Source organism: Nicotiana tabacum, chromosome 11 (assembly GCF_000715075.1).
Source record: "Nicotiana tabacum cultivar K326 chromosome 11, ASM71507v2, whole genome shotgun sequence".
Taxonomy (NCBI): domain Eukaryota; kingdom Viridiplantae; phylum Streptophyta; class Magnoliopsida; order Solanales; family Solanaceae; genus Nicotiana; species Nicotiana tabacum.
The window spans coordinates 4,540,633-4,612,721 of NC_134090.1; the positions used below are offsets into that span (position 1 = coordinate 4,540,633).

The 72,089-nt window shown below is 35.2% G+C and overlaps 5 protein-coding genes across 9 annotated transcripts; 2 read left to right on the top strand and 3 right to left on the bottom strand.

Annotated features, from left to right (window-relative positions):
- Positions 1–695: 695 nt before the first annotated feature.
- Positions 696–8,971, bottom strand: LOC107781551 (potassium channel SKOR-like). Its single transcript, XM_075224702.1, has 13 exons — positions 8,646–8,971; positions 5,213–5,437; positions 5,046–5,109; positions 4,189–4,528; positions 3,793–4,088; positions 3,612–3,692; positions 3,334–3,432; positions 2,993–3,214; positions 2,443–2,631; positions 1,994–2,069; positions 1,606–1,900; positions 1,345–1,466; positions 696–1,156 (listed from the first exon to the last, which is right to left on the bottom strand). The coding sequence occupies exons 1-13, from the start codon at positions 8,855–8,857 to the stop codon at positions 912–914; spliced, it is 2,466 nt and encodes an 821-aa protein (XP_075080803.1). The 5' UTR covers positions 8,858–8,971; the 3' UTR covers positions 696–911.
- An 8,355-nt stretch (positions 8,972–17,326) lies between these two features.
- Positions 17,327–23,878, bottom strand: LOC107808651 (protein ABA AND ROS SENSITIVE 1). Its single transcript, XM_016633186.2, has 9 exons — positions 23,633–23,878; positions 22,929–23,011; positions 21,703–21,802; positions 20,691–20,907; positions 19,272–19,569; positions 18,369–18,444; positions 18,228–18,274; positions 17,929–18,123; positions 17,327–17,737 (listed from the first exon to the last, which is right to left on the bottom strand). Exons 2-8 carry the CDS (start codon positions 23,000–23,002, stop codon positions 17,943–17,945), a joined length of 993 nt encoding a protein of 330 aa, XP_016488672.1. The 5' UTR covers positions 23,003–23,011; positions 23,633–23,878; the 3' UTR covers positions 17,327–17,737; positions 17,929–17,942.
- A 960-nt stretch (positions 23,879–24,838) lies between these two features.
- On the top strand, positions 24,839–37,885 carry LOC107808649 (nicastrin). Of its 5 annotated transcripts, none has more exons than XM_075224704.1 (17): positions 24,862–25,134; positions 25,545–25,713; positions 26,475–26,594; positions 26,689–26,803; positions 28,732–28,814; positions 28,894–28,970; positions 30,736–30,813; positions 31,059–31,130; positions 31,242–31,315; positions 32,136–32,268; positions 32,417–32,488; positions 32,815–32,934; positions 33,548–33,619; positions 35,361–35,498; positions 36,465–36,549; positions 36,658–37,099; positions 37,405–37,885. In XM_075224704.1, the coding sequence occupies exons 3-17, from the start codon at positions 26,525–26,527 to the stop codon at positions 37,667–37,669; spliced, it is 1,896 nt and encodes a 631-aa protein (XP_075080805.1). In that variant the 5' UTR covers positions 24,862–25,134; positions 25,545–25,713; positions 26,475–26,524; the 3' UTR covers positions 37,670–37,885. The 5 variants fall into 5 exon arrangements, with proteins under 5 accessions (XP_075080806.1, XP_016488668.2, XP_016488669.2 ...); XM_075224703.1 differs by having other exon boundaries at positions 24,864–25,134; positions 36,655–37,099; XM_075224705.1 differs by lacking the exon at positions 25,545–25,713 and having other exon boundaries at positions 24,839–25,134; positions 26,475–26,601.
- A 2,109-nt stretch (positions 37,886–39,994) lies between these two features.
- Positions 39,995–47,727, top strand: LOC107808648 (NADH dehydrogenase [ubiquinone] iron-sulfur protein 1, mitochondrial). The gene is made up of 5 exons (XM_075224707.1): positions 39,995–40,506; positions 41,791–42,037; positions 43,167–43,461; positions 45,277–45,651; positions 46,612–47,727. The coding sequence occupies exons 1-5, from the start codon at positions 40,101–40,103 to the stop codon at positions 47,506–47,508; spliced, it is 2,220 nt and encodes a 739-aa protein (XP_075080808.1). The 5' UTR covers positions 39,995–40,100; the 3' UTR covers positions 47,509–47,727.
- A 1,057-nt stretch (positions 47,728–48,784) lies between these two features.
- On the bottom strand, positions 48,785–52,884 carry LOC107808650 (DExH-box ATP-dependent RNA helicase DExH18, mitochondrial-like). The gene is made up of 2 exons (XM_016633185.2): positions 50,396–52,884; positions 48,785–49,440 (listed from the first exon to the last, which is right to left on the bottom strand). The coding sequence occupies exons 1-2, from the start codon at positions 52,615–52,617 to the stop codon at positions 49,383–49,385; spliced, it is 2,280 nt and encodes a 759-aa protein (XP_016488671.1). The 5' UTR covers positions 52,618–52,884; the 3' UTR covers positions 48,785–49,382.
- Between the last annotated feature and the right edge of the window lie 19,205 nt (positions 52,885–72,089).

Sequence of the window (72,089 nt, forward strand, 5' to 3'; positions counted from 1 at the left end):
CCAATACAAGGTTAAATTTAATGTCTTTATTTATGAATTTTTACCTAGTTCAATAAGGAAAAATTTAATAACCAAAATGTAGTTAATTTTTAAAGTCCTAAATATTAACGTGTAATATTATATCCTAAAACTAATAGGATTATAAGGCTAATATCTAGAACTCCGTTTATATCCTTTTATTATGAGTTATTATACTTAATAATATAAGGTTATTTTTGTAAACTAACATTGTATTCATGTTTTTATAATAATATAGATAGATATAGAGTATAGATATAGATAGATATTAAATTTTTATTTATTTATTAATAACTATATTAATTTAAATTATATATTATGTAATAATATATTAGTGCTTCATATTTTTGGGGCAATATTTGGGGCCTAAGGCAACGGTTTCACTTGCCTTACCTTACAACCGCCCTTGCAGCCACAGCCACAATAACAACAACCACAACAACTACCACAGTAGCAGCCACAGCCACAACAACTGGATGAGTAGTTTGAGATAGGATGATTGGTAGTAAGTTGAGATTTTGTAATGGTAAGTTGAGATCTTATAATAGGTATTATACTTGTAATAAGTATTATAAAATCTAGGCACAAAAATTATGTTTTAACAGAATAAACTGACAATGCCAAAGCTAGCAAGGTACAAGTAATAAAATAATCATACAACAAAAATGAAGTATAAATTGCTGTGGAAGAGTGATTTCTGCATTCTGCTATTACAACATGATCACCCTAATTAACAAGAAGCTACTCACTTCTAAAAAAAACTTTTTGTAGGCAATGTGAGGACTAGAGTAAGAGCTTAAGAGAGTTTTATTCATCTTTTTTTTTTAGTGGAATAATATATACAAACCACAAAGCTACAAGATGCAACAACATTTACATGACGAAAGGAAATCTCAAGTTGATTGATCATTGATCAAGTACAATTTTTGGCCATCAACAATCATATCTATATCAAGAATTTTACCAGCATCTTCTGATAATATACAAGAGTCAGATGGAAAATTGAGTTTCTCAGATGCTGTGGTAACGAGCTCCTCGATAGTCTGAGGTATCCACATTACAACACCATGTTTTCTCACATCTTTGGACTCCCATGGGTGGAAAGGAAACACAGTACATTTCCTCGGACGCAATTTTTCTGTTATTATGCAGAGAGATTTACAGTTAGGCAGATTAAAACAGCTTCACTTACACCAAAATATGCAATGCTACTAGTTTTTGGCAATCAGATGGACTTTATGAGGCTTTGGGTTGAATACTCAGATAAAATCTTTCAAAGAAGAGTTTAAGTTATCTTGCAAGATGACAAGGTTGTTCTAGCAATACCTGAGATCTCATGTGGAACATCAGGGAATTCAGATAACTGAGCAGATTTTGCTTCTTCCAGAAGACCGATCATTTGCTTGTTTCCACTTACTCTAGCTTCATCAACTGGAGTATTTCCCCATCTGAAACATGACAAAGATTTAGCTGTACGCGAAACTTGCAATCTGAGAGTAGACGTACGTGCTCAATACACTGCTTGTACAATGTCATATTTCAAAACAAGAGCTACCAAGATTTCTGAGAAGTTACTTCAAACTGTACCTATCCTTTGTGAAAACAGAAGCGCCAGCTCCCAAAAGCAATTTCGCCATTGAGTATAATCCTTGAGAAGCAGCAACATGAAGTGGTGTTCGTTGATCATAGTCTTTGGAGTTGGGATCAACACCATTGGACAATAGCCTTCGCAATAGATCTGAATCGCCCTTTGCTATCACCATACAAAGGAAACTACCAGCATTTTCAATTTTCAACAAGGCCCCTTCCTTAACAAGTAATGAAGCAACTCGATCATGTCCACTCTTGATTGCTTCAAGCAACGGTGTGTTGCCAAATTTATCTAATTGGTAAATAGCAAACATAAGGTACAAATCAAATATTTGCACAAATGAGGACTTGTTGAAGATGAAGTGCAGTCGCTTAAGAAATTTACCTGGAGCATTTATATCAACGCCTTCTTGGATAAGGAAAAGAGTTATATCTTCATAGCCTCTTGATGCTGCAAGATGCTGTTCAAAAGCAAACATTGCTTAGTAGAAATTTGCAACCATCAAACTTTAGTAATCTACGCTAATTAGATAGCTTACATATTTTCAAAGAGTGCCCTCTTAAGGGCTTGTAAACACTCATATAGCTTTATAAAGGGAAGTCCGATGCACTAAGCTCTCTCTATGTGCGGGGTCCAGGAAGGGCCGGACCAGAAGGGTCTATTGTACACAGCCCTACCCTGCATTTCTGCAAGAGGTTGTTTCCACGGTTTGAACCCGTGACCTCCTGGTTACATGGCAGCAACTTTACCAGTTACGTCAAGTCTTCCCTTCACTCACATAGCTTTATAAACCTGAAAAATGTATATGTTTCATTGGAGGAATAAACTCATACCAAAGGTGATCTTCCATCATAATCTTTCTTGTTGGGATCAGCTCCAGCGTGAATTAAACTCTTCAGCTGATGCAAATCACCATGATAAGCTGCACTATTCACTTTCAAAGCAAGTTCTGCCTCGTGCTTCCCTATATGGAATGCGATATCTGACTCCAGTTGCTTTACGCGGAGATTAGATTCTTTTCCCTGTCATTTAATACTACTTTAGACTTTTTGAGTCCACAAACCATGTCTTAATGCAAAAGCAGTTCACTTCTCAAAAGGAGAGCAAATAAAACAAAAGTTATCATTGTGAGACTCAGGATGCTAATTCAGAAGTTTGTTCCTTGCCATTTTCTTATGCTACTCATACCAAAATAGAAAAAAGGGTAGATGGTATGTGACGGGTTAAACTCATAATTCATTAAATGCTTTTTATGAATGTTAACTATCGTACTTTTGTGAGTAAATTGTTCCCATTATTGATGAACTAAACCAGATAGTTAAATGAGTGAAAGATAACGGCTTCTAAAATTGCAGTAAAAAGGTTGAGTCTCATTTCCCTTACCTGTAATAAATTACTCAAGATTCTTCTTCCATCATGAAAATAAATCTCCAAAATATTGGAAAATGACTGCTTATCGATACGTATGAGCCTACACAGTTCACAAACACGAACTGTATATGGTTGAGGAATGTTACAAACAATGGAAATATCTCCAAATGAGCTGTTAGGTTCAAGAAGTGCCACTGTTTCTTCTGATCCATCCTTCGCTATACCGACCTCCTCCTGAATTGAAAAAAAAACACAATGAATGACTGTGGAAACCATATAAACAAATGATAGGACATAGATTTTGTTGCAACATAAAGAGCTGAGCAGGTGTAATCGATTGTAGAACATCATACCAGAACGCCATGGCAGACAAAATAAAGCTGGTCTACTACATTCCCTTGTTCCATTATTACTTCTCCGGGGAGGAAAAATTCTTCGTGGACTCGAGTTACCTGAAAAAATTTAACAGTATCCAAAATCAGTAATACACACTCAATGGTTTACTTCAATTGCAATTGTAGCACGGTCAAAAGCAAACAGAAAGATGTGAAGAAGCATTGCATTTCAAAGGCCATACACTATGAGTATTCTGTGAATGATTGAATGAATGATTCCAAAAGAAATTACTTACAACTTGACTTATGAATTCAGAGGAACAGCCCTTAAAAAGAGGAACATTTTCTATGTAAGACTGATATAAACTCTGCGAAATCTGCAAAAAAAGTTGGAATTGTTTGTCATTAACATTTTAATGCAATATAATATGCATCAGCAATAAAAGTGGAAGCAAGATTCTTCTTTCATATATTTACCTTGGCGCGGATTGAGATTGGAATGTCCTGGAGAACAGCTGCATCAGTATAAGCACTTTCATATTGTAATCGCAAGTGACCTTTTATTTGATTACGGATATCCCTTCCAAGTCTATTTCTGTTCATATATTTCAATAAATCTGTCATCTTATCTCTGTATCGCTCAGTTTTTGATCCTTTCACAATTAAAGCTGTCATGTTACCGATCAAATAAGCACTAAGAATCATATCAAAGGAGACATAAATCATGACAAATATCATTTCCCTCAAATTGACTGCGTGTATATCTCCATAACCTGTACAATAAAAAGGTATCTCAAATATCAGTACGACGAAATTGCTATAGAAAGTCTTTAGAAAATTGATAAACTTGAAATGAAAGTTGAATAAACTTACCAACAGTTGCCATAGTAACAATAGCAAAATACATTGAAGTAGTGTATCGCGTCCAAAGATCAATATCTCTGAAGTTTGAGTAACTGTAGTCTCCCAATTTCAAACTACCAATCCATGTGTAACCTTCTTGTTGTTCAGACAGCGTAGTCGCCAAATAATAAAAGATGCAGGCAGCTGTATGTGTGCAGTAGAGTTCAACAGTGATAAGTTTTACAATTCTAGTGAAGAGGTAATTGATCCGAATATCTTTCTCCATCTTTTGGAAAAAGTAAGTAATTCTGCGCGCCCTGCTCAACCTAATCCATAAGAGGTATCTCACTTCTTCTTTGCTGCCAACAGCCTGATAAATTCAAATTGCTCAACATATGTTAAAAGAGCTGGAAATATGTAACCAATGCCAAATTTATTGTTATCTATTGCAGTATTATTTTTTCATTGTTATCATCTTTTTTAGTATTGTCAAACAATTGGCAAATCTCCACATTAAGTTTAAGATTGAATATTCTCTATATCAGTCAAGAAATCAGAAGCACATTAGTCATGCTATAAATTAAAGCATGTTTGTAAAGAGGGAGCTATTATAAGAAAAACTAACTCCCTTCGTTTCAATTTATATCATATTCTTTCTATTTTGGTACGTTCTAAAATATTTGACGTCATTCCATTGACAATATTATCCTATAAATTTTAAACACTCGTGAATTAAAATTCATTTAATTATTCAAATTTACTAACTTTTGAACCATTACATTTATATATATTTTCTTGTACTACCACTGATATAATGCACCAAAAAGGTTAACATCTTAAACAGTATATTAAAGTCAAACAATGTCATATGAAATGTAAAGGATTACCTTGTAAATTATATCCCACGGCATGCAACTAAGAAAATCAAGAATAAAATGAGATTTTAAGTACCTGCAAACCAAATAAAGGTCAGCTAAACTACTAAAGCAATAATCTTTTGTTGCATATGTAATCTTTAGCAAAGTGAAAAGTAGGAGAGAATTCGGAGACTGACCGAAGAGCAATAGGGGTTCGTTTGTATACCATCTTGTAAGTCTGACTATCTCTATATGCAACAAAGAATTGCAGGACAATATCCACAAGAAAAACTATCTGACCACAGATGTCTAAGAGAAAGAGTTTCCTTGGTAATCCATTGAAGAAGGCAAACTCCATAGGTGTGAAAAATGATGAATAAATTGACCATATTAGGATAAAATTTTCCCACATCCGGTACCACCTGCATGGAAATTTGTTTGGTCATGTTCACACACAATCTTGAAAGTACATAGAGTTTAAAACGTAAGAAGCATGTTTTGGAAGAAGGGGAGCCTTGACCGCAACGGAAAAGTTATCTCCGTATGACCTATAGGTCACGAGATCGGATTGCGGAAGCAGCCACTAATGCTTGCTATACATAGGTTGTCTGCATCATACGTCTTAGTGTACAGTCATTCTCTGAACCCTGCGTAAATACAGGATACTTTGTGCATTGGCCTGCATAAGTTTATTTTGGATAGGCACGAGACAAGGGAATGAATAGTAATAAAGTGGCACTGTGTGGAAGTTGATTAGTACTAATCCTTAGTTCATGCGGCATCATATGATGTTTTGCCCCATTTTGCTTTTTAAATTTGGAAACTATTTAACTTAAAAATTTTTACTCAAACGTAAGTCTTTTTAATCATACACATATTATCAAATATTTAAAACCACAAATTTTAAAAGTTTTGTAACTAACACAATATTTAGTTTTTTCTCTATAAAGTAAAGCTGAGGTGCAAAAAACCAAATTGTCCCAACGGTTTAGGCCCCGAGCTTACAACAAGAGCCCTATACACCATCTTTTACATTCTCTAGTCTCTTAACAAAACAAAATAAAAAAACGTAACAAAATAAAAATTGGGGATTCAGAGTAGAAAGTAAATTCATCTAATTTTCATACTTTTAATAAAATATACTCATTTAATTGTTACATAAAAATAAATCACATTTTAATTTAAAACAAAATATTTTATTCAACTTTTTCTCCTCATTTAATTCAATAAAACATGCAAGTCCACAGAAAATCCCAAAATAGACGAAGCCCAATCTAGTTGCACTGCAGGTAAATTTTTTTTTTTTTAAATGATAGTGATATAGGAGTCAGCTTGCGCACATCTATTTTATTGGATAAATATTACCTTATATACCAACACAGTTAACTCCCTATTAATGCTTAAGCAAATTATAAACCCCACCTAATATTTTTACAAATATCAACTATGTCTTGATCTAATTATGAAACCAACTTTCTTAGTACTAGCTTACTATGTTTTGAATTGATAAAGAAATAGACTTTTGACCTAATTCAACCCCAAAAATTAGTTCAAGATGTGAGGATTGTTCAAGGCCATATAAGGAGATAAGTGCCCTCCTACCTAACCGATATGGGATATTAAGACCTCTCCTTCCTCCCCTTCTTCTCACACGCTCAGGACTGAACATCTGGAGTGTGGATAATATAACATTGAAGGGCCAACATCACGTGAAATAAGAATTGGGTGGGTCTGTCTCTGATCTTATGATAATAAATAGGCTTTGGCCTAACTCAATCCCAAAAACTAACGGACGAAGTGGGAATTACGCAAGATCATTACCAACTTGTGAAAACTCCAACACCCCTCATTCGATCTAGGATTCAAATAAACACTTTTCCGCCCCTCTAAATCAGTCCCTGGTGTAGACGATCACCGCATTACCTTTTGTTTTCAAGCTATCATATCTAACTATGAATTTTCAGTACAACTATAAGAAACATAAGTCTGATAAGGTGATACATTTAGAAGATGACAATTTACGAAGATTGCTTTTAGTTATACAGTTAGAACAAGATAGGTCTGCTGATGATTATATATGTAGCATATACAAAAAATAATATTACAGTTCCAATCTTCTATTACATAGTATTATTTAATTTGGACTTTTCTTTCCCACTTTTTGGACTTTATTTTAATCTGCAATTTCCACTTGAAAAACTAATAATTAGTCTATTCATAGACAGTTGAGACAACATCTCTCTTATCGTATTAATAACCAACTCATGTATGCCGTTTTACGAGGGACATACCGCGTGAGAGTTAACAAAGACGTGACTTAAGTATAAAAGAATTAATTTAATATTTGTTAGTGCTAACGGCGTGAATAATATTTGCACAAATGTTACTTAATAGATAACTATAAATAAATTTCTTGACAATAATTTATTGATAATTTGATAAATTAAAAATAATTGCTAATCTGCTATCATATGTTAAATTAAACCTGATTGATATGTAAAACAATCTTTACACCGTCAGTTAATAACTTAAATCCGTCATAAAAATGCTAGTGCAGTTGGTTCTTTCTCAAATTAGACTAAATTTACAAGTTTGTCAAATTAAAATCCAATGTACGTCAGATAATTAAGATCGAGACGAAGAGTACTTTTCTTTTCATTATCTCAAGAAATTTTACCCATATATGATCATGACAAATAATCATGTAGTAATAAGTTATTCAACTAATAATAGCAGCGATTAATTGGTAACCAATGCTCTAAATATTTTCTCCGACCAAATGTTCTAAATATAGCCAGGCCAAATTGTTCATAGAGGAGCAGCTTGTTATGTAAAGTCAAAGTAGTCAACGTTTTTCATAAATTCCAATTTGTAGTTTCCTCCCAACCTAATTAGACGCCACGTATTCGAAAATGATGCTTATTTCCTTAAAATTTAAGGATTTAAATACACTAACATTATAGAAGAAGTTATACTATCAGGTTCGTATAAGTCATTACTTTACTTTTCGAGTTATCAAGTTTCCTATGAAAATTTATCCGATGTTATAAGTCAATTTAAACTTTAACTTAATAATATAACAACAACAATAACATATCCAGTATATTCTAGCAACTGAGTTATAAGAAGGGTGGGATGTATGCAGATCTTACCTCTACCTGTGTAAGGTAATTAAAGAGGATATTTATGATAGAACCTCAGTTCAAGAAAAATCTATAAAAACTGAACGGAGCTTGAACTAAAAAAATAATAAGTCACCTAGACTTTGGAAAGGAGGAAAAAAATCATATGCATCGGTAATGTGATAAAATTTAATACTTACTAATTATAGATAATTATATGTATAGTAAGTACGAATATTCGAATAAGATCTCAAAAAGTGGTTAAATAACGGTTAACAGCTAGATATATATATCAAGTAAAAACTACGTTCTAATTAATTTCCTGACACCTAAGTTTCTCTTCTGATTCAAGCTTCATCTTTCACAAGAATATAGAGAGAGACAGACAGAGAGAGAAGAGAAGTGAAATTTCCACCATTGAAGCATAGATGTAGCGAGAGAAAAAAGTTAATTAAGTTGGAGAAGTCAAATTCATATTAATTAAAAGTTGAGTTGAATGCTTAATTACCTGTTTTCAGGATGAATAATGAAACCTTGAGAGAGATTAATCTTAAGGCGGCTAATTCTCCGGCGAAACAAGTTTAAACCGAGATCGTCTTCTATAAGTTGAAATCGACTTCCTCTAGAAGATTCTATCTTATCTCTAACATCTTCTACTTCATACTCTACTCCTCCATTCATATTCATCGTCTCCATTACTTCCTCTGCTACTCTCGTCATTATCACCAACTATATAACAATCAATTAGCCAAATTCTCGATGTATATTCAAATGTATGTTGATTGAATAGTGAACTAATGAAACTTTTCTGGAAAATTCGTGTGATGGATAATTGAACTCGTGGTAGCTATATTTTACGAATAAAACTGGAAAAGGAATTGACCAGAGAAATTGGATATTAGAAAAGATGAGTTTTCACGAGAAAGTTAAGGTGAAAATGGCCTGAGGAAGAATTTAGCCTGAGATTTAGATGTAATGTATATATGGAGAGAGAGAGAGAGGGGGGTTATTTATGAGAGATTTGATGAACTGTTGAACAAAGAGGATGGACTATTTATATGCAACTCAAAAACTCTACCACAATTTTTTAAAAACTTTTATGTGTTTATTTAATATGTTTAAAAATTTCTATGTATATGAATATGGAAATTTGTGACATCACGTGTGAGTGTTTATGCGCCCACAAACACTTGAGAAGTGCATGTTGTTTTAATACTTATATTAATTACAAGTATAATAATGAATATGTGGTCTAAGAAACTATGGATAGTATAAAAATATTTTAGATTATCCTGTTCAATTTAACCGGTTAGTAACAACATCTTATTACTCTATTTTTAAATTGCTATATCATACTTATTATAATAAATGTGTTATTGTACGTCAACTTAACCAGTTAATTTAATCTATAGAGTTTAAACTCAAAAAATAATGATACCAACCTGATGTTTGATTATTATTTTTTGATTTCTCATTCGGTGTCTGATACTCTCATTGGAACCCGACTATATTCGGATTCGTGCCGCGTATGGCCCCATTCGGGGGAACCCGCTCCCTATCAAAGATTTTTTCATATCCAAGGTTCGAACTTGAAACCTCTCGTTAAGGCAAGAGTAACCTGATCATCCGCTGCACGACATCCTTTGGTCGTGATGTTTGAATTTAATTACCAAAAAAGGAGAAATAACAAATGATATAAGAGAGATGCGAAGCACGAGAGAACCTTTAGAGATTTATTCTAATAATTAATAAACACAAATGGCCAAGTTGGCAGCTTGATGAGGAAAATCAAAGGTAAACAACGTTAGCAGCTTGATAAGAAAAAGGGGGGAAAAAAGGTTGGCAGTTTGTGTGGCTTTGCTATCTGTTTAAGTGTCAATCTGATCAAATACTAGGTAAAACATAATAAATGACTATATAATAAAGTTTGAAAGCAATTTTCATCTGTATGTTTGACATGCTCAATTTCAAATCATTATGAGCACATATTTTACTTTTTTCCTCCTTAGAAAAATGATAATAATATTCATTTATTTCTAATAAATAATTAGCAAAGTTTATTTTTGAAAATCATAATTATGTCAGAGAAAATATAGAGACATCTGAAATACTTGCGAACCAAGTGAAATGAATTTTGCGATACACAAAATCGAAATATAATTTTACTATTGACCATAACTATTTGGTCATTATTGTGCTGATCATGAGTTATCAAATTTGGCCTGTCTTATGTGGGGGTAGTTTAGTTTATTTCTTCGAGTCTATCCTTAATTTGCTTCTAATTAATAAGAAATAGAAAACTTAAAACCATGGGAAATTAATGTTTTATCCCAGGATTTGTACCATGGCCATAAAAATTACTTAGCTAACCAATTGAACGACTAAGATTTTTCGGGATTTATCCACTTAGATCGAAGTTTTTATATTTTTCTAGTCTCCACTATGATTATATATTTATATATAAATGAGATTACTTGGAATTACATCACGCGGTAAAAGCTAGACCTGCTTTCGAATTGAGCTCAGTCAAAAAGAAATTTTAGTTAATCAAACATCCAACTGATCTCCATATATGTATTGGTATTATAATTGTATACATATGGGGGTATCCACTTAGATCAGGGGTGGCCCGTCCATAAAGCGGGTAAAGCAATTATTTTAGGCCCCATATTTATGGAGCCCATAAAACGGGTAAAGCAATTGCTTTAGGCCCCACATTTATGGGGCCCCATTTTTTGATTATATCTATATTATATTTATAAATTAAAAAAAATATAAAATGAAACGGAAAGTTTGAACACAAATTTGAGATAATGGACCACAAGTCCACAACTTTCTCAAACAAAACTTTGTTGAGCAAAGTGAACACAAGCAGACAACGTGTGCACTGTGCACTAATAGCTATGTTTTATACTTTGTTCTTACTCCATTCTTCAACTTCAATAGCCAACATTATTGTGGAGTTGTTGTGCCTACTGAAGTGAATACAACGTGACTTTGTCGAGCAAAGTGAAGACAACGTGTGCACTAATAGCACTAATAGATAAAGTGAAGACAACGTGTGCATTATTCTATATTGCTTATAGAATATATGTTAACAATTTCAGTTACCGTTGCTTCAGCGGAAAGAAGCTTTTCAAAATTAAAATTGATAAAATCTTACCTAAGATCAACAATGTCTCAAGAGAGATTAAATGTGTTAGCTATATTGTCAATTGAGAAAGACTTATTAGGAGAAATTGATTATAAGAAAATTATTAGTAACTTTGCATCTAAAAAAGTTAGAAAAATTGACTTCAAATAATAATAATAAAATTAAAACATTAAGGCCCTCATTAAAATTTGACTTTAGGCCCCAAAATACGTCGGGCTGCCCCTGACATAGATGTTTCTACATTATTCTAAACCACAATTGTCTCCTATCCACTATGATTATAAATGATATTACTGGAAATAACATCAAGGGACAAAAGCTAATAGACTTTCTTTAAGCTGTGGTTTAATTTCCATGGTTACATTTTATATAAACTAGATGTTATACCAAAACTAAACATTTACTATCAAAAGTTTGGTCGTATATATCATTTATTGTGTTTTTGACTAATATTGTCCCTTATCTTTGAGGGTGGGTCTATTTTGGTCCTTCAAATATAACCTTGAGCATATTTAGTCCCATAAGTATGCTAAAGTTGAGCACCTTTAGTCTTACTGACACAATATATTCAAAAACTAACGGTGTTATCCAACTCTGATTCATGAAGCAAATCTTCTGCTCTGAAACAAAACGTTTCCTCTCCTTTTATTGGATTACGCAAATTATCACTTTAATTTTTTATTTTTAGATAATGTCTTCTAAAATTTTGACCTTGAAAAAATCCCCTTATGTGCCAGTTTTCAATGAGAAAATGACATTGTATAGCCGCTGCAAAAATAATAGCCGAAAAATATATAAAATTTGTATATATATACATTTAAAATTTTCTGTTGAATTTTTCCAAAAAAAAGTTAAAATTTGAAAAAAAATAGAATTGCCAGGATCACTTCTAAGCATATTATTGAAGCAAACGAATAACCAAGTTATATTGTCACTTTTAGCCCGTGGCAGAAACTATTTACATCTGGTAGCGAAAAAAGTATATAAAATTTGTATAATTTTTGTATATTAACATACAAAATGTATATATATACAAATTTTATATATTTTTCGGTTATTTTTTTTACAACGGCTATACATTGTCATTTTCTCATTGAAAACGGTATATTGTTTCGTCTATTATTTTTACAACGGCTATACAATGTCATTTTCTCATTGAAAACTGGCACATAAGGGGATTTTTTCAAGGTCAAAATTTTAGAAGACATTATCTAAAAATGAGGAATTAACATAATAATTTGTGTTATCCAATAAAAGGAGAGGAAACATTTTGCTTCAGAGCAGAAGATTTGCTTCATGAATCAGAGTTGGGTAGCACCGTTAGTTTTTTAACACATTGTGTCAGTGAGACTAAAGGTGTTTCACTTTAGCAAACTTAAGGGACTAAATATGCTCAGGGCTACAGACCAAAATAGAACTATCCTCAAAAATAAGGAACAATATTGACCAAAAACTCATCATTTGTTAATAGCATAAATAATTAGCTAGTTTACCAAAAAGGAAAGTTAAATCAGTTGGCCAAACAGTTAGGAGACTTGATAAATAGGTATTTAAATTTCCCTTTAAACGTAGACACGTTTTTCCTTAATTACAAGACCTACTTTTATAATCATTGGATATTTGATAAGCGCATAGTCGAACAATTAGTTAGAAAACTAATTGCACTTATCTTCTGAATTTTAATATGTTTAGCTCGAACATATAAACATAAAATAATAACTTCATCTTATTGCTAGACTTGATATAATTAAACTTCACATCAAGCCTTATTGGAGAGTGATGTTTGATTACTTTGCTCTAACAACTTTGTCTCTTCTAATTGAAATGTTATTTTAACGCCGTTGTTAATAAGGTATAATTTTGCTGTTGCCCATTACTTTTAAATATAAGAAAGGAAAAGGTCGCATTTAAGAGAAACCTCAAAACTAATTATGCACTAACATGTCGCATTTAAGAGAAAATAGACGACAGAAACAAAGAAGGGCTTTTATCAGTTTTAGCTTGCGCTACAAACTATTTATATTTGGTAGTCGAAAAAGTGTATAAAATTTATATATTTTTTGTATATAACATACAGAATATATATATATATATATATATATATATATATAATATATATTATATCGACTATTATTTTGAGAACAACTATACAATGTAATTTTCCCAACAAATAAAGGGTCTAAAACTATTTAAAAGGAATTGAAGAATTAACCAAAGAAGCAACTTGAAATAGTGAACCAACTATGAGCTTGCTAATGGGAATATATGAAGGCATAAATCACTAACTGTTATACTTTAATAACAATAAACCTCAAAACTAATTTTTCTCTAACATGTCGCATTAAGAAAATACAACAACTATTCTTTCATCCCAAACAAGTTGGGGTCGGCTTGTTTGATGAGGATTCATCATGACTCATGAGTTTGACAAGTTTTACGCTCGCTGTCAGCCTATAACCGTAACTCTCCTTCTTTATCGAGGTTCAGACTCGCAATTTGAGCAAGCTCACACGAGCGGAGTTGTGTTGTTTAAAAAAATAGATAAAATAAAAAGAGAAAGAAAGAAAGAAAAAGGTCTAAACATACATTTTAAAGCAAATTGAAGATCATTGGCAGTGAGGTGCACTAAGCTTCAGCTATGCGAGGGTCTGGGGAAAAGCCAGACCACAAGGGTTTATTGTACACAACCTTACCCTGCATTTCTGCAACAGATTATTATTTCCACGACTTGAACTCATGACCTCCTGATTGCATAACAACAACTTTGTTCCCTTCAAATTGAATATCACTCAAACCACAAATAAACTCTGCTAATGGGAATCTATGGAGGCATAAACCACTAACTGTTATATATACTTTTATACCCATCAAACTTAAACTTCTTTAGTTTTAGGTTTATGGTGGTGATGTGCAAAACCCACTTAATGGACTAAAGAAACAATGTTGCTAGTGTTAAACCCACTTAACAATTTTATTTGAATAAATGCTTAACCGCCATACATGATGCTAGCTAGCTAATTTATTTTCTCATGGCCTAACATGCCTTTTGATTATAGTGTAGTGTGTTGAATACCACCATAGTGCTTTTCTATTCTAATGCAGATAGAGCTGCAAACAAGATCGGACTAGCTTGAGTATACCTCGATTAATTCTATAAACTATCTGTTATTTTTCACTCATATAAATATTGAGTAACCCAATCCACTAAGATTTGAACAGACGGAAAGAAATCACTTAATGTTAAGTTTTTCATCTAAGTAAAGTTACGTGAAGATCATTAGACTACTATTCCAATCCTCCAGATGTAATATTCAATAGGTAATTATTCCAAAAAAAAACATTGGCCGGAAAATTTTGAATGGCCCAAAATATTTCTATCTACAATACACCTCGTGTTAGACTTAGTAAATCTTATGGTCATGGAATTTCCAATATTAAGACGTGATTTTGTACCCCCAAGAAAAAGAAAAAAAATATAATGTTTTCATTCAACGGTTGCTTTGTGCCTAAAATGGTCATTTTCATCTATCTTTTGCAAGAACCCCATGCAAGACCTAAAAAAAGGTATAAACTCTTTAATGTAATTAAAGTTTTATAAGGAGATGCGGTTCACATACTCCTTTTTTGTTTATTTTGTTAAGTATTTAATTTCTTTAAGGTTTATGTTACAACAATTATCTTCCACAAATTGCAGTAAAAATATACGTACCTAATTGGAAAGGTAATAAACACCATTATAGAAATATTGAGGGACGTAGGCACCTTATTTGAAGCGGTGTCACGTCACTGCTTCGTCAAATTTTTTAGTAATATGTATGTTTAAATAATAAATAAAATTAAAATATTGTGTATAAATATAAAAAAATAACACCACTTGCCGTTGCAATAATTTATTCATATGTTTACTTCTTCAAATATTGAGACCGCTTACAAAAATTCATGTGTACGCTACTGAAAATATCAATATATGTATGGTTCACTTTCATAAAGAAATGTCCCGCAAATAAAGAGACCTCTCTAATCTTATTGCATTTAATCATAAAAGCATACGATACTTGGTAGGAAACGCTTTACTTTCAAAGTGGATCTTTCGACGCGAGTCTGGATTAGTCGGGCTCCAAATACTAATATCAGATAACAAACCAAAAAAATAAAATTATTCGACAAAAAGTTAATTTTTTCGTAACCAGATACAACAATTTTGGATTTATTATCAATAAATTATTGTTATCCTTTCTTTGTCTCTTTGGAGTTGCCCAACTTCATCGTTGACCCCTAATATTATTAAAAGAAGAAAAAGAATTCTCAAAAGCCACAAGATTGGTTTATCTTTGAAAATTAGACCAGTAGAAATCTTAGTCGGCTAATCAAATTGGCTCTTAATTAATTATTATATTATCATATGTAAGACAACTGGCAAGAAGCACTTGAAAAGTTATCAAGAAATCAAAAGTTTCCATTTTCTGAGTTCAAGTTTGAGGTGAATATGTCACGACCCAAAATTCACTAAAGTCGTGATGGCGTCTAACACCGCCGTCAAGCAAGCCAACGGTGAATGATTAACTTATTTATTCATTTTAGTATTTGAAATTATAATTTTCATTAATTAAAGAGTATGAAATAGAATTTACAGGGTAAGTGATAATATTTACACGAACTACAATAATAAACAATCCCGTAATAATATATCAAAGACATTAGTGGTATGAGAGTTTTCTGAACTCTTAAAACACTTGTTAGCCAATGAGCAAAGTAACAACCACAATATTGGTTTAATTAATTGTTACTTAAAAAGCAAAAAAAGTCCGTTTGGATAGAAGTGGACCAATTTTAAGGTAAATGAGGGGATGACAAAGAAATGAGTCATTGTTGTATTATATTTTGGCAAACATCATGTTACCACTTACAAGAAAATATTGGGAAAGCATGTTTTAATTTGTATTAGGACAAAAAGAAAAAGAAAATATTTGAACCAAAATGGAATAGGACAGAGTGGTTTTTTATTGAATATTTTTCTTTTTCTTTCATGTGGATTTCCCAGGGTATTTCCTATAACGTATTAAAAACTTGAAATATCCTTTGGACTTCATAATATAGAATATCTGGTGCTATTAATTCCAACCATAATTTTCTGGTAGTAAACATTTTTCCTCCTCTAATATTTACATCAAACCATATTAACTTAATCGATCATGGTCAAATGATTTAATGAGGTAAAATCATATACCACTATTCAATTATGATTAGGTGATAAAGGTTTATTGGTAAATATATATCATATATTTATTGATTTGATGTAAATACCGAGCATAATTAACTATAGAAATACAGCCTCTAATGGGTCTTTGATCCAAAGGCCAAATGACCCTTTTAATATCCTTTTTAAAGAAATTCTAGCTAGACTAGATATTATCCTCTCCTTTTGTGTGACAAGCTTCCTTTTCTATGACGTCCTAAAAATTTATACGGTTTTTAAATCTAACAGTGCAAATTCGTTAATCTATCCAAAATACAAACCTTAATGTGATATTTTCTATTATATTAACTTTTTAGCCAGTATAAGATTTTCTACCTCTATCATTTATATAATATATAAGTCAAAATAATGTATTATACCTGTGCCCAGTCAAAACACGTAATGATGTTCAAATGGTCAGATAATCCGAATTCAATTCTTTTGAACAAAGCTTGACCTCGATTAGGAATTAGTCCTTGATTAAACAAAATTTAAACGATATAAACATATTACCAAACTGTCTAAAACTAAAAGAGCAAGCCCCTTAGTACTAGCTGATGGAATAATTGCTAGTACTAGTCTTTTGGCTGCAAATGTTTTGGCTATCACTTCAACATATATCGATATGAGAAAAAGAAACTAACTTGCAGGCTATGTTGCTCGGACTCTCCGAAAATGTGGCTGGATACGTGTCAGATCCTCCAAAAGTAGTGTATCCGATACGGGTGACGCTACATTTTGGAAAGTCCACGCAACATAGTTTGCAGGCATAATTTAAGAAACTGTATTCATAAGAGAGTACAGAAAATATCTTTCATAACACAGCATGACTATATTTTCTGTTCGATTCTCCGCTTGTTTAGCACAGTGGCATCCGAAAGGACAACTTTGGTGCCAACATTAACTATGTCCATCTTCAAATGGAATTGCCTCAAGTTCATACTCAAGCCTAAATGTAACCTAAGTACACCTCTTTTCTCAACCCCTACATTACTCTTTGACAACAGAGTACCCAAATGAATTTGGCACATTGTTCCTATTTACTTGCAGGAGCAGGCAAAATCCTAGTTTGCAGGTCAAAGAAAAAGTCATAGTTCCCTATCAGCTCATGGAAATTGCAGCACAGAAACTCAATGCTCATCCTGCATTCACTGTTTTGAACCAAAATATCTTCAGTTCAAGGGACAAGTGATTCAGAAAACCTTGTTACCTACAACCAAAAGGACAAATATTTAGCATGGTATCGGTAATATTTCATGGGAGCAACAAAAACCTTGTTACCTACAACCAAAAGGACAAATATTTAGCATGGTATCAGTAATATTTCATGGGAGCAACAAAACTACTGCAGAGACACACGGTAATATGACGGTGAGGGAGAGACTAGAGAGTGTGTCCTACCAGCATAAGCACCTTCACAAATGTTTAGCCCTCCAGTCCACGGTAAGATTCTCGTCACTGTCACCATCACTTGATGATTCGTCATCACTAGACTCCTTATCTGCAACCTTACTTTCTTTGTTGCCTAATGAAGATCTAGCAGCCTTAAGTTCCATCTTCTTCCTCCTCAACATCTCCAGTCTTTCCTTATAGCCCCTGAAGTCATGCAATATAAAAGTTTATTAACTTTGGACCATGCAAATAAAATATAGCAAAATTTTCAAAAAGGAGAAAATCATGTCATCATTTGAGAAACTGACCTCTGTTCAACAGATACTTCCTCTTCAATCATTTCTGCAGCATCAACCTGCAATATAAATGGCAAAGTGGGTCGATAACATGGTTTAACAGGATAGAAAATTTACAGAAGGCTCAACAACTATTTTGTAATAAAAGATGACCTCTTCTTCTTCTAAACGGTTATCAACCTCTTTTAAGTCTTCTTGGATTAACTTCTCAAATTCTTTGTACTCATCCCTGCAATGAAGTCATTAGAGTCAAGGTCTACTTTGTCTGGAGGAGCAAACATGTGGTTTTGGGGGGGGGGGGGGGGTTTCACAAGGACTGAGACTAGATTAGTTATGCCACTGAAAGAACACAGTAGTCATATAAAAAGTAAGATGATTTATCTACTCCAAAATGTGAATGAGCTGATGAAAAAACAGAAAAAATAAATTTACTTTCTGATGCAACAGCTATATTTTGATTACATCCAAATCAATAAAATCAAAGGCTTCGTATGCCAATTAGCTTCAGCTATTGCACGACACAACCATGACCACTATACATTTCCAGACTGTCCACAGAATAAAGCGCACCGGGAAGCGGTTCAACTGCACCACTGAACCATGACTGTTACAGCAACTAATTAGAAGTAATCGTGATGAAGCTGGAGGTAGTGGTGCTGTAGCCTGCAATTCAGGAGAACATGAATACTATTTCGAAAGTTGGAGGAATAAATGGAAAAAAAATGAGCCTTATAGCTCTTATAACTCTGAAAGAGAGCGCATCCGACAATATCCTGCATCTATATTGCCAGCATAAGGTGGTGCTTCTCCTCTGGATATTCTATTCATCTAGGGTAGCAATCTACTTTCTGGTTCAGGCTACTTGTTTGGATATTCTATTCATATAGAGTAGCAATTGGCTTTCTGTTCAGGTTAAAGAGACAGCAGGACAAGACATGAAAGATCCCATCTGAGGTCGAACGTATTAAAAAAAAAAGGGAAACAGTTGAAGACACAACAATCAAAGAGTAAGAAACTAGGCTGCTTAGCAAGCGATATCAAGTTATCAAATCTTACTTGACATCTGGTTTGACTGGTGTAATACCACGAGCACGTAAGTCGGCATCTTTGTTATCAAAGAAACCTGCAGGGAGAGCTCCTTTGACCTGCTCAGCGTCTGAACCAGAACTCAGTTTTGACATTGGCCCATTTTCACCAGATCGCTGATTTTCTGTGCTTCTAGTCTCAGCATTCTTGGAAGAAGATAGGCCCTGCATGCTAGACCTTGACAAAGACGGTTCCTCCTCTTCAGTTTGATCTGAAACTGGAGCATGTCTGTTTGATACGTGGTCTCCCAACCTAGCAGAATCTTTCTCTGAAACACAAAAACTGAATAGATAAGGCATCCATGAAAATGAGAGCAAAATAAACTTTTATATTGCAATACCATGTTTTTTGTTACTGTAGAATAAATATTTTTAGGGTAGCGGATACCAAGTCCTCATTACAAAGTATAGCAGAGTCAAATCAGAGATATCATTGTATATCTAAGTCTTCCATACAAAGTACAGAGAGGCAGAATCAGGCACACCAAAAAGCAGCAGAATTACTGATTTCTCTACCTATCCTCCACCTTTTCTCTCCTTCTCTCATTGTAAATACGTTCTTCCTTTAAAGCAGATATTAAATAAAACATACACAAATGGACCCAACAAAGACTCACCATATATCCAATGTGCATGGATTTTAAGATTAACACTTGCAAAATCTTAGAATGTCTTTTTTTTTCTCAATATCACGGAATTGAAGACAGTGTCATGCTTCAATCACTGTTTAAAATGTCTATACAGAAAACTTTTAACAACAACAATAACCCAGTAAAATCCCACTAATGGGGTTTGGGGAGGGTAGTGTGTACGCAGACCTTACCCCTACCCCGAAGGAGTAAAGAGGCTGTTTCCGAAAGACCCTCGGCTCAAAAAAAACAAAAAGACAAAAGGGCAAAAAGGAAGACAATATTAGTATTACAACAACAATCATAGGATAAATAGGAACACCATGAAATCCAGAAAAAAGATGCAAAGTAAAGGGAGACAATATTAGTAAATATTAGTATCACCACAACAGTCATAAGAAAAATAGGAACACCATGAAATCTAGAAGAAAGATGTAAAGCAAAAGCGATAGCTAGTAAATAGGACCTGTACTGAAAAGCGAAATGGTAAGCCACAACATTCCCACTAGTTATCTTAGACAAAAACCCTACATGGCTAGTCCCACCATGTTACGAAGTAAGGCACGACTCAACTACCTCCTAACCTACAACCCTAATACTCGACCTCCACATCTTCCTATCAAGTGTCATGTCCTCGGAAATCTGGAGCCTCGCCATATCCTGCCTGATCACCTCTCCCCAATACTTCTTAGGCCGCCCTCTTCCTCTTCTCTATACAGAAAACTTTTAAGAAAAGGTAAATTCCAGCAGAAGCACCTTACCAATTTTTGGCCTCTTTGTCTCTTGATTATCAAAAAAATTGGGAGGAAGCGTAGATGATGCACGAGGCTTGGACAATCCAACAGAAGCTTCAGGTTCTTTACGGCTTACGCCCTCATGAAGTTCAGACTTGGGTTTAGGAAACTCCTTTGGAGGGTCGCTTCTTACAGTGTTTGGGTTTTTCACTGCAGCAGCATTAGCTTTGAGATTATTTATGGCCTGTACAAAACATAAGAATCTGTCTAAGCAGGGAAGAGTACAGCACAGACCTCACATGTGATATCTAAAGGAGAAAACAAGAGATGAATAGCAAGAACTAAGGAGGTCCTTAGAAAGCACACCAAAGGGTACATAACACATGCATGATAAGCTTAGATGACCAGCAGAAAACTTCAAATATTTTTAAATTCAACTATAGTAAGCCCCCTGACACAAAAAAAAAAACCAAAAAAGGCATTATAATTCCTTCCCGATCAACCGTCCTGCATTAGAGTCACAACACATTGTTCCTATCAATTCCTTTTCCTTTTGCTTCCCATACCAGCATGCCACTTGAAATGTCTTTTTTATTTTCAATGAACCCAGAGCAACTTCTACAATCACAAAGCAAAAGTAATTGTAGACCATCCCCAAACTATGAGTTCTTGATGAAAACGTAAACTAGCCATATATCTAATTGAAGAATGATGAAGAACAAAGATCCCTTTATTAGAAAAAGAAGCAAATTGATGACTACAAAGCTGACAAGTCTGGCATGGCCTTGTGGAACCTACTTTACCTGATGCTTATACTCAAACGAAAAACATACCTCAAACTAAAAACAAAAAACGAAAGGATATGCTCATGTTAATATACAAATGGCTTAATGTGTTCGTCTTAGCATGAACAACAGCACCTTTTTTCTAAAGAAGTACGAATGACCACATCGTGACTATTTTACTGAGCTTGGACTAGCATGCACCAAATTCCAGTATGCAAAAAGCTAAGACCAAACATCAATGAGTAAGATCTTACCTCATGATGTTTACGGGAAGCTTGATGTCCTGGCCACTGTGATTCAGATTTCAGAACAATGTCACACACTCTACATACAGGCTGATCGTGCTCATTGTACCTGTGCTATACATTAGACAGGATTTGGGAGTGAGAATCAGAAAAGCTAGTGCCTACAATTCTACAATAGACAATGCCCCTTTAACTAGGACTGTAAATACAAAACTGTGTTAAGTATGGATCGCAATCATGTCCAATCACGTAAAATATCAAATACAACAAATAGCACATTTATATCACATACGAATGGCAGATAAAAACTTCCCACTTTGAAAATAAAACTAGTTCCACATCAAAAAGGAGCACACACGGAGATGCTGATTTGGCAATTAAACAAGGATGACAGCAACTGCAGTTATAGATGAAAGCATTTAGGCTAAATTTTAGAAGCCACGATCTTGCTATTACTATCAATAGCATTGAGTTTCCAGATGCTCAATCTATCTTTGGATGGCAAACACATTTCAGAAAGCTTGTTTTCGTACATGAACTTTTAAAGGTCATATAGCAGGGACTTTAGTCATTTTTTTATAACCGAGATATACCCAAGGGCAATTGGCGCACGGTTCGAAGCTTGGTAAGTAACTCAACCCAATCAGGCGTTGTCAATGGCTCATTTAAGGCGCGCTTAATCCCTGAAGCTTAGAAAATATCGGGAAGGGCATTTTGCGTCTTTTAAGACGCAATTCAGTGTGGGCAAGGCACTAAGGTGTGCGCATTCATTGCCCGTGAGTTTTATCTTGGATCGAGTGGTGCTAAACAACAAATATAATCGGCAAATAATTGTATTAGTTATTAAGGAAAATATTATGAATGAAATTTCTTACTTTTTTCTTAAATTTTATATACATACATACATATATATATATATATATATATATATATGTGTGTGTGTGTGTGTGTATTTTTTTTCTTTATTGCACCTTCTTAGCGCACACTTAAATTGTGCTTAAAGTCCAATAGACCTGGAGCGCTTTTCAAAGTTTTTCGCCTTTGACAACACTGACCCCAAAAGCTAGCCCATGAGGTGAAGATTTCCCAAGACAATATAAGGAGACCAAATACCCACCCAACTACCGATTGGGACAAACTCAACAGGACTTTAGTCATTTACTAGCCATAACTTAAAATCATGAAATGAAAATAAAAAAAATATACTTTATCGACTCCCTTGTATATAATAATACCTTACAAGAGGAGAATCAATTCGCTTCTGCTTCTGTTCCTTCAGCTTTGCCCGGTATAATGCTCTCTTGTCCATTGCAATATTCTGTGATAATACAGCACCAAAAATCCAGTCAGAATAAAACCCAAAAAACAAATTAAATCAATAACAAAGCACCCGTTTTTTCTAACTTTCATCTGAGAAAAATATAGTGTATATAACTGGCCTGCAAGTTTCAAAATTTTCACCAAAAAACAAACAAAACAAAAAAAAACTCCAATTGTAAATATAGCCCAAAAAAATAATAATTATATATATATATATATATATATATATATATATATATATATATATATATATATATATATATATATATATATATATAACTTCTCTTATTCTCATTTGGAAATTAACAATTGTATAAATGGCCTGAAAAATTTCAGCAAAACCTTTCTAATTGTAAATACAGCAAGATTTAGTCCAGCTACTCAGAAACCAAAAAGGTAAAAAGAATTAAAATAAACACCTTTTGCCAATTTTTATCTAGGTAAACCAAAAAAGTGCATATATGCAATAAATTTTCAGCAAAATCCCTGCTCAATTGGGCAACAAAACTAAATATTGACCCTTTTAGTAAGGAAGTATAACAGAAACGAAAAAGTATGTCCACTTCAACTTCATTGAGCTGAAATTCAATGCTTAAAATTAGAAAAAAAAAATACTTACTTGCAAATAGCAGAATCTACGTTAGGATTAATAGATTGTCGCGCTTTTATCTTGTGGGATTCAATTCTCTGATTCGTAATTCGAAATGGGTTTTCCAGTTTCTAGTGAAAGGAGGGGGTGGGGTTAAAATTTGGTTTTGGGGTTAGGTCCCTAATTCATGGAATGACTTAACATTTAGTCCAACTTAAGTTTTGATGTAAAGAAAATATGATACAATAAGGAGTATATCTTTACCAATTAAACTTCAGTATGAATTTTCAGCCTAGTAATTTTTTTTATACGTACCACCAAAGGATGTGGGACAGCATATATGTGACTGTTCTTCTTTAATCAGAGGTCCGGGTTTGAATTCTTGGTAGGTAGCGCTTCTCTCCGGATATAGTCGGGTTTCAATACGGATATTGAACAACGAATGGGAAACCAAAAAAAAAAACTTTTTTATATGTATGTCATGTTGGTTTAAGTTCATTTAATTTCTCATCCAAAAGAGAATAAAAAAGCTTCTCAAATGATGCAGGAGCATTTTCGACTAAAGCAGAATATAAGTACGTATTTCTTGAAAAAATAATAGCATTTATTTTTCTTTAAAAATTAGTTAAGTATTCTCAGTCACTATTATTAACACTCAGCTGAATAATCAGATATGCATTTGTACTTGCACTAATTTTATCTTTTATGTTTTAAAAATATTTGCAATCAATATTATCATATAAAACCAGACAATGAGCTAATTAAATAATATTTTTTGAATAGAGTAATGTCGTTTGAAAAATTCAGTCAAACTAATTCTTCAAAAAAGTATTTTTTATAAAAATATCTTAAATAAATAACTTTGAAGAAATATTTTATGAGGTTTCGAAAATATATTTATACAAACAAATCAACTTAGAGATAAAAAAAATTTGCACAAAAAAAAGAAGATTTAATGTGGATTCATATTTGGAAGTATATTTTTTGTTGTTGCTATTTTTGATATCTAATGCAATGTTGTAGTTTCTTTAATGTTATGGCATTTTTGTGTTGTTTTTAGTTAAGATTTTCTCAGTGTTCTTGTTAAATCTACCTATTAGAGTTTGTTAGTTAAAGGACAAAAATGTTTACAAGCAAAACTTTAAGAGAATAATTTAAACTTACTTAAAACTTAAGGGACCATATTTTGTCATTTTCTCAAACCTTTTTGTACAATTTTCCCTTATCGGTCCATATATGAAATTTTCAAAATTCAGTAGCATTAGAACTCCTGCTCCTGGTCGCCGTTGACGATCTCCGATCACCGGAACATTTCAACTCTCCGATTAGTCAACATCTAAATTACAATCAGTGAAACGGAGGGAGAGAAACCACAAGTTCTGAACCGGACAAAAACCGTGTCCATATGGTCTAGGGTTTAGTGTTCTAGAAGCTTCACTATAACAACAGCAACTTCACTTCCGCCATGGACGATACAAAGCTCTTCGTTTTTCTTCTATGCTTCATTGCTCAGTTTTGCCTCTCTATCTCAGGTCGCTCATTTTTTTTCTTTTTATTTTTCGCGGCTGCTTGAGTTAACAATGAGGTGTTAATGTTACTGTTTTGATAGATATGTTAATCAGTTTTTGTTATTCATCAAATTTAACAAATCACTAAGCTGAAATTATTTTTTGATTTTATGTTAAATGAAGTGCAGATATAGATTTTAACTTAGCTTAGATTGCCTCTCTTTCTCAGGTCACTCTTTTTTTTCTTTTTGTGCAAGCTTAGGTTTTCGGTCAATATTCAAATTTTCAGTCAATGCCGAAATTAAGATGTTATTTGACAACAATGAGGTGTTAATTTTACTAGTTGATAGATATTTAATCAATTTTGTTATTAATGGAGTTATCAAATTGCTAAGAAAGAAAAGGAAATTGATTTTATGTTAAATGAAGTGCAGATGTGGATTTAACTACAGTGGAAAGTTAACTTAGTATGAGCTTAGATGTTAAAAGATTGGATTCAAAGAGCATGGCTTTTGGACAATCATTTGTTTTTATGATGGTGGTGTCAAGGCCAGTCAAAAATAATTTCCTCGCCAAAGAGAATCAGAACTGCATGTGAGGAAGGTGTGTTGAATACATAATTAAGTAAATAAAATCGTGCTCTCTCTAACAACTTAAACTTGAGTTTAAATGGAGAAACTTGGTCACTGAGAATTCATATAACCAGCCTCAACTTGTTTGGGAATTGGGATTGAGGCTTAGTTGTTGTTGTTGGTATCCGAGCAAATTTACTCACACCTCGACTATTTCGTCGAGTACTTGTTAGTTTGTTACCAGCACAAGCACCAGATAACTCTGCCAACCAAGGCCTAGGTAGGTGAGAAAAAATAACCTAGTATTTTTTGCCTCAACTGGTGGACAGTTGTTTTATTTTCTTTTCTCTCCCGACATAGAACATGAGATATTTCATGTACTTGAGTTTTTCTGGAACTGCGTAAATCATCTCCTCAGGTAATTGGAAGCCTATGTTAAACTGGAGCGTAACTAAGTTAACAATAAAGGAAGTTAATGCAGCTAAATTATGAAAAGAGCTTTAAGAATCTCGGTATTTTTTTCCCGAGGAAAATCCATAACAATGCGGAAAAAAATATTATAGTGGGAGTTTTAATCATTCTAAGGAGCACGGCTTTGGTTGGATATTTGAGTTTGCATTTGCTAATTAAGGAAGAAACGAGCAAGCTGCACTTTATGTCATTTTACCTTCACTTCAGAAAGCATTTTCCTGTGCAGTGTTCTTCACTTTGAATGCATGTCTTCATTTGGTTCTTTAGCTTCTTAGTGATACTTTTGTATAATATAGTTTTGCATTTTATTAATTTGAACAGCGTCAGACCAAGTGAACTCTTTCCAGTCAGTTCCTGATCTTGAGAAGTCAATGTACATGGCCATTGACGGGTATCCATGTGTACGGCTGCTAAACCTTTCAGGGGAGATCGGTTGTTCAAGTACGAAGTATGCATTTAGTTGCATTTTTCTTGGTCTACGAGATGGCTGATATGCTTTTAATTTACTTGTCTAACTCTTCTTATGCATGGCTAGACCCTGGGCGTGCCAACATAGTTGCTCCAGTTGCTAGGTTCAAGACAGCAAATAAGTTGGTTGAGCCATCTGCATTAATGGTGTCTATAGATCAATTTGAGGAACTCTTTGGAAGGCATGTAGATCTCTCTCTCTTTGTAATTGTTTTGGACCAAAGATTGTGTATCTTCTGCGTTCCTTTGGATGTAAAACGCTTTCCGCTTTAATATTTTATTTAAAAAATTTGAGTCGTGTAATTATTGGACAACTTTCCCCGTCCTACCGCTCTTTCCCACATTCGCCAAACAGTAGAGCCTCTTTGAGTGATTAATGGAGTTGCGGTACTTCAAACTGTTCCACTCTTTAGTTCTGCTTATTGTGCACCTTATACTCTTATTTCTTTTGGTACAGATTGATCAATTGAGTTTCTAAATGTTAGCAAATGTTGACCTATCAAACAAAGAAAAGGAAAAGAATAATTCGAAAATCTTCCAGTTCAGAAATGAACTGTTTCTATAGATGGAGCTTGAACAGAAAAGATGTACTATGGTTTGGAGACTGAACTTAATTAGCTAACTGTTTGAAACCCCTGCTTGTGTTTAGCTCGGATGAGTCAGAAAGAATTTTAGAACTCCCACGCCTTAAGATAAAGAAGCACTTTGCCATCTTTAGATATGCATCTTATGTGATCCTACACTTGCTTCTTTTATTATTTATGCACATTGAAATTCTTCTAATTTATATTATCTTTGTTCAGTGTCAAAAGCTGGAAATTAATGAGGACGGGCAAATGGACTAGTATGGATTTTACATCATAAATTAAAACTTAAAGATAATCTATATTCTGAATCGTTGTTTTTCGAGCTCAAAAAGGAAACTTGTGAATCTGACCTTGTTGATAGCAATGTTATTAAAAGCCATCACTTCGTCATTTAAATGATGAGGCGATATCCCTTCAGGGGTGAAGCCATGCACTTCAAAGAAGTGTGATTTCTTATGTCAAGGTCTGAAAATCAATGTTCATTGTGGTTTGGGTTATGGATTATTTACACTCGTCATTCCAGGAGGCTTTAGAGATAGGAAACTGGGAAAAGAACCGTTGCTGTTAAGCAAACTAATGTGCCGGTGAAAATCTGGAAAATTTTCCCCCATAAGTTGATATAAGCCTACCCCTTAAAACATATATTTCGATGCTGAAGGCAAAACTACTTTATGATGACAGACCTTATCGTGGAGAAAGTCTATGCACCAAAAAAGAAAAATGACTCCTTGCTAAAGGATTTTTATAATTTGCTAAATGGAAGCGTGAAGTTCACTAAATAGTCATATCCAATTGGCAATTTATAACAAATAACATTCTTTTGTTTGATATGTTGATTATGTTAGTGATTAGGGAGTAGACCATAGAGGGACACTTGGGTTAGAAAGTGGACAAAATTGAAGAGTAAACAACTACTTTGTTGTCACCTAAAGCGAGAGTTGTGTATTGCTAAGGTAGTTTTTAAGGCATCTGTAGAACGTTGTCAGATGCAGGCTGCTTCTTAGTTTTTATTTAAAGTAGTTCATTTAATTGCATACTTTAGGCCATGGTTGTGGCTAATAAAGTCCTTTGCATTCTACAGGATATTTATAATGCGTATCAAATATCAGATGCTATAGTTAGTCACTTAATTGTGGACTCTCTAGTGTATATTCACTTGACAGAAAGAAAAAGCTTCACGTTTTGCTTTAGGAAAAGCCTGAACATTGTCATTTATAGCATCTTGGTACGTGTCTCGCATATGAGCGAGGTGTATATGCCGAACTTCTCATGTGTGAGATACGTGCTTTTGTGTCACAATTGAATTGGCCTTTTGATGATGTCTATGCACCAGATTTTAACACAGAATGTGGATCCTTTGTCAGAATAAGAAAATGACATGCAAAATGTTTTGTTGGATTGGATATGCCATTTTCATACATCTGCTAAGTATGCAAGTTTTTTCCTTTGTTGAACGTCTGCCTTACCACAATGGGCACATCATTCTTTCTTTGATTGATTTCAGGTAGTGTGTTGTGTTTCAGGTTGTCAAATGATGCAGATTTTTCAAGGCATGTCGTCGGTATATTAGTTGAATCAGGTTCTCAGCTTCAGAATGGCTTAAAAGGTAAGTATTTATGTCATTTTTTCTCTTATTAGTCTTTCAATGGATTATGATAACTAATATGGCCCTTTTCCTTTTACAGGATTTTCCCCTGACAAAAAGTTTCCACAAGCTGAATTCGCTCCTTATCGAAGTGGCAGTTTTGAGTGGAACCCAACTGTATGTTGCTGAGAACTATTATGATTGTAATCTCTCAAAAGAAAAAAAATTATGAATGTACTTCTCTTTGTTTGAATGATTATCTATATTATTATAAAAGTACGAATAATTTATACTAAATGTTGAACGACAAATATATCCCTGAAATATTAACAGACTTTTATACCCTCAATATTGTAGATTTCTCAAAAAGAAATCATTTCATATTGGATAGAATTGTAATAACTAGAATTTATATACGATGCACACTAGGATTCATATTCTTCAACGAATTTATTTACTAATAGGATTCATATTATTCACATGCTTATAAGACGTTTTTAATATCATATCAAAAAATTCGTATTAGATTATTTATGGGGTTAGCAAGAAAAAAGTGTGGTAGCTAAATTTAAGGAAGAACAGAAAATCAGTACCAGGGAGTTATTTAAGTTTCGGTAATATTTTTACTTTCAGCATATTCCAGTGCTTCCTTCTCTATTTACGGTTGTGTTAAACCTGTGTCACTACATATTATAAGTTGGCAATACTCTCGTGCTTCTATCTCTGTTAAAGGTGGGTTGGGTTGATTTGTTCTAAATTTTATGTATAAAAATATACATTGGGTGTATGTGAACATTGACATGTACGTAAGTATATTGCTTTTTGTAAGTTTTACGTGTAGAACTTTGAAAGATATGATTGTTCGTGATATATTGAAAGACAACACACGGATAAATTAATATGAGAAAACATAGGGTTTTGCGTTCATGCTGTTATCTACTATCGTTATCAAGTTAGTCGTCTTTTTACCAATTTTAATATAATTTGAAATATATCTACTTGCAACTAATTTTATCCTTTAATTATGATAAAACTTTATTAATAAGTTGGTTTCAATTATATATTAATATTCTTTTATTTCAAGGAACTAACTAAGCACAAAATATCTCGTGCATCGCACGAAAATAGAGACTAGTTAATAAAAAGCATGGAACAATAATGCATTTAAATGCAAATATAGCACCAGTTGTTCCTGTGCTTCCCTTTTATTCGCGGTGCTTCTATCCAAATACACTATTAGAGTTCCTTATCTCTTGATAGTTTATTTTAGTCTAGGGCTTGGTCTTTTGAAGCACACCATTCTATGTTAAGCTAAATGAAATTTACAATCTCCCCATGGTGAACCTTGTCGCTGTTACCCCAAGAATTGTGCTGTTCCTTTTTCGAAACTTTTAGTTTTGATCTGTGGAATGAAGGCAAAGGATTTGTCTATAAGTTTTAGCCTGAGACAGTAACCCGGAGTCTTTTTTTCTTTCTCTTTCTTGCTATTGCTTCACGATTAAAGGAAAGAAACCTGTAAAGCAATGATTGGAATGCTCCTTCTTGCTTCCCTCCCCAGATCTCCTCCCCCCAACTCCATATTTTTGGGGTCCTTTTAACAGTACATTGTACATGGTATGCTCTAAGATTTATGGTTAACTAAGGATGAAATCTGTAATAATGATTGAAAACTTTGTCATCAATGTCCTTTTACCTAGAGCAATACGATATTCCACTCAGTTGTATGCTCTTTGTGAAGAACTATGTTTTTGTATAAGATCGTATATCTTTTGCATGTCTTAAATGCAAGAGAAAAGTATCAACTTCATCAAAATAAACAAATAAAATAAACAAGTAATAGATAAATGTTCTTACAATCGCTTGTAGATGACTCATCCCTTTATTCAACTTTCCATTACCGAACCTGTAAGTTAAAGTAAATGTTGTCGTCCTCAACTTGCAGGGATCTGGATTGATGTGGAAGGCTTACAACTTTCCTGTATTTTTGCTTTCAAACAGTAGCACATCAGCCTTGCAAGAGGTTTGTTATGTTTTTTTATTTTTGTATATCTCTGCTCCACATTTAATATAAAGAAGTTTTTCTTTAGTTACTATGGTAGTTATTAATTACATTATGAGCTCCTTAAATGATGAAAAATGGGAGGGGCGAGGGTATCTAAGATACTTGGCGTCATGTTCTGGCTGTGTCAAGAAAACAAATGTTTCGAAATGAAAATGTCCACAAAATTTTTCATTAACGTATCTTCTGCTTGTTATATGGTGCAGATTGCTTTGAGAAATGAGAAGCGAAAGAAATCATACACTGTCGATGTGGCCGACTTTAATCTTGTGATGCAGGTTAAAGATTATTCATGTTACTAAAGATTTTGAAATAGTCTTAAAAAGTTCCTTGATAGGTGTCTGATATTTTACTTATGAAACTTGCCCATATTGTTTTCTTTTTATCAGACAACAAAGTCCGGGACTCGCGATTCAGAATCTTGTCTTAGAGAACAAACTTGCCTTCCATTGGGTGGGTACAGGTAAGATTCTTTCCAATTTTTGTTTAGTTCTTAAGATACTCATTTTACTCTTGAACAGATTGAACTACTATCCATTTCCTTATTAGTTTCCCAACTAGAAGCAGATTAAATATGAGGCGTTTTTAGTGAAGGATAATATTAAGATCACAAGTATGGTTTTGACCTTGACATTGAGTAGTATATAAGTATCCTAATGCAGATGTAATTCACGTATTGTATTGTTTGCACTTACCATCTCTCCTTTTGGTTTCTTATCAGACGGTTGATGTTTTTATTTGGCATTTTATATTTGGTGTTCTTAAGTTGTTCAGTTATAATTCACTAAAATTAAATAAGAGGAAACCACTCCTTATCCAGCTCATGGTAGAAAAATATGATTCAGGATATCCTGCTACTATTTCTTTATTTTCGTAATGGAATCTTATATATTGGATTTATAATTTTTGGTTTGGTTCTTCTTCGCTGTTCTTTGTCTTGGGGAGGGGTGGGGGTGGGGTGCTGGTTTTGCATCTTCTGGACCTATATAGATTCAGTAGGATTTAAATTAAAATGAAGGTTGCTCAATAGATCCTTCTCTTTCCATGGTCTCTTTCTGTATCTTGTTGTCCGACCCTCCTGTAATTGATAGTGGCGCACATATGGAATGCTTTACTCTTGTTTCACTGGCAACTGAATGTTAAAATGTTGTTGTCTTTGCCTTGCCTTTTTCAAGTAGTTGATGCGTAGGATCCGACAGTATCTTGTCTGTAGGGTCTGAAACTCTTGCCTATAGAATTATCCTCAATACCTTACCTCTAGTATGCATAATCTGTAACGACAGTGTCTGGTCAGCGCTACCACCAATAGCCATCTCATCGTCAGAGAAGGCAAAGCCTGTGATATTGATTGTGGCTTCTATGGATACGGCTTCCTTTTTTCGTGACAAAAGTATTGGTGCAGATTCACCTATATCTGTGAGTTGCTTCTTCTCAATTGTTATTTGCATCACTGTTGTAATGGATTTTTTAGTTATGCTTCAATTTTACTCTCAAAGCTAGATTTTTTTTGTACTTCTTATTTTCTTCTTAATACCATGGATCATATGTACAAACTTCTCTCTAGGGGTTGATCTCATTGCTGGCTGTGGTGGATGCTCTTTCACGTGCTGATGGCGTGAAGGGCCTTGATAAACAGGTGGACATACTGTTATTTAATAAACATGCCTATTGTACTCGTTTCCCTAAGTGTTTTGATTTTACTCGTTAGTTCTGGTTTTTGTGCATTACATCCTTGTCTTAGCCATGAACACTCTATGTGGTGCAAGTCCTGTGAGACAATCTCCAGCTACAACAGTATACAGGCTTTTGTGCAAATTATTTAAGCATGTCTTGTTTTAGTTTTTGTTTCCCGAACAGTTGTTATGATGAAACTCTTTCAGTAGCTTTTGTCTGCTAAGTTTTATGCATCAAATGCTGTTTATTAACCACTATAATGCATAATCTGACATTATCCTTCTGCAGCTTGTATTTGCTGTTTTCACTGGGGAGGCCTGGGGCTACCTTGGCAGTAGGAGATTTCTTCTTGAGCTTGATCAACATTCTGATGCTGTTAGTGGACTTGACTTGGCACTAATTGAAACGGTATATCTTTTCTGTTGTACGACTTTTGCGAGAGTGCATTAATGGTCAAAGCTGCTTACATCAGATGTAAACTTGACAAAAGATATCATTATTGGCATGAGAGAGTTATAGATGTTAGAAATATCCCAGAGAACTACTCGTTCAACCTGAGGATCTGAATACCTAATATGATCAAAAGTAAAGAACAAGTTTCGAACAAGGTAGAGGGGCCCATTATCCACCCAATTTCGAGCCATGCGCCACTGGCCCTCTGGGATTTCTCAACTATGAGAAAAGAAAAGAAAAGAAAAGAAAAGAAAGTAATGAACAAGTAAAACCTCATCTATTCAAACCCTTGTCTTCTAATAATCTCCGGTTTCTGCTGATTGTCATCCCAATCAGTTGTTGATTGTCTAACCATTCCAGCATGTTCTAGAAATACTTTCTCCACTGTTATTGAGTAAAAATGAAATTTAACACTTAATTAGTTAATTAATGTCTGGTGGATCCTTTTAGGTCCTTGTGAAACATGTTCAATTTACAAGTTATGTTACTATATTAATGTATTGAGAGGCCACTATTAAATGAAGTATGTGCATTGATGCGACTGTTATATTGGAATTTGTTTGTATAGGTTCTTGAAATCGGATCAGTTGGAAAGGGTTTCGCTCAGGATGATAAAACATTCTTTGCTCATAGTACAAGTGTAAGCTTTTTCCTGCTTGCTAATTTGTTTTTAAATTGCATCAAATATGTACATTCCCCTTTGCTGTTGCACATGTTAGTTTCTACTCTATTGTGTTTGATTGCTCATTAAATTGGCACATTGTCCATCTACTGTCACTTCTTTTTTTTCTTTTCAAATCTACTATTTCATTTTTCACTCGGTGTGCATAGCCTTTGATTCCTTGTTATGTATGGCTTCTTGATATATGTGATGCTTTTTTCTTTACTATTCCCTTGCTTGTTTAAGCCATAGAAGTTATGGTATATGGACATAGTGTTGATGAACTGGTTGATTGACTGGCTGGTTCATAGAGTTGGTCACTTTAGAAGTAGGCACAAGCAACCGATACCTCCATGTCTTACACAAATGCTTAATTGAAAAAAGGAAGAATATTCTCCCTTGAGGAGAAAACATTTATGGTAAAATTTTCCCTTAATTTTCATCCATGAAATCCCAGATCACAGTTGCACATTTGACCCACCTCTGACTCTGGTATTGCAGTCAACATCAAATCTGACCTCTGCATATAGAAACTTAAGCTCTAGGTAATCATAGATAGCACAAAGTATCTAAACAGGTTAGGCTTTGTCTTTGTGTTCATTGTAGTTAATTCCCAATTTGTTTGACATGCAAATATTTTAGTTGGAAAAAAATTACTCCCTCCATTTCAAAAAGATTGTCTTAGTTTGACTTGGCATAAACTTTAATATAGAATGGAAGACTTTTAAGATATGTGGTCTCAAATAAGCCATAGCATTTGTGTGACTGTAAAACTTTTGAAACTTGTGGTCTGAAACGTGACATAGCATTTGTGTCTATAAATGCTTCCTATTAAGGAAATATTGAAAGGTGCCAATCTTTTTGGAACAAACTAATAAGGAAATAGTGTCAATCTTTTTGAAACAGAGAGAAATAATAAGAAGGTAGTATTCAGGTCACTCAATATTGAGACTGGTTTAATGTCAATTATTCCGTGTAACCTAGAAGGGAGACGTGGGCTTGATATTGGCTATGGAATTGGTCAGTCAAGTCATGTCAAGAGTTGAGGAAATGGATGACTGCGGACCAGATGAAGGACTGCTTTTATATTTCAATATAATGGCTTGGAAAACTAGGGTGGCAGATTTGAGCAGCAAGTACTTAAAAGAGAATTACTTCAGTCACTTAAAGTCTTGTTTATTAATCACCTTTTCAGTGACTTAGCCCTGTGCCAGATAAAAAAGGATCTGTTACTTTTCATAAAATTATTATCTACCTTTCATCTCAATGCTATAAAAATGTATACTCTTTGATAAATAAAGATTATTTATGATAAGTTGCTGTAGAAATGAATAATTGTTTAAACAATCAAAAAATGTATAATCGTTTAGGTTTATCAAAAAAATTGTGTAACTGTTTAGTTACATTCTGATTTCCTCTTTCTCATCTTGGTGTTTTGTTTAAGCTGTGGAAGGCGGTTAATTGCAGTCTGGTGTGTTATCAGTCATCAATCTGTATGCTTTAAGAGAATTAAATACTGAAAATATTAACACACTGCTATATTGAAGTTTTTCTCAAGATTATCGTAAGAACTTCAAAATGATTTATATCTATCCTCACCACAGATATGTTGCTTTCTTATTTAGCCAGCTTCTCTATCTTTTTGCTTAATATTCAAAAACTTGGTTTTTCAATTAGGATGACTAATAATTCACACACTGCACGTGATTCACTTTTGCAGGAGACTGCCACAAATGGAATGTTAAGTGCCATCCAGGATGCTTTAGGTTCGCTCAATAATCAAAGCATTAAGGTCTCAAGGGCAAGTAAATCAAACCCAGGGTTACCCCCTTCCTCGCTGATGTCATTTCTGAAGAAGGTTGGTGAAAATGCCCCAATATTTTTGTTTATAAATGTATTTTTATATTTTCTTTGTGCCTTCCGTGATCTTTATTTTGATCTACCCTGTGCACTTTCTCCTTCTAAAAGGAAACTACATATGGTGAATAATATGAAGGTAGGAGAGATAGAAAGAGTGTACAAATTAGTTTCTGCACCTCTTACAGGTAACTGTTCAAAAAAAGAAAAGGAGTCCTGCATTGTCTGTTTGGTTGCCACTAGTACTTTGTGCGAAGTTCGTTCATACCCTGTATTATATTGTAGTACATATAGATGGCTTCTTCAAAGTGTTAGCGGCTTATGATCTTGGCCACTTTTTGAGCCTTCCCCTTCTGCTTACACAATAGGCTTTTATGCTAAATTAGGCTTGGGTATAGCTTGTTTAGAGAGAGCAGCCTATGGTTTTCCTGGTAAAGTTCTCTTTCTCAACATCGTGTATTTACGATTTGCATCTTATTATTTTTTTGGCGGTTTATTTTATGCAATGCGATGATCTGTGCTCCAATGGTCGTTTTGCTTTTTTGTCTTTAGACTCTGATATGGTGGTGGTGGTTGTCCTCGTGAAAGGGTGGGGCACCGGGGGGGAGGAATAGGATGGTGGAGGAAAATGGCTGAAGGGAATAATGGAATTGGTAACATCCTGCTGCAATATCTGAATGGTGTCTGTGCTTTCTTTATTGCTTTAGAATAGAGTTACTTGAGTATGAGCAGAAGTTTGGATGATGAACTTTAGAAGAGCAACAAAGATATGCAAATTATTGACCAGGTCTTTGATGGAGGATTGCAGGAATGTCCATGATGATGGAATTGAAAATCAATTAGAGGAAAAAGATGTATTAATTAAATGAGAAACTTTGTTTGTCCTTATAAAAAATAATTTTTTTTTTTTTACCAGTTTGTGTTATCTAGCTATGTGGGAGCCTATTTATTGTTTCTTCTTAAACAGAATCCAAAGACTTCTGGGGTAGTCCTTGAAGACTTTGATACTGCCTTCACTAATAAATTCTACCACAGCCACTTGGATGATCTACGTGAGTTGCTATTTCACTCTTTGGATTCCTTGCCTTTGCCCGGATTAATTCATAGTGTTGTATCACATAATGTTTTCTAATTTAAAATATTATTTTCCATGTTAGCAGTGAATATAAACTCCTCAGCCATAGTGGCCGCTGCTTCTGTTGTTGCCCGAAGTCTGTACATTCTCGCCAGTGATAAGAAGGAAATAAAAACTTCAGCTTTGAATACCATCAACATAAATGCCTCCTTGGTTGAAGAACTCCTCGGCTGCTTGTTGAGTTGTGAACCCGGATTATCATGTGAACTGGTAAATCGCTACATCGCTCCCTCTGCAAGTTGCCCAAGCCATTATGTGGGAGTCGTCCTGGGGGAACCTTCCTCTCAGCCATATCCTGGTAATGTGGGGGATGTTCCTCGGTTTGTGTGGAATTTTCTGGCAGATAAAACAGCTATCCCTTCAAAGAATATGAGCTCTGCTTGTCCAAAGGGCTGCAGCGGCACGGGGGAAGTGTGTGTCAAAGCAGAGACAGATGGGAAGGGTGTCTGTGTCATTTCTACAACCAGGTAGTTGCACAATTTTAATTTACTGAAATTAAGCTCATTCAACCTTACATGTTAGTAGAAGCCATTGCTTCATTGCTTTAAGCAATGACGCACTGCAAATTGTGACTCTGGAATATTTCAAAAAAAAGAGAGAAAAGCATGTGGACTTTCTGCCTGTGTATGTTTTTGATGGTCAGTAACTGGATTTTTGGGCTGATTAGGCTGTCTTCATAATGTAATCTACACCAATTCCTGTTGCTTGACAGTTTAGTGCTATACATGCTCTTGCTCTGAACTCATGTATGATGTATCAAATGTAATTCCAGGTATGTCCCAGCATACTCAACTCGATTGAAGTACGAATCTGACACTTGGGGAGTGTTACCTCATAATTCCTCCGATACCATGGGGGAAGCTGACCCTGTTTGGACAGAGAGTAACTGGGAAACAATAAAGCTTCGTGTCTACACAGTACAGGACACTAGATTTGACACTTGGGTTCTGCTGCTAGGTATTACTGTTACAGTTTTGTCATACATTATAACAGCCATGGCAAAAGCCTTCATAACAAAGGCCTTGAAACGAGATTAGTGTAGAAAACATATTTTTGTTGAAATAGCATTCTGATTGCTTGTAAAGCACAGCCTCCCAAAATGTAACTCTTAGCTGTCATACTGCTTAAAACGCAAGGTGAAAAATGCTCTGCAATTGTATGCTCCCTAATCCCTCCAGCCCGAAAAATTGTGGGCAATATTGAAGTGTAAGCTGCAGCCATAAGATATTTAAAGTTTCTAACATGTCAAATTACATCCTCTCTCTTTCGCATATTCGTGGATTAAAGCAGCTTGGAACAGTATTTTACAAGTTCTGAGAAAACATTATACTGATTTCCCCAGTTTTCGAAGGATAATTTCGTGGGTGCAGGGGGTGGGTCTGATCCACAGCTTGATATGGATACATTTTTGTGGATCTTAGGGTGTGTTTGGTATGAAGGAAAACAGAATGTTTTCTGGAAAATAAGTCATTTTGCTAGCAACCAAATACTGAAAATTAGTTTCTTTGAAAAGTCCTTTCCATTAAAAGGTGAAAATGACTTTCTTCGCTTATGTTTTTCTTTGATAGCCCATTGGAAATAGTTTCTAAATTTTAGAAAGTGTTGAATAGTGTTTCAGTTTCTTGAAATATGTTATATTTTCGGGAAAATGTAGCACACCCTTGATTATCTTAAGATTTAATTGGCAATGGATAAAAGCAAAGAAACCTTCCAGTTTCAATGCAAGAACTAAAGAAACTTTTGAAGATATGCTGTGTTATATTAGCCAGAGATACCAATTCCAATTATGTAAGCAGATTAGAAAAGAAGTGGATGCACCTATATATATCCGGAAGGTAAAAGGAAACTTAGTATAATTCGTATACTTCTCGGTTCGCACGACATAGCTAAATAATGTCTCTTTATGAATTTTTAGAAAACTAACTAAAATGGTATTGAATTGGGTAAAAACTAACGAGTTTATTATCCTCTCCCCTATTTATATAAAATTCTTTACCTTTGAAACATTTTAAGCTGCTTGACACCTGGGAAAGGAGCTACTCCAGATCTCATGAGGATTAAGTTTGGGACTGGCAGGCCAAAAACTTTAGACAATTTACTGCAGATCAAACTTCAAACAAATTTTGTAACTTCTGACGTAAAGTTAATTCTGAAATATGACTAAACTTATAAAAATTTAGAAATTTCGGTTATGTCTTAAATAGGGGTCCTAGAAACGGTGTGTACTTTCCCAAGATGTCACGATGATTAAGTTTGGGACTGTGCAGACCAAACTTTAGACAATTTACTGCAGACCAAACTTCAAATAAAATTTGTAACTTCTAACGCGAAATTAATTCTGAAATATGACTAAACAAACAAAAAATTATAAATTTTGGTTATGTCTTAAATAGGGGTCCTGGAAACGGCTATCTGTGCACTTTCCGAAGGAGAAAACTAAAAGGCCCATCCACTCTACTGTACGTAGAAATGGCATGGAATAGCCACTTTTTAACATGGTATTTACTTTTTATCCAGTATTTTTAATGCTGAGCAAAAATAACCACTATTCTATTAAAATTAATACGAAAAGACGTTACCCTTTTTTCATGAGTGCTGTGTAAATATTAAGGACATGGTGTCCTTAACATTTACACTGCACACATGAAGTTAAGGACGCCATGTCCTTAACATTTACACTGCACATATGAAGTTAAGGACATGATATTCTAAAGTTTAACAACGGAAGATGCAAATACAGGACACTTTGTCCTTGATATTTACACAACACTCATAAAGTTAAGGACACTATGTCATTAACATTTACACTACACACATGAAGTTAAGGACACCATGTCCTTAACATTTACACTACACATATGAAGTTAAGGACACCATGTCCTTAATATTTACACTGCACATATGAAGTTAAGGATATGAGGTCCTAAAGTTTAACAACAGAAGGTGCAAATACAAGTTAAGGACATTATGTCCTTAATATTTACACTGCACATATAAAGTTAATGACGTGATGTCCTAAAGTTTAACAACGGAAGGTGCAAATACATGACACTTTGTCCTTAATATTTACACAGCATTCATGAAGTTAAGGACACCATGTCCTTAATATTTACACATTACCCATGTCTAGCATAGGGGTATTTTTGTTCGGGCGGATAAAAAATTATTAAGCACTGGCTAAAAAGTAAATATATTTTAAACAGTGGCTAAAAAGTAAAGACATCTCTAATTAGTGGCTAACTGTGCACTTTCCTCTACTGTTCACTCTTAAGCCCATCTATTAATGGGCCACTTTACTCAAAGCCCAAAATGCAGAAGCCCAATGCTCTTGAGAACCGACCCGAACTCCATTCCCACAAATTTCCCTGCTCCGTTGAAACCAAACGTAGCACATCTGCTCTCCACACTCCAAATACTCTCTTCATTTCCATTTCACAACACAACTGAAGAAGATATCTATCTCTCACAATGGGATTAGGGTTACTCGCTTCTCGAGCCCTACGATCTTCTAGAATCTTCCGTAACCCGACCAATTCCGTACTCCGCACCATCGTCTCCACACCGGAACTCAACAACGCCGATGCCGCCGCCGCAACGGCACCAGCACCCGTACCGTCAGATCGGAGCCCGGTTGGTGGGGCCCGAGTTCATTTCCCTAACCCGGATGACGTCATCGAGGTCTTTGTGGATGGGTACCCGGTCAAAATCCCTAAGGGCATGACTGTACTTCAAGCTTGTGAAATTGCTGGAGTTGATATCCCTAGGTTTTGTTACCATAGCAGGCTAAGTATTGCTGGGAATTGCCGGATGTGTCTTGTTGAGGTTGAGAAATCTCCTAAGCCTGTTGCTTCTTGTGCCATGCCTGCACTTCCAGGTAATACTGATTAGTTTATTGATCTGTATTTGGATTTTGATGCCCCATTTGATGCTTCAAATTCTTGTTTAGGCTCTAAACAACGTTTTTTTAATACTCCCTCCATCCCATTTTATGTGATGGTGTTTGACTGGACACACCTCAAGAAAAAAGAAAGCCTTTTGAAGTTGTGATCTAAAACAAGCCAGAGACGCTTGTCTGATTGTAAATGAGCATTATAAAGTGAGATTGTTTCACAAAAAACAGATTAAAAAGAAAGTGTATCACATAAATTGGGACAGAGGGAGTAATTGGTAATCTGGTAAAAATAGTAACTAATCTGCTATCACATGTTAAAATTCACCAATAGTGTGAACAAATCTTTACTATGTGAATGTATATAATTCATCCCTTTTGGATTTCTATTCACATTTTGATAATTGTTTGTTTAAGCTCTCAAAAAGGCCTTTTTACGTAATACGTTTATTTGTTGGGTCAGCTATGCCAATTCACAATATCCATTCAGTTCTATTTGGACATGCAAAACAATAAGGAAAAAAAGTGAATAGAGAGCTTTCCAGCTTAATAACTTGTGCTTAAGTAAAGCAGACAATATGGGTTGATAATGGTGATCAAATGTTCATTTGAGAGTGTTTTCTTTGAGTGGTGATATTGGATTAATTTTTTTTAGAAAGAAAATAAAAATAAAAATAGTGCTCTTAATTAAGTGCCTATGCAATCTTCCCATTGTAGTTCTCCAAAGGCTGTTTATATGCATCAAACTCATGAACTGTAGGTCACCATATGTCCAATTATATAGTTGTACCAAGGGTCAACTGAAAGAGACCGTCTTTTGATCCCAGTAAAAAGAAATGACAAAGATAGAGTGTTTTTAGCTTATAATTGTAGCTAACAAAATCATATATCATGGGTTAATGATATGTTCATTTGAGCCTGTATGCTCTGAGTGATAATATTACATGCATTGGATCAGTAATTTAGAAATATTAATTAAGTTTTGGTTAAAACAAAGTTTCTGTGGCCCTTTATTTTCTTCAGTTTTCCCCTTTGAAGAACTACGGAAAGCTGGTACTTTTTAATATTTTTCTGTTGGTAAGGTTTTCTTTAGCTTAGTAACATCTTCACCTGTTGTGCATTTGGTTTTGCTCCGTTTTTGCTAGTCATTTTGATGATTTTCACGAAGGCTGATCTATTCATAGTTAGTGTTGAGCTATTATTGGCATATTATTGTTTCCTTTTCCATCTTTTCCTTGTTGCAAATTTATCTGGAGATTACTCTTACAGGAATGAAGATCAAGACAGATACACCTATTGCCAAAAAGGCTCGTGAAGGAGTCATGGAGTTTTTGCTTATGAATCATCCACTGGATTGTCCAATTTGTGATCAGGGAGGAGAATGTGATCTCCAGGATCAGTCTATGGCCTTTGGCTCTGACCGCGGGCGTTTCACTGAAATGAAGAGGTCTGTGGTTGACAAGAATTTGGGCCCATTGGTAAAGACTGTGATGACCCGGTGCATCCAGTGTACGAGGTCTGTGTGATTCTTACCTTTACTAATGTTATTTGTCATACATAAAATGTGAGTGGTTCAATTTATTTTGTGGAAGTGAAGTTTAAAATCAACTTTGACATATGGGACCAAAACTTGATACCTATTGTTGCAAGTGGATTCGACTGGCACTGTGGTCGGACTATGAGAAGTGTCAACTTTTTCCTTTAAAAAAAATTAACTATTTTGTAACTTGTGAGATGCCAACTGTCTATCCATGTGGTCGGACTATGAAAAGTGTCCACTTTTTCCTTTCAGGAAAATAACTATTTTGTAACTTGTGAGATGCCAACCGTCTATGGTACATGGAATCCTTCGTGTGCCATGATGTACCTGGGTCTAGCGGGTGTGACTTGAGTATAGGTACTTTGTGCATGTTTTAAAATAGATTTTAAAAAAAGGGTACAGATGTATGTTGGATGTTAAGTTCACCCGCATCCTGAATCGTACACATATCTTGTTGATGCAACACAACTAACCGTCAATATTGTATTTTATTTATGGTTCCCAAAAATCATGAAAAAACTAGCAAGTTCTCCCTTATATATGTGATTTCTAATTAAGAAAGGTTGGAAGGAGAGGTAGGCTAATATCTTCCCCGAAAAATGAAAAGTAATGAAGAGGAGGTAGCCTACTAAGATGGATATGGTAATTCTAGTGAACATTGATGTGTTATAGCCTGTAGGAACTTTTGCATAGTGCCAGACTGCCAGTATTTCTCAAAAGAATATAGAAACTTTTGTATAGTGCCAGTAGCCTAGCATAAACTGCCAGTCTGTCTTTTTTATTTTTCTCCTAATCTGGGTAATTCGTGGAATGTCACATTCATATTTTGCAATATATACTGTCCTACAACAGAATTTAAACTGGTTTCTTCATTTCTCCAATGTGCTTATGCCCCTTTTAAGTTATTCCTTCCCGCTGATAACTGCTAAATTTGTCCTCCTCTTTGGTGGTACAGCTTTAAAAAACCTTGGGGCGTCATGAGAGATTGAGTAAAACAAATATTTAGTGGGTTTAAGCTTTAGATACAGGAGGAATAGTAAAGACTTGCTTGTGCATTTTATATCTCTTGCACAGTATCCTTGATTTTTTGCTGTTTGTGTAATAGGTGTGTCAGGTTCGCAACAGAAGTAGCTGGAACAGAGGACCTTGGAATGTTAGGTCGTGGCAGTGGAGAAGAAATTGGAACTTATGTTGAAAAACTTATGACAAGTGAACTTTCAGGGAATGTGATTGATATTTGTCCGGTTGGAGCCCTTACCTCAAAACCTTTTGCCTTTAAAGCCAGAAATTGGGAGCTAAAGGGCACAGAAAGCATTGATGTGACTGATGCCGTTGGTTCTAACATTCGAATTGATAGTAGAGGTCCGGAGGTCATGCGTGTTGTACCGCGATTAAACGAGGTACTGCACTTTATTATACCCTTTACTCTTTTTGCTCATATCATGACATGTGTTCGAAATCTTCCTAAACTTGCAACTTTTGTTACCTCCTGTCATGCAGCCTGTATGACCCTGGCTTTGTAGGTGCACTTATGCGATTCATCTTTCCTTTTTCCTTTTATCTTTTAGTCAATCTGTAGGCCTTACTTTGTATATACAAGGCTTAATAGGATGATCAAATATAATGATTTCTTTGTTCCAATTGTATTTCTTGTTGTTTCTTCTTAATATACATTGCATATTTTATCCCAACTGTTCTTTTCTTTTTAGATACAATGAATTTTTGTTTCAACTATGTATTTCTTTTCTTTTTTCCGGTCCAAATCTATAAAAGTTAGTCGAAGCTTATTTATTTTAGCCAAATAAAAAGAAGGTTTAGCCAAAGTAATGAAGTTCGTGGTGTATTTTCTACAACAAAAAAACTGTGTATTTTTTTTCATGCAATGCCTATTTATTTTAACTATGCATTATTCTTTTTCGGGCCAAATTCGTAAAATATTTGGTTAGATTTTTATTATTTTTAGCATAAATATTATTTTAGCTTATGGAGTTCCAACAATGTATTCCTTTTTAATTTTTCTTGATGCAACGATTATATGTTCTAACTGTGTATTTCTTCTTTTTCTGACCAAATATGTAAAAATAACTTGATTAAAATATTATTATCCTTAGCCAAATAAAAATTATAGTCAAAAGAATGTTGTTCCAAGTTTTTTGTTTTTAACAGATTTGGCCCGAAAAGATGATTTACATAGTTGGTGGACTTAAAAGGTAAAACATATATTTTTTATTGCAAAAAATGTTACATGAACAAAAACAATGTCACAATCCCGTGGATTAGCGTTCAGGGGGGGTTGTGGAAAGCAAATTGCCAAGTTAAGGGGGTATTAAAGACCACGAGAAGTTTAAGGGGGAACTAAACAAAAGTTGCCAAGTTTGGGGTGGGTGGGGGGGTGGGGTTCCCAACTATTCCACCTATTCATGGCAATCACCTGTTTGTCTTGAATGCCTGCATTTTGTTCTGGTTGGATGTTTTTCCAGTTTTCAGTTTGTGTGGGTAGCCAAGCTGTAAGGGCGGTTTGAATTGATTTTTTTTTTGTTTCCACAATGCTTGTGCTTAAGCTGAGTGTTTTCTGAGGCTCCGCCATTTTTTCTTCGTGGTTTAATTAAAATTGATCATTTGTGTTCAATCTCAATCTCAAAAGAAAACAAAAAACAAATGGTAATTTCTGTGACTAAATCTCTTATTGTTAGCTACAAAGCTAATAAGTGTGAGAGATTTTGTTTTGAAAAAGAAAAGCATAGGCGAAAAGGCTGCACTTTGCTAGGAGGTGTAACTAGCACAATAGAGGTTGAATGACGTATTGACTAAAACTGATTTACTTCTCTAAAGTTGTAGCTTCCTTTTTCCCCACCCTTCTCATATGTATTCAGCGGAATGCAGCCGTGCAAGTATGTCCATTTCACCCTTTCTTCTGCGCTTAACTATTCAAGAAGCATGCATCTTTCAGTGATAGGAAGAATAATTATGAGATTCAGTATTAACTGTGAATACAGTGTTGATATGAATTGGATCCCTTGGTGGTTTCTCTTTTATGTGTTTTTTTCCTCTGAACTTTCATAGTCTTGGACGTTGATAATTATCTTAACTGTATTAACAGGAAAGTCTTCCCCGTCGTGATAGTAGAATTCTGAATTATTGTTTCTATTATTGTGGTTTCTCCTTTGCCTTCCATTGTAAATTAAAACAGTGAGTTGCTGCACATAATGGCGCAGGACATCAACGAGGAATGGATATCAGACAAAACACGATTCTTTTATGATGGTCTGAAGAGGCAAAGGCTGAATGACCCCATGATCCGTGGTGCTGATGGACGATTTAAGGCAGTTAGCTGGCGAGATGCCCTAGCTATTGTTGCTGAAGTCATGCATCAAATCAAGCCAGAGGAAATCGTCGGTGTTGCAGGAAAGCTGTCTGATGCTGAATCCATGATGGCACTGAAAGATCTTTTGAACAAAATGGGGTCAAACAATATCTTTTGTGAAGGGAATGGCATGCATCCAAACGCTGACCTGCGTTCTGGATACATTATGAATACCAGCATCAGTGGCTTGGAGAAAGCAGATGTTTTCCTCTTGGTTGGATCCCAGGTAAATGTTTTTGTAAACATTTGGTTGGTTATAAGTTCGCAAGGGTAGTGTTCTGATATTTTAAATGTGTCTGTAGCTGATGGAGAAAGTCCATGATTTTTCATTCAGTCCCTGTATCCATGCCTCCTACCCCTTTCCCAATCGGCACACTTGTCCAGATACAGTAAAAGAATCCGAGGGTGTTTTTTGGGGGAGGGATGGATAGATTTAGCTTTAGCCAGTTTAATTGTTTTCTTATCAGAGAAAAGGTTTAGCTGCAGCCAGTTTAGAGAAACACCTCATGGTAATGCCTTTTTTCAATTTAGATTAGTCTTATCATGGTAAGTGCGTAAATTCTTTCAATTGATGAAACCTTCAGCTTTCATTTTTACACTGATTGGAGAAACTACTCTCTCTCTCTCTCTCTCTCTCTCTCTCTCTCTCTCTCTCTCTCTCTCTCTCTCTCTCTCTCTCTCTCTCTCTCTCTCTCTCTCTCTCTCTCTCTCTCTCTCTCTCTCTCTCTCTCTCTCTCCCCTCCCTCTCTCTCTACTCTCTTACATTCTATGTAAATAACGTTAAAATGGAGGAAATTAAGAGAAAAGAGTATAGGAGTTCAAAGAAAGCTGACAAGTCGAAAATGATTACGCAAAATTAGAACCCTAATTTTCTGGAGGGGGAACTGACGGTACGTTATTACATTAAGTTATTTGATGAGGAAAGAGTGGGCAGGTGTGAAGAATATGTGGAACACCAAAACATTGAATTATTTCCTCGCTGGATGTGTAGTCTGGTGCAACTTTTATGACATTGAGTCCAATGAAGGTGTGGATGATGGTACTTGAATGTTGCAATTTTTGGGGGTAACTTGGGTACCTAGATTTTCTTTGTGGCAATGTTGCACATTTATTTATTTATTCTCTTCAGCTAGCTGCATATCTATTATTCTCATCCTTTCTTGGTGATTGACTTCTTGAATTCCAGCCAAGGGTGGAAGCTGCTATGGTGAATGCCAGAATACGCAAAACAGTTAGAGCAAATAATGCTAAGGTGGGTTATATTGGGGCTGCTGCTGATTTCAACTACGATCATCAACATCTTGGAACAGACCCTCAAACACTAGTTGAAATTGCTGAGGGCCGCCATCCCTTTTCCTCGTCTCTTAAAAATGCCAAGAACCCAGTCATCATTGTCGGGGCTGGTGTGTTTGACCGAGAGGATAAGGATGCTGTCTTTGCTGCTGTTGACACGATTGCAAAGAACAATAATGTTGTGAGATCTGACTGGAACGGACTAAACGTGTTGCTGCTGAATGCTGCCCAAGCTGCCGCACTTGATCTTGGACTTGTACCTGAATCTGATAAATGCATTGATTCTGCAAAGTTTGTATATTTGATGGGTGCTGATGATGTAAACTTGGACAAACTTCCAGATGATGCCTTTGTGGTTTACCAAGGTCATCATGGTGATCGTGGTGTATATCGTGCCAATGTGATTTTGCCGGCATCTGCTTTCACAGAGAAAGAAGGAATATATGAAAACACAGAAGGATGTGCTCAGATCACACTGCCAGCCGTTCCTACTGTTGGTGATTCCAGGGATGATTGGAAGATAATCAGAGCATTATCTGAGGTCGCAGGTATTGGATTACCCTATGATAGTCTAGGGGCAATCCGATCTCGAATTAGGACAGTGGCACCAAATCTCCTAGAATTGGATGAGAGGCAACCAGCCACATTCTCAACTTCTTTGAGACCTGAGGTCAGCCAAAAAGTAAGTTCAACTCCATTCAATCCTGCTGTGGAAAACTTCTACATGACCGATGCAATTACTAGGGCCTCAAAGATTATGGCTCAGTGTAGTGCCTTGCTAAGGAAATGAGCATCGGGTTTTGATACCTGTAATAAGATTTTCCATTCACTTTTTCCTGCCAGTGTTATCAGTTTGAAAAATGATGGATTTTTTGTATTGGGATCAAAAGAAGAGAGCAGAGAAGACTGTAAATTGATGTGCCACAATGAATGCCCTCATAAATGGCACCACAACTTAGGTCTCTGGTTTGTACCTTTTTCTGTAATTTAATCAGCAAGTTTGCTGTGATTGTTGAGTTTTCCACACCAAAGTAGGAGAATCTGAAGTTCCCAGCACAAAATGTGAAATTGGAGAAACTCTTTACAGACACAATAAGGCATATAGTAAATCAGTAAGACTGGTAAACTATATTATCCAGTTATTTTTCTTTCATAATTGGGGTTATTAGGCTCAATTTAAAACTTATCTAGGTATACTTTGGAAGAGGTGAATTATGAAATGATTATACGTTCTTGTTTTTACCCAAGCTAAATGTCTCTTGTGGAATTATTTCAAACCGACATTTTTGCTTGTACAAGAACCAAGAAGTGCCTTCTAATAAGGAAAATATATAAATATTAGTCTTTCAAATACTTTTATTTGACAAGAGGGAGTCGCTCACATAGTTGAGTTACTAAAGGAGCATAGCTCCATCAAAGGGGAGGGGAATTAAAAAAAATTTATCTTTCTTACCTTCAAGATCTACAACAAAAAAGAGAAATGTGGCTCGGGTTAAGAAATTGGTTAGGTGAGGGAATGAGGTGATTTAGGACTCGCTTAACTAAATGTATAAAGATTAATATGATAGAGTTAAACTGGTTTGAGATTGAGACGTAGTTGTTATTGTGTGGCAACATGACGCACTTCTGCTTCAAAATAATCCAATGCTCATACCAAACTAATAGATATTTAACATGTGTTAACAAATGAACTTTTATCACTTTTGCGTTGCGATGCTCATAACAAACTAATAGATATATAACGTGTTAACACTTGAACTTGTATAACTTTTGCTTCAAAATAATCTCCTACCCTATAAAAATTTACCTGCACCAGATATTTACACCAACTCAATAGGTGCATAACATGTTTTAACACATGAACTTCTACCACTTTACCATGGTTTATTGAAAAATATTGTCACCTCATTAAATCATTTAACCATGGTAAATTGATACGTTTTTGGTGTAACCTTCCTAGCCACATCAACTACGTATAAGCGTTTGCAATGTTACATTGCCTGAAAACCTCCCGATTCACACACATCAAATTCCAAAATAGGTAAAAGCAAAGACAATACCACACAGGAAAAACTAAGCTTGTCGTCATTACTCTTTATCACAGAGCCAGAAATTTATTAGTTCAGAGAATTCCCTCAGAACTCAGAACAATAAACATGCATGTTATACACAGTACAACAACATATGAGACGTTCATCCAATGATCATCATAAGTATAGCTCACCTAACAAATAAACACACTAAGCATCAGAATCCTCCACCTTCCCTCGATTCTGATGTTGCTAGATTTTGACACAGCTTCTATGTATTCGGATCACAAACTCTTTAAGTCATTAAATCTCCATTAGCTTCACTCCAGTAGTCAATGATTGAACAAGTCAGTTTAGTACAATTGTAGCCAACAAACGGGGCAGAGGCCCTCTGTTCCGAATCTTTCATTCCTTTAATGAACACGATGCATCATGACTTAACATGTGAATTTACGAAAAAAATAACAATGCATCCTTGCAAGGACCTAAACGCGATAACATCTGGACGAAGCTTGCCTCTTCTTGCTTGTCATATTCTACGTCTAGTCTACTATAACTGGGCGCTGTACAAGACTATCTGCTTTGCCGAATGCCCCTACAAGTCTATGGTACAAGAACCACCAAACTAGCAGTATTATGCAGCAACCTTCTCCAGCTTCTGCTGTTGAGACAAAGGTGTTTCCTGACTTCTCCTGAAAATGGAATCAAATAAATAAGCAAATTCCTGACATCTTAGGATTGGCTCTCGCAGGTAAAATGTGTATAATGCTGACATAGTGGCATAAGGTAATAAGATAAACAAAGGATGCAACAAACATAACTTTACCTGTAAATTGTTTGAGTAGCAAAAGATTGGCATAAACCTCGAGAGGCCTTTCAGTGAATGACTTGTATATGAGGAGTATATTTTGGAAATGATCTAAGATTAAGCAAAGACATTAATGCACCTCCTCAACCTATTATCTCTTCATGCAATATACTTCCAATGCAAATAAGATTCTGTTAGTGTCAAGTAAGATCCCGATTTCTGTGGTCCCCCAGCCATCTTCCCCCTCATGCTAGTTAGAAGAAGGTGGTCCTAACAGCAACAAATTGTGTTGGTCCTTGCAAGCATGGTATCGAGTACAAGGAATAAGAAACCCAGTACTAACGTTCTTCTCCGATACCAGTGCTAGAATGACTATTGTGCTATCCGTTTTAACAGGACACTGCTGTCAGCATCCTGTAGTAAAATGTACTACACCATTTTACCTCTAGAATCAGTCGTATTAACCATTAGTAAACAGATTAAAATGACCAAGTCACTTCTACGCCCAGGTTACAGAATCAGATATTAAAGCTACAAATTTTAATACTTCAGTGGAGAATGAAAAGTAAAATGAAAAAGTTTGAATGGCCAATCACATCACCTACCTAATTGCATGATTTTGGAAGTATCTCCTGATAATGAGGTGATTATAATAAACCAGGAAAAAAAAGAGAGAAGGTAATAATTGCCTTTAACAATTCATAAGAGGGGTATGAGTTGACTCGTCCAGAATAATTTAGATATCATTTTGCGTATATTATTTAAATTGCTCAAATAAAGTCGAGAAAGAAATAACCAATTACGGACAAAAAAGAATTCAGTGGAACTTAACAACTGACCTTGGCCTTTCATTACCACCATCCTTTTCCTGGCCTTTCTGTTTCCCGGAATTCCTTGACTCGGGTTTCCAACGAGCATTTGCTAGTGATTCACCTAGTAACTCAGCAATCTCTGTTGCCATTGCCTCAGCCTTTTTGAAATATGGAAATTTGTCGTTCTCAAAGTGATTAGATAACCACATATACATGGACAACACTTGGTGCCTAGTCTCAAGATCCAAGAGCTCCGAATCATTACGAGCAGAACATTTTGGCATGCCCATTGCTATATTAACAGGCAGCTCTTGTGCATATGATGACGCAAACTTCAGAAGATGGTACATTGCTTTTGGGTCTCTAATGTTAACAGGAGCAAAGCAAAAATTGAAACGATCTTCAAGAGATAATCCTTGAACTTTCTCCAGCATATTAGCTATCTTTTTTATGTGGTTATACTGGCACAAGAAATAAGAACCATCCAAACGGCAATTTTCACCAAACCTATCAAGCAGCTCGGAGAATGTAGAGTTTGGAATTTGCCCCGCAAATAACTCAACCTGCTCATAGAAAGGAAAGAGCCCAACTTTGTGAACTTCGTCAAATGGCTTCTTCAGACACTCGATTAAATAGTCTAAATCCTCCAGCTGTAAAGTGGTGGTTAGTCCTTCAGGATAGCGACTTCCCCTTCGACCAGCTCTTCCGGCAATCTGCTTCACCTGTGACGAGGGAACAGGAACAATCTTGTCACCATTGTACTTTGACAGGGTGTTGAAGATGATTCTTCGAATGTTCAGGTTTAAACCCATTCCGACTGCATCGCTGGCAACCAAGACATCAAACTCATTGTTCGGATCGTTAAACAAGGTAGCTTGCTGTCTTCGAGTTTCTGGTGGTAAGGCACCATATATTACACAACAACGGTGATTAGTATGCTTCTCAATCGCCAATTTTACCTCAAATATTTCTCTCCTTGAAAAAGCAACAACACAATCCCCTGACCTCACATTTTTCAGATCACCTAAAAGAGTCTTGGCTTCAACAACCAACGGCTTAAACCTCTCATAATGTTGTTCCACCAACTCATCCCCGGTTTCAGAACAGATTTTGCGAACGATATCCAGTACACTTGGATCTCCACAAACATGTATCTCGTCAGCCTTTAACCCTAGTAGAGCCCTTGTCCATGCATAACCTCTATGCGAGTCCGCCATCATTTGGATTTCATCAATAACTGCTACATCATACATCTCATCAGTTGAAACCATCTCAACCGTGCAAGCAACATGATTAGAAAATGGGACATGCTTCTTCTCCTGCCCTGTAAGAAGACTACAATATACTCCTAATCCATTCACCTTATCGAAAACCTCCATAGCCAACAATCTTAGAGGACTACAATAAATTCCCTTCTTCGCTTCCATGAACCTTTGCAATGCATTATATGTTTTACCACTATTTGTGGGACCACAATGATATATAATCTTGCGCTTCATCGCCCTGGCAAATGGAAACCAAGTATGAGGTTTTGTCAAATCCGCTGACTCAACCATTTTCCTGAAGTTTTTTATCTCATCAGGAAACTCCTCTAAGCAAAACTCCACAAAGATCGGAAACAGAAACTTCTCAGCTTCAATACACGGACCAAGCGACACTAAGTACTTCGCGATATCAACCTTACACTTCTTAAAGAAAAAGTTACGAAACTTATGTGCTGCTGTAGGAAAGAATGCAGCCCCAATATACACAGCTAGAGCCTGATTTGAAGCCCATCCGGACTTAGCAAAACATCTAAAAATCTCAATCAAAGTATCCCAATCGCCTCGCGTTTGCTTTTCCCCCTTGGAAGCATCCCTAAGCTCCCTATATATTTCCACCGGATCACGACTAGCTATTTGAACAAAATTCAATCTTTTCTCAGACCCTAATGTTCCAATTTCACACTCATTCTCTTCCACATCCAAATTACAAAGTTCTGATTCATTATCTTCATTTTCCACCACTGTGGAAAAAGGGTGTCTATAAAAATTAAAAAGATCAAACCTTTTCCATTGATTAAACCATAAAGGTGAAAATTGAGGTGGGATTGGTAAAGGGTGTCCACAAATGTGAAAATCTTGGATTTTTTTCGGTTCTGTGAAATGGGCATGTAGGAATCTACTGGAAACTGAGAAAAATCTAAACTTTGAACTGTTATTCTTGGATAAATATAGATAAAGGAGATTTCTTGCTGGTCCTCTTGCCATTAGGAGATAAAAGATTATTGTTTTAAGAATGTAATATGCATAGAGCAAATAGTTAAATTTATAGAGAAGCTAAAAATTACAAGGTAGGAAAATAAGAGTTGAATTAGCAATAGAAGTATACCTCAAGGAAGACGGAAGGATTGGAAAGAGAAGCAGGATTGGAGGGAAAAGAGTGGTGAAGTTTGGCCACACCAAAAACCCTATGGAGGTTGGACATACAGTGGAGAAAAAAGAAAAAGAAAAATTTTCGGTTGAGTATAGCTCCATCAATCTTATATGTAAATTGCAATTATTATTATTATTATTATTATTATTATTATTATTATTATTATTATTATTATTATTATTATTATTATATATTTGATTTATTTTTGAGTTGAGTTTAATTGAGCAAATGGGATTGTTACAACTGTTATAAAATAAAGACTGTAAAGTAAAGACAAGTATAGAGAGAAACTGATATATTATTCAAACTTCAAACTTCTGTACATAATGAACTGAATTCTCCTCTATTTATAGAAGAAAGGAAACTGTTGTGTAAGCTGCTACTGCAAGCTGTTATTTATAGAAGAAAGGAAGCTGCTGTGTAAGCTGCTGCTCTAAACTGTTGTGCCAGATATAGATAATCTTCTATCATGGGTAATATTTATCCATAGCGGAGTACCGAAAGGATAAGCTTCTTCAGGAGGCTTATTTCCAATAGAGTACTAAATAGATAAACATATTTATGGCGGAGTCTCATATGGATAAACTTCTTCAGGAAGCTTATTTACAACGGAGTACTAAATGAACATCCATAATATAATATATTCATAACACTCCCCCTTGGATGTTCATTAAAAGATAATGTGCCTCGTTAAAACCTTACTAGGAAAAACCCCGTGGGAAAAAATCCTAGTGAAGGAAAAAGAGTACACATATTTAGTAATACGCATTGCTAACTGCCTCATTAAAAACCTTATAAGGAAAACCCTGTGGGAAAAAACCTTAATAAGGAAAAAAGAGTACATCGCGTATTTTACTCCCCCTGATGAAAATCTTGTTTCAAATATTTAAGTCTCCGCATTCCAATCTTGTATATCATCTTCTCAAAAGTTGAAGTTGGTAAAGATTTGGTGAATAAATCTGCCGGATTGTCACTTGAACGGATTTGTTGCACATCAATGTCACCATTTTTCTGAAGATCGTGTGTGTAGAATAATTTTGGTGAAATGTGCTTCGTTCTATCTCCTTTTATAAATCCTCCCTTCAATTGGGCTATGCATGCAGCATTGTCTTCGTATAAAATTGTGAGTCTTTTCTCACATTCCAAACCACATTTTTCTCGAATAAAATAAATTATTGATCTCAACCATACGCATTCCCTACTTGCTTCATGAATAACTATTATTTCAGCATGATTTGAAGAAGTAGCAACAATAGATTATTTTGTGGAGCGCCATGATATGATAGTACCTTCACATGTAAATACGTACCCGGTTTGAGATCTAGCTTTATGGGGATCAAATAAATAACCTGCATCTGCATAACCAACAAGATCTGCACTATCTTTGTTAGCATAAAACAAACCCATATCAAGAGTTTCCCTTTAAATATCGCAATATATGCTTAATCCCGTTCCAATATCTCCGTGTAGGAGAAGAGCTATATCTTGCTAGTAAATTAACAGAAAATGCTATGTCAGGCCTTGTAGCATTAGCAAGATACATAAGTGCACCAATTGCACTGAGATAGGGTGTTTCAGGACCCAGGAGTTCCTCATCCTCTTCTGGAGGTCGGAATGGGTCCTTATTCACTTCAAGTGATCGAACAACCATTGGTGTACTCAATGGGTGTGCTTTGTCCATGTAAAAGCGTTTTAAGACCCTTTCTGTATAGGCAGATTGATGGATAAAGATCCCGTCTGCTAAATGTTCAATTTGCAGACCAAGACAAAGTTTTGTCTTCCCAAGATCTTTCATCTCAAATTCTTTCTTAAGATATTCAATTGCCTTTTGGAGCTCTTCTGAAGTTCCAACAAGATTTATGTCATCAACATAAACAACAAGTATAACAAATTCTGAAGCCATTTTCTTTATAAAAATACATGGACAAATAACATCATTTATGTAACCCTCTTTCAGCAAATATTCACTGAGGCGATTATACCACATGCGCCCAGATTGCTTTAAACCTTACAAAGATCTTTGTAATCTGATTGAGTACATTTCCCGAGATTTTGAATATGCTTCAGGAATTTTAAATCCTTCAGGGATTTTCATGTAAATTTCATTATCAAGTGACCCGTACAGATAAGCTATAACCACATCCATTAGATGTATTTCAAGCCTTTCACGTAAGGCTAAACTGATGAGATATCGAAATGTTATGGCATCCATAACGGGTGAATATGTTTCTTCATAATCGACTCCAGGTCGTTGTGAGAATCCTTGTGCGACAAGGCGAGCCTTGTATCTTTCAACTTCATTTTGCTCATTCCTTTTTCGCACAAAAATCCATTTATGATCAACTGATTTTATACCAGCAGGTGTTTGGACTACTGGTCCAAAGACCTCTCTTTTAGCAAGTGCGTTCAATTCTGATTGAATTGCCCCTTGCCATTTTGGCCAATCAGATCTTTGTTGACATTCTTCGACAGATCGGGGTTCAAAATCCTCACTATCTTGCATAATGTTAAGTGCAACATTTTATGCAAAAATATTATCCACCACTATTTCAGATCGATTTAAATTAATCCCATCACCAGTAGAACTTATTAAAAGTTCTTCGCTCACTTGAGTCTCGAGTTTATTGATTTCTTCAGGAATCTCATAACTAATCAGATCTTGGGTCTCTTCAGGAGATCCCTTTATAATATCATTTTGATCATTTATCGATTTTCTTTTTCTACGATTTCGATCCTTAGAACCCATAGGCCTACCACGCTTCAGGCGTGCTTTAGGTTCACTAGATCTCATGCTAATAGATGGTCCTGCTGGGACATCAATTCGAATAGGCACATTCTCTGCAGGGATATGTGACTTAGTTATCCTTTTCAAATCAGTAAATGCGTCTGGCATTTGATTTGCTATATTCTGTAAATGGATGATCTTCTGGACCTCCTGATTACATATAGGGGTACGTGGATCAAAGTGAGATAATGATGAAACTTTCCACACAATTTCTCTTTTGATTTCCTTTTTCTCTCCCCCTAATTGTGGTCGCATTTAATGATTTGCTATATTCTGTAAATGGATGATCTTCTGGACCTCCTGATTACATATAGGGGTACGTGGATCAAAGTGAGATAATGATGAAACTTTCCACACAATTTCTCTTTTGATTTCCTTTTTCTCTCCCCCTAATTGTGGGAAATTTGTTTCATCAAATCGACAATCTGCAAATCGAGCAGTAAATAAATCTCCTGCCAATGGTTCAAGATAGCGAATAATAGAGGGTGATTCAAACCCAATATATATTCCTAACCTTCTTTGGGGGCCCATCTTACTGCGCTGGGGTGGTGCTACTGGCACATATACAACACATCCAAAAATTCGTAGATGGGTAATGTTTGGTTCATGACCAAAAACTAATTGTGACGGAGAATATTTATTATAATGTGTTGGTCTGAGACGGATAAGTGATGCTGCGTGCAAGATAGCATGGCCCCAAACAGTAGTGGGCAATTTTGTTTTCATAAGTAGTGGTCTTGCTATCAATTGCAGTTGTTTAATAAATGACTCTGCAAGGCCATTTTGAGTATGAACATAAGCTACCGGATGTTTAACTTTTATCCCAACTGATAGACAATAATCATCAAAAGCTTGAGATGAGAATTCTTCAGCATTATCAAGGCGAATAGCCTTTATAGGATAATCTGGGAATTGTGCCCTTAATCGAATTATTTGGGCTAATAACTTTGCAAACGCCAGGTTGCGAGATGATAATAGGCACACATGAGACCATCTTGAAGATGCATCTATTAGGACCATAAAATATCTAAACAACCCACTTGGTGGGTGAATAGGTCCACATATATCCCCATGTATATGTTCTAAGAAGGTAGGGGACTCAATGCCAACCTTCATTGGTGATGGTCTAGTGATCATTTTGCCTTGATAACAAGCATCACAAGAAAATTCATTATTTGTAAGAATCTTCAGGTTCTTTAATGGATGCCCACTCGAATTTTCAGTAATTCGTCTCATCATTATTGATCCAGGATGGCCCAAACGGCCATGCCAAAGCACAAAAGTATTTGAATCAGTAAACTTCTGGTTTACGATAGAGTGTGTTTCAACTGTACTAATCTTTGAATAATATAAGCCAGAAGATAAAGTTGGTAACTTTTCTACAATGCATTTCTGGCCAGAAATATTCTTTGTAATACAAAGATATTCCACATTCATTTCATCTATTGTCTCAACATGATACCCATTTCGGCGGATATCTATAAAACTCAACAAGTTTCTTCGGGACTTGGAGGAGTACAATGCATTATCGATAATAAGTTTTGTTCCCTTAGACAGAAATACAATAGCTCTTCCGGAGCCTTCAATCAAACTTATATTACCAAAAATTGTAGAAACATTTGCTTTTTCCTTATGCAAATAAGAAAAGTATTTCTGATCTTTGAATATGGCATGAGTTGTCCCACTATCAACTACACAAATATCTTCATGATTGGTCTTTGATCCAAATATAATTTGAGGATTATCCATATTCTTCAAAATGACATAAACAAAATAAATATGATAGTAAATATTATTATCACAGCATAACTTTTATTTATGTACAACAATTACATAACCATACTATCTACTACAAATAACAAAAATTAAAATATTTATATCTCTACAGATTCACTACCGATCACATGACTTGTTTCTCCTTCTGGGAGTGCAAAGTAATCAGCTATATCCAAATGCATGAAGTCTAAATTATCTTCAGAAATAAAATTTGCTTCAGCATTTTTCTCTGTCTTCTTCAGGGAAGCTTGATATAGCTCAACCAGGTGCTTTGGCGTACGGCATGTACGTGACCAGTGCCCTTTTCCTCCACATCTATAGCATGCATTTTCTGGCTTTGCTGCTTGCACCGCTTCATGCTTTTGTTCCTTCCTTTTCCACTGCTGGTGGTGAGGAGGGTTCTTTGGTGCATTATTATTACCACGATTAGAGTTTCCTCCCCGACCACGGCCATGACCACGACTGGGGCCACGTCCTCTTCCACGTTTAGCTTGGTGGAAGTTCGTCTCATTCACTTCAGGGAATGGATAAGAACCAGTAGGTCGGCTTTCATGGTTTTTCATTAATAGCCCATTATGTTGCTCGGCTACAAGAAGATGTGAGATAAGTTCAGAATACTTTTTAAATCCCATCTCTCGATATTGCTGCTGCAGGAGCATATTCGAGGCATGAAAAGTGGTGAAAGTTTTCTCCAACATATCATGATCAGTAATATTATCACCACATAGTTTCAATTGGGAAATAATTCTGAACATAACAGAATTATACTCACTGATAGATTTAAAATCTTGTAACCTTAGATGAGTCCAATCATAACGTGTCTGTGGAAGAACGACCATCTTCAGGTGGTCATATCTATCTTTCAAATTACTCCACAGTATGACTGGATCTTTAACAGTAAGATATTCCATTTTTAGGCCCTCATCAAGGTGATGGCGTAGGAATATCATTGCTTTGGTACGGTCTTGGTTTGATGCCTGATTTTTATCTTTGATGGTGTCTGCCAGACCCATCGCATCAAGATGAATTTCGGCATCAAGCACCCAAGACATGTAGATTTTGCCCGATATATCCAGGGCTATAAACTCAAGTTTAGAAAGATTTGACATTATTTAGAAAAAGAAAGTTCGTACCTCTTATACTTTCAAAGTATTTGCTCGAGATGGCAGAGTCTCGTGTTGATAACGTGTTATAAAATAAAGACTGTAAAGTAAAGACAAGTATAGAGAGAAACTGATATATTATTCAAACTTCAAACTTCTGTACATAATGAACTGAATTCTCCTCTGTTTATAGAAGAAAGGAAGCTACTGTGTAAGCTGCTACTGGAAGCTGCTGTGTAAGCTGCTGCTCTAAACTGTTGTGCCAGATATAGATAATCTTCTATCATGGGTAATATTTATCCATAGCGGAGTACCGAAAGGATAAGCTTCTTCGGGAGGCTTATTTCCAATAGAGTACTAAATAGATAAACATATTTATGGCGGAGTCTCATATGGATAAACTTCTTCAGGAAGCTTATTTACAACGGAGTACTAAATGAACATCCATAATATAATATATTCATAACACTCCCCCTTGGATGTTCATTAAAAGATAATGTGCCTCGTTAAAACCTTACTAGGAAAAACCCCGTGGGAAAAAAAAAAACTAGCTCGTCCGTTTAACGTTGCGGGCTGTTAGCGGGCTATACATTTTCGGGTTTTTTTTTCGTCCGGGTTCGGGCTTAGCGGGCTGGACCGGGCCGTAAATGTTTTTTTTTTTTTAAAGTAAATTTTATTTTTCTTATTCAATGTTATTGATACTTAAGTGTTTGCAAACTTTTAAGGCTTAGAATTAAACTTTGAAGTTTAAAGTTTTGAATTTTACAATTTTAAATTTTAAATTTGAAAGTAAGTGGCTATAAAAAATTATTTAATAAGACCAATATGCAATATGTAAGGATCAAGCTCCGAAAACTTTTCATTTGATATTTTTATTGAATAATATATAATACTTCAAATTAAGTTGCAAGTTCTTTTTTGATTTTGTTATTTTTGAACTTGTAAATTAAAAGTTTACAACAATTATAAAAAAAATAAAAATAGTATATCACATGCTTTGCATCATTTTTGTAAGTTCATCCATGTCAACATGAAGATCTTGTTTTTCCGGCATTGGTTGAATCAGAACCATAAACCAATATGTAAGGTTCTTTTTTTATGCGACTGTTGAAATCAACACATTTAGCACGTCTCGAGCCATGGCCGAAAGAACAGGAAATTGATTTGAGTTGCTCCTCCACCAACCCAGTGGTAGAAATTCCTTTGTGCGGGGCTGTGCTGACTTTTGCAAGTAGAAGTAAAGTTCATCAATATTCCTGCTACTGGTTTGTTGATGCTCCCCTAGTGTAGACCAAATCAAATAATCTTCAACACCATCATTATCATCCAAAGCACTGGTCCCAGATGTTGAAACTGAACTTGAAGGAATATTTGCATCTACAGGCAGAAGAAGCATCAACAATGTTAGCATAATAATTATATAATATTTCTAAATATTTGTGTATATCAGAAATACAAGTGTCAATATCAGGAGTTTCAGTTGGTCCAATATCCATATAAGAATATAAAGCAGTGATTAATTGGCGACAAGTGACCATTTTGATAGAAGGGTTTAAAATAGCACCAATTACGTAAATAGGGGGAATTAGAGTAGAAATATTTTTTAAACTTATCTAGCATAGATTCAACAACAGAAGTATATCCTTCTTTCTTCTTCAAATTATGTAGTAAAAGAGAAATTTCAGCAATATGAACTAAACCATTTGCAATAGTAAGATAATTTGTAATATTTGAATTTGACTGTTGGCAACGATCCAAAAAAAAAAGTTAAAAAACGGGCTGAACCGGGCTGTAGCCCGTTAAAAACTCGTTAACGGGCTTAGCGGGTTCCGGTGCACCGGTATCAAAAAACTGTTCATTTGAAACCCGTTCCTCACCCAACCCGTCCCAAACCGCCCCCACGCTACAGTACGGGCCGGGCTGAACCGGGTTGTAAACGGGGTCAGCCCGACCCGATTAACTTGTATATATAATAGTAGTGATAATAATCTATCTATCTATCTATATCTATATTATATTAAAAACACGAAGGTTCTTAGCGAAATGTCGTTCGCCTTTTTTATCTTTTAAAAACAGATTTTACATTGGACAAAATTATAATTTAAGTTATTTTTCTAATATTTAGGATTTCAAAATCAATTTATATTTTCGGTTATTAAATCTTTCCTAATTGAGCTAGGTAGAAAGTTCTAATATTTAAGGCTTTAAAAGTTTTACCTTATATAAATTATTTTTTATTTATGTAATATAATTATAATTCCTTTCATGTAAACTTTATAAATATAGAAGACTTTAAAATAAACTAATAGTTAAATTATTAAGGTTTGTAAAAGACTCAGAAGATCCATTACCATATTAACATGCTTCTGCTACGGTTAGTTCATATTTAACTGTAAAGGTTTGTAAAGGTTTATTAGGTAGGAAGGTTTGTAAAGGTTTATTAAATATTTTCTTATTTATTAGGTAGGAAGTCGTTAAAATCAATTAGAATTTTAAATAACTTATCCAAATCATTTCATCTTTTGAACAATGTAACATAACTGTTTGGAAAGAGTCAAAAACACTAATGATTTACAAATAAAAAGGTCCAAACATATACTTTTTCACTATTTAAAAATATAATTTTTATTGGATAAAGTTATAATTACAGTTAAATATTTAAAACTTGGAATAAGATACTATTAGAAATTTAAGTTATTAAATTATTTCCTTTAATTTTGAAAATAACTAATTAATTCTTTGAACTAACTAATTAGCAAAAGAATCTAATTCAATACTTTTCCAAATTAATCATTCATAAGACAAACCAAAAAATAGACGACCCGATTATAAAATATTAGTTCAACATTAATTGTTTTAGACTTTGTATTGTCAATGTCAAATCTTTAGGGAGTATATGATCAACCTTTTCATACTCAAATCTTTAAAGACCAAAAGATTCAATTTTCAATTTGTGTTATTTGGAAAATCATTAAAAATCGTAATAAAAAAAATTCTTGTTTTATTTTCACTATTAGGTTAGAGAAATAACAATAATTGTCATAAGATATTTTTACATAAGTTCTCAAAAAATCACAATAAGGCATTTGAAAACTTACGTAGAACAATATATCTTAATTTATTGAGCTTGCTGGGAGCAACGTTTATCATTTTCACGAAGTTTTCTTTAATTTTTATTTTTATAGAACTCAACCACATTGTCTAATAATATTTACGTGATTTTTAAAAAAATGTATACTCATTGATATGGGTATACGCGCAAAGACTAGTACTATATTAAAAGCACAATGTACTTAACGAAATGTCGTTCACCTTTTATACCATTCCAAAACCTATTTTCTACGGGATAAAATCGTAATTTAAGTAACTTTCCTAAATTTTAGGACTTTAAAATCAACTAAAATTTTACTTATTAAATCGTTCCTTAATTGATCTAGATACGGAGTCCTAACACTTAGGAGTTTAAATTTACCTTATATAGTTTATTTAAATATCTTGATTTTCACAAATTATAAAATTATGAAGTAACTTCTGTGAAAGATGAATTCAAACTTACCTGAACTTGAAGCGAGGGAAAAAACCTAATTTGATATGACTAAAACATGTCCAAAGAATTATTTACATAGCGAATGCTAATAAAACTTGAAGAAGAAACAGGGTATCATGATAAGATAGACTTTTGATACATGAGCAATATATTTAAGGATCGATGAGCAAACAAATTTCAAAATACACAACTACAAAATCTCCAAAAAGAAAAGGCTACTTCGAGTTAATATATATTATATCATATGATCTAGGTTAAGACAATTAACTGCTTAGAACCAACATGCAAATTAAACTAAGTTAATATGTCCATAGTTTTTTCTTTTTTAATAATTAATTTTACAATATAAAAAAATATTTTTTATCTTATATATTTAGGATTTTTTTATATTCATTTATCAAGGTACACGCGCAACGCGGGTAGCCAAAACAAGTAAAAGTAAATAATGAGAAGTATGTTATTAACTTTTAAATTTCTAATGGAGAAAATATTCTAAGGAATTAAAATTCGGGAGAATCTTTTTCTCAATCATGAGCAAAATTTTCCATTTAATTTTGGAAGATAATATTTTTTGACAGCCAAAATAAAAATAAAATGCTGATATTTTGTTGCGAGTAAGGAGTTTGCAACTTATTGCTGAAATTGTAAAGTAGCATAATTTATGCATCATTAACAACAACAACAACAACAACAACAACAACAACATACCCAATATTATCTCACACTGTGGTGTCTGAGGAGGTTAGTGTGTACGCAGACCTTACCCCTACCTTGTGAGGATAGAGAGGTTGTTTCCAATAGACCCTCGGCTGAGGAAAGCATAATCACCACAATGAAAATATAGACAAGAAGGGACATCACCAAAAAACCATATAAAAGTAGAATAAAAACAACAAGATAGTAAGGTGATCAACAATGAAAGAAAATAATGATTAGTCATAAAAACCTACTACTAACAGAAAGCGGGATTACGTGCCAATATTACTGTTATGAACACTCTAGACTACCTACTTTACTACCATAATTCTCGACCTCCATACTTTTCTATCAAGGGTCATGTCCTCGGTCAGCTGAAGTTGCGTCATGTCTTGCCTAATCACCTCTCTCCGCCTCTTCTTTGGCCTACCCCTACCTCTCCGTAAGCCCTCCAATGTCAACCTCTCACACCTCTTCACATGGGTGTATGTATTTCTCTTCCTCACATGACCAAACCACCTAAGTCGCGCTTCCCGCATCTTGTCCTCAATATGGGCCACACCCACCTTGTCGCGAATAACCTCATTTCTAATCCTATCTAACCTGGTGTGCCCACATATCCATCTCAACATCTCCATCTCTGCTACTTTCATCTTCTAGACATGAGCGATCTTGACTGGCCAACACTCAACCCCATACAACATCGTTGGTATGACTATCACTCTGTAGAAGTTACCTTTAAGTTTCGGTGGCACCTTCTTGTCACACAAAACACCGGAAGCGAGTCTCAATTTCATCCATCCTGCCCCAATACGATGTGTGATAACTTCATCAATCTCCCCATGCCCCTGAATAATAAACCCAAGGTACTTAAAATTTCCTCTCCTAGGGATGACCTGCCAGTTCAGCCTCACCTCCCCTCCCCCCCTTGAGTCTCACCACTGAATTTACACTCCAAGTATTCTGTCTTGGTCCTGCTCAACTTGTGTCACGACCCCAAATTCCCTCCGTAGGATGTCGTGATGGCACCTAATCTCTAAGACTAGGTAAGCCTATCAATGCGGAATAATAATAAATATCTGAAATAAATAAACTACAATTCAAATAATTTCAACTCCCAAAACCCGGTAGAAATAAGTCACAAGCTTCTAAGAATTTATTCTCAATGTCTCTATATGTCAAGGTCTAGATAAAATATAAGGAAGCAACATAAAATGATAGAAGGGGACTCCGGAGTCTGCGGACGCTGGCAGATATACCTCGAAGTCTCCGTGCACAGGTAACTCAATGACGTCTAGGCTGGTAAAATGTACCTGGATCTGCACAAAAAGATGTGCAGAAGCGTAGTATGAGTACACCACAGCGGTACCCAGTAAGTGCCAAGCCTAACCTCGGTAGAGTAGTGACGAGGTCAGGTGAGGCCCTACTGGAATATAATAATGGCATGGTAAAATGTTTATCAATGTAGTAAAATAAAATGACATTGGAAATGAATCAAATAGTATGTCACATTTAATGACATCAAATAATTACAAATAATATCTCGTGGAATCAAAACAGAATTTTCTTCAACTTTATGAAAATCACAACAATTAATCGAAAGCAACTATGGCCATAAATCAATATCAACAAGGGCACTCCCGAGGTACCGCCTCGTAGTCCCAAATCATAAACAAATTCACAATATCTCATTTCCTTATATCACCGCGGGAGCCTTCACAATTTATTTAAAGAAAATATTTTTTTCCCGAAATAGCATCCCGCGTTTTAGCCACCCTTATCACACCGCATGACTTCTAGTAGTCACCCCTACTAGCCACGCGTATCAAGCCACCCTTATCTCACCGTATGTGTTTCAACACCCAGACCTTATACCACCGCATGCGTATCAATACCACAATATATCATAATTTGCACCTAAAGTGCTCAAATAATTTAACTTGCCAAAATAATTCAACAACAATATTTTTTCACAATAAAGAGCTCACGGCTCATGCCAAAATAAATCATCAATAATAGTTTTCCACAATAAAGAGCTCACGGCTCCCTCACAATGAGTATAAAAATATTCAGGAGTAAATAATTTAGGAAAATAATATTTCAAAATCTTTACTACGTTGCTTCAATACCAAGTTTAAAAATATCAAATACTTCATATTAATAATATTTAATTTAAAGAAAATCAACCTTCAAATAATGCACAGAATAAAAGAAACCAAGTTTCAACTAAACAGGTAAAACAATTAGTAAGAAAAGATCAAACAAATTTGAAGTATATATCTCAGATCAATGATGAAGAATATAACAAGATAAAATAATTTAATAAATGTGCAACAGTGATCTACACAATTTAAAAATATAATCTTTCGCAATTTAGTCCGTGTACACACTCGTCACCTCGTACACACGACTTTCAACATATTTCAATAATCACATCAATACCAATCCTAGGGAAAATTTTCCCCACACAAGGTTAGACAAGTCACTTACCTCGACTTACTCCAATTTAACCAAGTATTATGTTTTTTTCTCGATTTTCCATCTCCGATCGACTCGTATCTATTCATAATTAATTCGATACAGTCAACAAAAATTATAGTAATCAATTTCATAAGAAAATATTACATTTTCATTAAAATCCGAAATTAGCTCAAAATTTGCCCGTGGGGCCCACATCTCGGAATCCGGCGAAACTTATAAAATTTGATAACTCATTCAATTACGAGTCCACCCATACTAATTTTACCAAAATCCGATAACAACTCGACCTCCAAATCTTAAATTTTCGTTTTTGGAAGATTTTTGCAAAAATCTTGATTTTTCTTCCATAAATTCATGGATTCATTATGTAAATGAGTATGGAATCATGAAATATAATCAATATAGGATAAGGAACACTTACCCCAATGTTTTCCCGTGAAAATCGCCAAAAACTCGCCCAAGAACCGTGCTCCAAAAATCCAAAACGAAATGAATGAAATGAGCATTTTTGGTCCTTAAGTTTCTGCCAATCCGTCACTAAAAGTCCATTTTTCGTCACTAAAAGTCCACCAGAAACAGCGCTACCAGTCTTACTTCAATTGATCATAACTTTATGTACAAATATCCAAATGATAAATGGTTTAACTTTCTGGAAACTAAAATCCACCAACTACAACTTTCGTGTTTTGCAAGTATTCTGATTCCTTATGCATTGCGAGATATAAGCTGCCAAAATCGGCTGCATGCATCAAAATTTCTGGCGAAACTGCTCTACCAGCCTTCATTCAATCCGTCATAACTTTCTGTACCAATGTCTAAATAATGCATAGTTTAACTTTCTGGAACCTATAATCATACGACTACAACTTTCATGTTTTGCACATTTTCTGATTCCTTATGAATTGCGAGATATAAGCTTCCAAAGTTAGCTCCACGCACGAAATTTCTGCAACAGAAATTTCCAGCACTCTTTGTCCGAAATCCATTCCGTTTACCTTCCGAAATCCACCCGAGACCCTCGGGACCTTAACCAATTATTCCAACATGTCCCAAAATACCATACGAACTTAGTCGAGCCTTCAAACTACATCAAACAACATCAAAACGATGAATCGCACCTCAAATCAAAATCAATAAACTTTGAACTTTTAAATTCTATATCTTGTGTCGAAACACATCAAAACAATTCGGAATGACTTTAAATTTTGCACACAAGTCATAAATAACATAACTGAGTTATAAAAATTTTCAGAATCGAATTTCGACCCCGATATCAAAAAGTCAACCCCTCGGTCAAACTTCCCAAAAATTCAACTTTCGGCATTTCAAGCCTAATTCCACTACGGACTTCCAAATAAAATTTCGGTCACGCTCCTAAGTTCAAAATCACCATACGGAGTTGTTGGAATCATCAAAATTCTATTCTGGGGTCGTTTGCACATAATTTGACATCCGGTCACTATTTGAACTTAAACTTTTAATTTTTCATCAAAATTCCATATCTCTGGCTAGGGACCTCGGAATTTGATTCCGGGCATAAGCCTAAGTTTCAAATCACGATACAGACCTACCAAAATTGTCAAAACACTGATCTGGGTCTGTTTGCTAAAAATGTTGACCAAAGTCAACTCAGTTGAGTTTTAAAGCTCTAATTCACATTTTAATTCATTTTTCACCTGAAAACTTTCCGGAATTTTTTTACGGACTGCACACTCAAGTCGAGTAATGGTAAATAGTGCTTAGATCACATAATTAATCATTAAATTTAAAGATGACATTTTGGGGCATCACAACTTGAAACCTTTAGACTCTAGGGTCTGCCTCCATACCTCTAATTGCGCGTTCACACCGCCTCGTGTCTCATCAATCAATACAATATCATCTGCAAATAGTGTCTCGACCCATTTTCTGAACAAGTCGTGACCGGCACCCGATCACTAAACATGACCGAGCGAACCATCTGTGCTTACCAAATCTATTATAACTTCAAACTTTATATACAACAAGGCAATACTTTAACCAAATACTTTTGATTAATTTAAATATTTAAAATAAATCAAATCCAAAACTTTATTCGTAGTAACTACTGAAATACTACCAAATTATTATCAAAAATATCTGAATCTTAACCCACCGACTGTGTCTATGAAGCCTCTACTGATAAACTGACGCACTGCTCAGGACATGAGATTTCCTGGCCAGTTCTCTAAGTGAACAAAGAAATAGCTAAATAAAGATGACATTAAGGAGTACTCCGCGAACAACAGCGGAGCTCACCAATAGCACTGGAAGTGAGGGAAGTCCTAACCCGTAGCCTGCTCGCCTGCAAAACCGGTTCCTACGTTGTACCGCAGACCAACGTAGGTTCCCAAAAGAGAACGTCAGTACCATCCATTGTACTCAGTGAGTCTCAACGACATGGACGAAACTTTAATAACATATACATTACAAGCAAAGATTCTAAATGCATGTAAAACATAAAGCTTATAAGAACAATTCTAAAATAATTGCATAATAGCAGTTTATTAATATTCTAAAAGAAATTCTTTCCTTTTTTTTCTTTAAAAAAAAAAAATACATCACTTTATACTTTGGGAGTTCCAACCATCCTGACTTAATTCTGTCTCAGTCACCGTGTGATCGGCACGGGTTCGATCCCAACCTGATCGAATAGGCCCAATCCATAAGGTGCCACTCGCTTCATGGTTCTCAGCGCTCATGTGCTATACCTTAGCTTGGCTAGGCAAATTCTCAGCAACGAGACCCTCGGCTCGTGTGCTTCCTACTTTGGCACAAGTAGTTTCAGGAAGTCAACGCCTTGGTCAGGACCCTCGGCCTGGACGATGAACCCTTTTCAGAATAGAGGATACTCCCAAAAATCTTTTCTTTCTAAAACTTCTTCTTGTGACTTTTCAAGTCTAAATCTTTTCTGAAATACCCTATGCATACTCATGCTGGCATCCTTAAATGTAAAGCATGGTATAAGAATGAAATAAATATTCAAAAGTATATCTAAAGATTCTTGCTCCTTCATGAATTTTCAACATAAAAATGGCACATAAGAATAACACAAAAATCTGAAAATTTATGCACATATATCATAATAAATCATCTAAACTTTAGCTAGAACAATTCTAAGTTAATAAGTACTCACTCGCTCCAATTAAGTACATATAAACTCTTTTAAGCAATTCATCAAATACCTTGTATGCGTGATTCTGTGAGTTAAACCACTTTAGTAAAGGGTTATATCAACTCACCTCAAAACTTCTCGAGCCAATGCGTAGGCCCCAGTCCAATTTATACCCGTCAAATAATCTATTCTACAACAACCAGTGCATTTTAATCAATTTTAAAGTTTCACACCTAAACCTGAAATTTACTGTGATACAGAGAAAGAAGGGAATTAACTATCCAATTCTTAAATTATAGGATAATTGAGAATAGAAAATTTTATATACCTGCGCTCAAGAACTAGTTAGTTGTAAAGAAGCCTAGAATTTTCGTTGTCCGCCTCAATAGTTCCTGGGACTTGCTGCGTAAAGAAGCCGCTGTTTCTTATCCTTAAAAGTCCTTCATTTTTCTGTTTCGTATAACAAGGCTTTAAGCCTTTTTACTTACAGCAGCCCACTTTATGGGCTTTAGGTCTAATCCTTTTTTTTTTTTGACTTAACTTCTATTTAATGATACTCACTTCTAATAACTAATAATATCAACTTTATTAATATTCCCTATTTGTATATCCAATTATTTATAAATAGGGAAGTAACTCAAAAGTCAATCACAACGGTTTAAATCCGTAATAGAAGTATAATTTTTTTATATGCACTTAAGGCAAGATTAAAAAAAAATATTTAATTCTATATTTAGCGTGTGTTGAAACTTTTATAGATTTGAGGAGTGTTACAATCTTCCCCCCTTAAAAACATTCATCCTCGAATGTTGCTAGGGCCTTATTATTATGCTAACAATCATTCCTTAATTCCTTGAACTTCTTAAGTTTTCTTAGCACTACTCACTTTCCAAAGGGACTCTAAATTTTGGCTAACTCCCTAAATTTTCAAAAATTTCGGCAGATTTTCCCTTGTAAATTGGACTATCCAAAAAAAAAGATATCCATGTTACCAATACCACAACTACACCAACAACAATCAAATATACCATAACAGGCCATTCATAGGCACCATACACAGCTCATAAACTAATTACTCACACTCCGGCAAGGAGGTACCACAATAACCAACCAAAACCTAAAGCACAACACTTCAGCAAAAAAGTAAATAACTTTAATGAATTAAATATACTCTGGCATGGCACTAAATTATTAAATAACTAAATATACTCTGATAGAAACTAAATTACTTCAACAACTAAGTGTAATCTAGCAAGGACATAAACACATGCTAACTTGTATTTAATAAATAAAATATATATGCCAAGCCAAACTTAGGTTCACATACCTTTTTTCTCAAATAAATATGGATATTTCTTCCTCATATCTTCCTCGACCTCCCACGTAGCCTCTTTTGAATCATGATTACTCCACAAAACTTTTATCGATGCTATATCTTTTGTTCTTAACTTTCTTACTTGCCTATCGAGAATTTCTATAGGTACCTCTTCATAAGTCAAACCTTTTTTAATTTCTATGGTATCGGCAGGTATTATATGCGACTCATCATGAATGTACTTTCTAAGCATAAATACATGAAAAACAAGATGAACAGAAGACAACTCAACGGGCAACGCTAGCTCATAAGCCACGTTTCCCTCTTTTCTATAATCTCATAAGGTCCAATAAATCTAGGACTAAGTTTCCCCTTCCTACCAAACCTCATAACTCCTTTCATTGGTGAAACTTTCAAAAACACCTTGTCACCAACCATGAACTCTAAGTCACGATGGCTCTTGTCAGAATAGGACTTTTGACGATTCTGAGCCGCTTTCAGTCTTTCTCTGATTAGCTGAATTTTCTCTAAGGCCTCACAAACAAACTCTGGACCAATCAATGGAACCTCTGCTGGTTCAAACCAACCCACTGGAGACCTACATCTTCGCCCATACAACGCTTCATAAGGAGCCATACCAATGCTGGCCTGATAGCTGTTATTGTAAGCAAATTCTATAAGTGGTAAGTGATATCCCAATTACCTCCAAAATCTATAACACATGCCCGCAACATATCTTCGAGTGTCTGAATGGTCCTTTCTGCCTGGCCATCGGTCTGTGGATGGAAAGTGGTGCTCAAATTGACCTTGGTACCTAATCTTTTCTGAAATGCCTTCCAAAAATGCACTGTGAACTGAGGGCCTCTGTCAGATATGATTGAAACTGGAGTACCATGCAATCAGACTATTTCTTTGACGTACAACTGCGCATACTGCTCTACGGAATCTGTCGTCTTTACTGGTAGGAAATGCGCGGACTTTGTCAGTCGGTCTACAATAACCCAAATTGAATCTTGCTTACGGTATGTGCGAGGTAGACCTACTACGAAATCCATATTAATCATCTCCCATTTCCACTGTGGTATTTCTATATCTTGAGCTAGGCCACCAGGCCTTTGATGCTCGGCTTTGACTTGCTGGCAATTCAAACATTTAGCCACATGATCTGCTACTTGCTTCTTCATGCCTTTCCACCAATACAACCCTTTCAAGTCCAGATACATTTTGGTAGCACCTGGGTGGATAGAATACCTCAAGCTGTGAGCTTCTTCCATTATGGCCTTTCTAAGACCATCTACATCAGGCACACATAACCGATCATTCAACTTTAAAACTCTGTCACTTCCTAGAGTGAAAACAGTGATTTCTTTGTTTCTGACTCCTTCTTTTAACTTCACTAAGTACGGATCTTCGTCTTGCTTAGCCTTAACATGCGCAACAAGGGAGGATTGCGCTAAGGCATAAGCAATTATACCTTCTTCTTCGGTCTCATCCAATCTAATCCCATCATTTGCTAGTTTTTGAATTTCTCGACCCAAAGATCGCCTTTGTACTGCAAGATGGGCCAAGACACCCATTGACTTCCTACTAAGTGCATCTGCTACCACATTAGCTTTGCCCGGGTGATAAAGGATGTTGATGTCATAATCTTTCAATAGCTCAAGCCATCTTCTTTGTCTCAAATTTAATTCTTTTTGCTCGAAAATGTACTGGAGGCTTTTGTGATCTGTAAACACTTCAGAATGCTCGCCATAAAGGTAGTGTCGCCATATCTTTAATGCAAACACCACTGCTGCAAGTTCCAAGTCGTGAGTGGGGTAGTTCTTTTCATGATTCTTTAACTGCCTGGAAGCATAAGTAATAACTTTTCCATCTTGCATAAGAACACAACCAAGACCCACTCTAGAGGAATCACAATACACTGTGAATCCACCCGAACCTGTCGGCAAGGTTAACACATGTGCAGTGGTCAACCTCTTCTTTAACTCTTGAAAACTCTGCTCACAAGCGTTTGACCACTGGAACTTAACTGCTTTCTGAGTCAACTTAGTTAATGGAGATGCAAGTGAGGAAAATCCCTCTACAAACCTTCTATAGTATCCAGCTAACCCCAAGAAACTCCTGATTTCGGTTGGCGTTGTCGGCCTAGGCCAGTTCTTGACTGCTTCTGTCTTATGAGGATCTACTTTTATGCCTTCACTAGATACCACATGGCCTAAAAATGCCACAGACTGCAACCAGAACTCACATTTTTGAAAACTTGGCATAAAGCTCATTCTCCTTCAAGGTCTGCAAGGCTATCCTGAGGTGTTTGACATGTTCATCCTTGCTCTTAGAGTATACCAAAATATCATTTATAAACACGATAATAAAGGCATCAAGGAATGGCTTGAAAACTCTGTTCATGAGATCCATGAATGCAGCTGGAGCATTTGTCAACCCGAAGGACATTACTAGAAATTCATAGTGC

Bases quoted from the DNA above. Each gene is read 5' to 3' on its own strand.
- LOC107808649 (XM_016633182.2), top strand. From the start codon at position 25,068: ATGGACGATACAAAGCTCTTCGTTTTTCTTCTATGCTTCATTGCTCAG. The intron at 32,269-32,416 runs GTGAGTTGCTTC...ACTTCTCTCTAG, and splicing joins GTGCAGATTCACCTATATCT to GGGTTGATCTCATTGCTGGC. The intron at 37,100-37,404 runs GTAGTTGCACAA...ATGTAATTCCAG, and splicing joins TGTGTCATTTCTACAACCAG to GTATGTCCCAGCATACTCAA.
- LOC107808650 (XM_016633185.2), bottom strand. From the start codon at position 52,617: ATGGCAAGAGGACCAGCAAGAAATCTCCTTTATCTATATTTATCCAAG. The intron at 49,441-50,395 runs GTCAGTTGTTAA...TTCCATTTTCAG, and splicing joins GGTGGTAATGAAAGGCCAAG to GAGAAGTCAGGAAACACCTT.
- LOC107781551 (XM_075224702.1), bottom strand. From the start codon at position 8,857: ATGACGAGAGTAGCAGAGGAAGTAATGGAGACGATGAATATGAATGGA. The intron at 5,110-5,212 runs GTCAGTCTCCGA...TTTGGTTTGCAG, and splicing joins CGAACCCCTATTGCTCTTCG to GTACTTAAAATCTCATTTTA. The intron at 4,089-4,188 runs GTAAGTTTATTC...TTTATTGTACAG, and splicing joins TGTTACTATGGCAACTGTTG to GTTATGGAGATATACACGCA.
- LOC107808648 (XM_075224707.1), top strand. From the start codon at position 40,101: ATGGGATTAGGGTTACTCGCTTCTCGAGCCCTACGATCTTCTAGAATC. The intron at 43,462-45,276 runs GTACTGCACTTT...ATAATGGCGCAG, and splicing joins TTGTACCGCGATTAAACGAG to GACATCAACGAGGAATGGAT. The intron at 45,652-46,611 runs GTAAATGTTTTT...CTTGAATTCCAG, and splicing joins TCCTCTTGGTTGGATCCCAG to CCAAGGGTGGAAGCTGCTAT.
- LOC107808651 (XM_016633186.2), bottom strand. From the start codon at position 23,002: ATGGACAAGAGAGCATTATACCGGGCAAAGCTGAAGGAACAGAAGCAG. The intron at 21,803-22,928 runs GTATTATTATAT...TGTATAGCACAG, and splicing joins ATTGATTCTCCTCTTGTAAG to GTACAATGAGCACGATCAGC. The intron at 18,275-18,368 runs GTCATCTTTTAT...TTTATATTGCAG, and splicing joins ACCGTTTAGAAGAAGAAGAG to GTTGATGCTGCAGAAATGAT.